The 72,089-nt window shown below is 31.5% G+C and overlaps 1 protein-coding gene and 2 long non-coding RNA genes across 3 annotated transcripts; 2 read left to right on the top strand and 1 right to left on the bottom strand.

Annotated features, from left to right (window-relative positions):
- The first annotated feature begins 23,327 nt into the window (after positions 1 to 23,327).
- On the top strand, positions 23,328 to 27,763 carry LOC128203010 (uncharacterized). Its single transcript, XM_052904250.1, has 2 exons — positions 23,328 to 26,693; positions 27,208 to 27,763. The coding sequence occupies exon 1, from the start codon at positions 23,419 to 23,421 to the stop codon at positions 26,689 to 26,691; it is 3,273 nt and encodes a 1,090-aa protein (XP_052760210.1). The 5' UTR covers positions 23,328 to 23,418; the 3' UTR covers positions 26,692 to 26,693; positions 27,208 to 27,763.
- Positions 27,764 to 45,241: 17,478 nt separating this feature from the next.
- Positions 45,242 to 57,633, bottom strand: LOC128203017 (uncharacterized). The gene is made up of 3 exons (XR_008255838.1): positions 57,477 to 57,633; positions 49,354 to 49,503; positions 45,242 to 49,117 (listed from the first exon to the last, which is right to left on the bottom strand). It is a non-coding gene; the product is annotated as an uncharacterized LOC128203017 (long non-coding RNA).
- Positions 49,500 to 57,469, top strand: LOC128203018 (uncharacterized). The gene is made up of 3 exons (XR_008255839.1): positions 49,500 to 50,117; positions 52,295 to 52,426; positions 52,792 to 57,469. It is a non-coding gene; the product is annotated as an uncharacterized LOC128203018 (long non-coding RNA).
- Positions 57,634 to 72,089: the final 14,456 nt, after the last annotated feature.

Here is a 72,089-nt window from a genome sequence, read left to right as displayed (position 1 = left end):
AAACAGGACTTTAACAAATTTTAATTAAAAGGAATTACACAAGTTTAAATGACAATAATAAGCGTTTTAAAGTAATAAAAATAAATAATGATAATTAAAAATAATAATAAAAATTAATCAATGTTTGACTACCTTGAAGATTTAATCAAATGTCACACTACCTTGAAGATTAGCAAAAAAAATACAATACACTATTCTAAATCGACAATTATGAATTAAGGCACAGGTAAATGGTATATTCACATACAATTCATCAAAGCATGACAGACATACATCACAATGAAAAGGATTAAAAAGTATCGATGCAAGTGGTCCTTTCACTGATATACACTGGTCACCAATAAAAGCGACACCCTTAGTACAAAAGCTTATTGAGGTCGTCTTCCGTACTAACACGGTGTACTAAACTGCTACCTGGCATTTTAATTAAGATTGTCCCATCGTGCGTCCAAGTACTGAATATACGTTTGGATTTGACTTGTTGCCTAGCCAGGAAAAGAAGTCGCGAGCGCTCCCTCGTTAAATCTTCGTTGACGAAAATGTTCTTGTAGCCCTTGTCCTTGCAAAAGCACGAGATTTGTAGAAGCGTTCTCGTGCTCTGTATGTGGCAAACTTGACCATAATATCGCGCGGACTCTTGTTCTGTTTGACTGTGCGGTGTGATCGGTCGATGCCACATGTATCCATTGAGACACCAAGTTAAGCACACAAGGTGAAAACATATTCGTCAGTGTCCTCTTTGTTAGACTCGGAAGTGGTGTTTCCTACCAATATTTATGCGAAAAGCTACAGAAACAAGCTAAGTAGCAAAACGTTTAAACATAAACACGGTTTAATGGCACTGGGTAATCGCCAAAGACATAGAACATAAAATCACAAACAAGAAACATGGAAGAAACAGCACAAAATCCACAAGCAGCACAGTGCATACATACTATATATAAAAAACTAAGTATGTTTATCAAGGATTGTTAGGTACCGCCTTGGAACGGTTAGTAAAATGTGAAAATTTACTGGGGGTTTAAACAAGTTTAAGTGCACAAAGTTCCAACAATCCAAAATAAAGATAAAACGCAAGAGGTAAATCTTATCAAAGTATGCATTAACTCGAGAAATACTTAACAATAAAACAAATAATAATAAACTTATAGGTAAAACCCAAGTACTTCTATGATTAGAGTATGATTGGTTAACTTCAGTGACCCCAGATCTGCGGAGGATGTTGCGTCTCGAGTACTGCTGAGCAGCATCTGCTTGATTTTCAAGTAGTTGAACCCTTTGGCGTAATTTGTTGGTTTTCATTTTCGAAAGATTTGATCTTCTCGCCAAATTTGGATGCAACTGCCATCAGCAAGACTAGATGCGAGCTGTTTTAATTGATCATCTGAGAGCACAGGGTTTGCTGGAGGTTGGCTGCGCAAAAGTGAAGCTAAGGATTCGATATTGTTATCTGACAACTGAACTCAGCACGCTGTCGTCCCAACCAACGGAAACATCACTACCAAGTCTGTTTCTTTTTAGATCAGCAATGTTGTTCTGGAGAAGACACATGTCGTTTGGTTGGTTTGGTTAACTGGCGTGTCAATTGGTCTCAATTGTATCGATATTATTTTCTGACATTATGATTGAGTCGGGTAACCATTTTCCAATAGTATATATTTGAAAACAACTGGTGTGGATTTTTCAGAGATAATTAGTTTATATTAAACTAATTTGTAACATTTTCGAAAGTTCACAAATTGCGAAAATTCAGTCTAAATATACATACAAAATTCCGCCCATACGACCTTGAGTACCTAGCACATCGCAGATAAATTCTCGAATTAACTGCGAGCAATATTCAAACAGCCTAAACCGCCATGACACCGGAAGTAGATGTAGTGCTTTCAATCTGTCTCATATAAAAGAGTGGTCAACTGCTGTCGAATGCTTTTTGAAAGTGGGCAAAAAAGACCAGGCATATTATTTTCTTCAAAATATTGCAATACCTCAATATGAGACGAACAGTTTTTTTCTATGAATACGCCTTGAATAAAACCTGTTATTTGGAATCAATCATTTTAGGTGAACCTCTTTTTATTCTACTTGTTATTGCCTTCGTGCCTATTTTATAGTCAGTATTCAATAAGCTGATCGGTCTAAAATTACAAACGTTTTATAAATCTTTATCACGTTTTGGAATTGGAGGGATTATACATTGCTTTTGAAGTGTTGTTAAATGACCTTTTATAAAGAATAAAAATTGAAAGAGTCAATTAAAATAATCTGAAAATCATTCAAAATATCTTATAGAATTATGCATTGAGACTATCCGAACCTTGGCTTTTATTATTTGTTCTGTCCTTTAAAGCATTTCCGCATTCATACATTGTAATTTAACCTTCACAAGAGTTGCGGTTACTTATAATAAACACCATTAAGGAATAAGGCTCTAATGTTCTTATAATAAAAATGCGTTCTTTCTGACAAGTTTTTGGATAAAATTTAAGTTCTCATTTTAACAATTTCATAGTTTACCATCATTTTCCGAAAGTTTTTTCTCTAAGTTTGAGAGGTATTCTTGTATTTATGTTCATTATTTTCAAGGTGTATTGCCTTTTCTTTATAATATTTCTGCGAATCCATCTAGTTCTTTCTTTTTTTATCATTTTTGTGTAATGCTATTTATTTTGTCAGGTTTGCTTTTGTTTACTTGTGATTCAATATATAAAGCGATAATGCTTTATATTTTTTTACTTTAGTTTGAATATTGATCTCTTATGTGATGCATATTTTATTGTGTAATTTCTGATTAAACCTTTTTTTATTTCCCATAGTGTATTTTGATTGGCTTTCATATTGAAGCTTATCGTTTTGCGGAAGCATTCTTTTACGCTAGTTTGAAATTCTAGATCTAACACAATAGTGTTATACAAGTTAAAGATCCTTTGGCCTTTTTCAGTTATTTAAATTGTCTATAATAATATAATAACGGGGTGGTTCGTTTAAAAACCTGTTTTTGTATATGTTGTCACATATATAGGAGTAATTAAGTCGACAGTCTTTATGAGGTGTACTATTCGAGTGTCATGTGTATTGCATTTTAGAGTGATGCATTAAACGCCATATGCCGTCTAATTCGCAAGAATATAATATATTTGTTTAAGTCTTTCTACATTTCTTGTGCGCATCAATTTACTGCCATGTTTTTATCTAATGCACAGTCTGGAGCATTGTTAAAATCACCACCAATAATAAAGGTTTAATCATCATGTTCTATAAGAACGTTTTTGTAAGGTTTTAAAGTGTGTAGGTTCGTCATTTTAAGGCCCATATTATTTAAGTTTGATGATTGAATTTTATGATGAAAGCTGTGATTTTACTTTCTATAATTTGAGTATATGTGTGTATTTTTATATCAGCCATTGGATTTATAAGAATTGAAACTCCATTACTGTTTGTACTATTTCCACTGAAAACAAGGGATACAATAAATAGTTTTAAGCAGTGTACTTCTTGCAACAATATGAAATCATACTTATTACTAATAGTCTCTTCGAGTACTTGTTTCCGTTTGTCTATGTTACCTAAACCTCGAACATTAAATGATAGTATCTGTGTTTCCATTTTACAAACTTATAGAGATGTCTGAAACCTACAATCCATTCTAGTCATAACAAGGAAATTGTTAAGATGTATAAAACAAAAGTAAATGACATTTGTTTAAATGTTTGTAGTGGCAAAATCATTAGCTCGATAGTAATATTCATTTGTCATTTTGTGCTTATACATATATTATGGGTTTTTTGGCAGTATGATGTATGTGTCAAAACATTCATTAATGATCATAGTTTTTTTTGTCATACTTTTGACATTAGTAATGACATACATGCTTACAAACATGTATATCTTTGGCCGTAACAATCTCATAAGGAAGTAGAAATATTTTTATTAAACAAAACTAAAAAAATTGTTTACTATTGGTAAATAAACCATCAATTTTCACTTTTTCACTTAACTATCAAATTGTTTTAATTGTTTGCATTCATATGCAGATTCGTAGGCAAAGGTTTATCACATATGATTTGTATATCTTTCACTATGTTGATATCAAATCAAAACCTCCTCCAATATATCACAAGTAACGCATACATATTAAAATTAACGGACAGTTTTTAATTTTTTTTTTTTTTTTTTAAGTCGTTTATACATTTATTTATAGTATGGATTTATTTCTGTTTTTTTAATTATTGGAGAAAAATGGACGGAAACGCCAAAAAATCAAGGAAGATGATATAAACAAAGCTAATACTCGATATTTTTTATGAGAAAGTATTTTGCCATTTATTATTAATCACTGCAATTCAGTTTTCTCTATTCAGTCTAAGAGTGGATGGAATTTTGTATCATTTATTTTGTATTTTGAACCATCAGTGTAGAATCTCAACAAGGTTATTTATCGCAATATGTTTTTCGTGACTGTCTAAATCGAGGCTGTTATCTGATAGTGTTCATGTTGCATCAATGTAGCAGTTTATAAGAATTGACATAGTTCAGTCCATAATGGTGTACTTTCGGGAACTCCTTTCTATTTTGATTAAAATGAGTTTGGCGCTGACTCTGTGCCAGTAAACGGAGTTTAAGATTTAATTTTCGGCTAATGTGCTTGTTTCTGTAGTTTTTCATATAAATATTGGAGTCATTGTTTTTTTTTTTTTATAATTGTCTGTTATTAGATGTGACTAATTGTATGAGGTATACAGGAGTGCTGTATATTTGAAACAAATATTTGAACTAGTTATGTTGATTTACTTGATAGAATAATGTTATGATTTGAATAAGACAACGATAGCTACATATATTGTTGAAGAAAGAACTTGTATTGAGAATGTTGATAAATTTGTAAAGGTCAAAAATAATAAATAGACAAAACACTTTCTTTTCTTTATTTTACAAATGAAATAATGTCAAAAAAAATACATATTGTTCGAATCTTAGTTAATACCCTAAGCTAAGTTTGGATAAACAATTGGACTTCGCATGTGTGGAAACAGTATAGATTTTTTACGACAATATTTTTGAAGACTTTGAAGTATACAAAAGTGTACAATATTTTGAAAATATAATCAAGTTAAGTACACATTCATCAGTCGCAAACACTTTCTGCAAATGAATGAATTGAGCCAGAGCAACATATTTAATTAATCCAAAACCGTGATAACGATAAAGTAAATATGTTTCAACGCCAACCCTTCTGTAACTTCAAACTATATGGCGTACATTCAGTATCAAAGAAAGAGCTTGAATAACGTGAAGTTTGTTACTATAAGCAAATGTTTATACAATTTAAACCATTTGCTTCTGTCACCATGGTATTATTAATCATACCTTTGGAACATGTATATCACGATTAAAGCATAAAATTCATATGTTAGGGACAGCCCTGCACTGGGTCAACTGGTTGTAAAATTGTACCACAAATCAATCGACAGATGCCACAATGACCAATGTCTTCACTCTGACACCGTTGAAAAGTGAAGAGGACTTAGGCCAGTTACTGGAGTACTAGACCAGATGTTTATATAAATTTGTTAATAGCTGACAGTGGTAGAGATTCCTTTACCACAATTGTGAACTCTGTGTGAACTCTATAGGCAAGACAGGTCTATTTGTAATATTTTGTGTAGTAAAACATACGAGAGATGTTTTCCTAATACATACTTTTTATGATTATGTCGAAAGTTGTATGAGTTTAAACAGAAACGACACCTCTAGTTATTTCTAAACATGCCATGCTAATTATCTGTTGTATGATTTTTTAAGGACATGTTTTTTAGTGACAAATTCAATTTCAATTGTTGATCATGTTTGTACTTTCAACGATAATTTAGCTTCATCTAACATGATTTTCAAACAATTGTATTTCTCAAACTTAATTGCCGAATTAACAATAATTATATAGATATATTTGATATCAATTTGTTACAAACATTTAGTTACAGATTCTATAAAATGGTGTAATTATTTTTAAGTCTGAAAAATAATATTTATTCTTTATGCATGTTGGATTATCAATCATTAAATTTAATTAGACCAGAACTTTTGTCTTTGCTTGGGGTTAGAGGCCACAGTTTCGAGTACACTTCTTCGGGTTCATTCCCTCGTAGTGGCCAGAGAGTAGACGATCACGTTGTGGAATTCATTTATGGCAATCATTCTGACAGGTTACCAACCGTCATAGAATGTGAGGACATTACAAACAACATACATAAGATACCGACCCCTAAAAAACAGCTCACATTTCGCACCTGCAAGACATTACCTCCAGCATGACCGAGCTAGATGGTTAGGCTGATATATCTTTGTTGATAGGAAGTAATTTGTTGGAGGTACATCATGTTTTTGATGGAGCCTAGAAACCTAAATCCAAACTTAGAATATCGTCAATATATCTAAAAGTGTTATTGAATTTATCAACTAGGGTAAGATCTCCAGACTTAGATATTTTCAACATATATAACCTTTTATAGCAGTATAAAAATAGATCTGCAATTAAAGGGAAATAGTTAGCATCCATTGAAATGACTATTGTTTGGTTATATAAACATTTCCCGACTTTAAGAAAAGAAATATTCAGTACAAAAGTAAATACTTCAATGACTTCTGTGCATGTCCAATATATATTTATCTGGGAGATCATTGGTATTGCTTTTCATCATTTACTGCTATATAAGTAGTGTTCTCTCTAGCAAAAGTCTTTTCGATTAGAGGAGTCAATTTGTTTGTAACTAAATACTGTGGACAAGATGTATAAATCGTTGAAAAGTCATAAGTATTAAGCACTGAGACCTTATATCGTCTATTTCAAAATTGTTAACTACATCTAAAGAATAGTTGATTGATCAAAAGAGATTAATTCTGGAGTTCTCATTAACTTGCTTTTCGCATAAATATTGGCTTCTATATGTTTTCAAATGCATCTTGATCGCAGTTAAGAATGATGTAATTAACTATAAATCTTGATTTATACTGGGTTTTATGCATTTTAAGTTACCAGTGTATTGTTGGAATGTTTTTATGATCATCATTCAACGCAACTTGAAATTTAACATTAGAATCGATATGATTTTTAATAAAACTTTGTTCATCGATTTGGCTAGGAGCGTTAGCTTTAGAAGATTGTAACTCTTAAATGATAGCGTGTACATAATATAAACGTCAAACTATGATTACATCATAAGCTGCTTTGTTAGCTGGAACGGATACCAACTTTTTATGTAGGGATTTGATATCCACGATCAGCTTTGGAGTTATCGAAATAGATTTTAAGGGGAGGGCCAAATGATTATTGTTACAAAACTATATTTTCTTATCTTTTATGGACGATATTTGATTCATCAACGGCATTGAGGCATTAAATTCAACCTCTTCTCTTTTATAACAGTTTTTACAATATTTATTTAAAGCTTCTGTCAATTCTAATAGACATGTATGGAAATTAATTTTAGATGCTATTCGGTATTAAGGACATTTATTTAGCAGTTTTCTAAGGAGATTGTGTTTAATAAACTAAATATATCCTGTAGAAATATGCCCTACAGGGTCATAGTGGTACACTGAGTCGATACAATCACACGAGGAAAGTGTATTTGAAATGTCATCTTCTGCTACTTCTTTATTAGTTAGAATTTTCAAATAGGCTTTTTATATTTATAACATTCTTTATTTTTAAAGTATTGCGAAATACAATATTCTACATTTTTATTCCTGAATAAACCGTTTAAATTGAGGATGTATATACCTTTGTTGCTAAAAGAAAGTAATATAATTTTATTACACTGCTCCATATCATACAAAAAAGTTTTGAACTTTGAACTCCACTTTAAATGTTCGACGTTGTTTCCTTTTAATGTTTCTATTAATTATCTTAATTATCTTACCATGTGATCTTCTCTTACGCCTCCTTTCTTAAAATAATGAAAAACAGTTATATAAATACAGTTAATTTATACAGTGATAGTTTCAAAATATCAGATGGGGATTTTGCTGGACTATCATTCTTTTAGTTGTTTAAAACCCAATGTTGTAAAATTAGTGCATTGTAACCTTTAGAAGAGAATCTTGCAGTCGCCATTTTTTTGGCAATGAAATTAACTGTATTCCAATATTTTCGTCATAAGATGGTTTTATGGCCCACCACAGCGTATGTATTACATGTTTTATGTTCCAAGCTTTATTTTTACATATAATGGATAAGTAATATTGTTGAATAAAGTAATTTCTTGATGTAAGTTTTCGAGCTCGATATGTTCGTACCAAAATTTATAATGCATTCGCACATCTTCGTTTCTTACAAATAACTACATTAAGTCTTCGATTCCAAATGTTTATTTTACTTCTAATACATAATTAAAGCAAACATTATGTACTTTTCGAATATCAATGTTATTAATAAATAGTCATTGTGAGTTATAAATGGCATATTTCTGTCTTTGTATCATTTCGGTTTTTACCGTATCGTGGCTAAGCTATCTGCAATATAAAGAATGTACAGTAATGTTTCGTCGCCATCTATTGTCTGCTTTAATCGGGCAGAATATGATGTATGATCATTTTTTCTTAAAATAACCAAAATACTCAATTTGAACAACACCAATACGAACACATCAAACCATAATAATATTGGGCAAGATTGAATGTTTAGTTATAGTTACAAATTCATTTACAAAAACAAATGGGTTTATTTTAAACAAACGTCATTACTAATAAGAGAACTATTCATTACTATAGAATAGAAAATTCCCAAAATAGAAATGGAGGGAAACGCAATACTTATCAAGAGATAAAATGAGCGAAGCTTGTATTCAGTTTGGCTGGTATTAGAAAGTAAAGTGGTCATTTATTATGTATCACTGTAATATAGTTTTCTATATCACGTCTTACAGAACATGGAATTTGATATTTCTTCTATGCTTTGAATAAACGCTGTAGAATATCATCAATGTTAAAACAAAGTTAATAATCGCAATGTTGTTTTTTTCGTGACTGTCAATATAATAACATTCTGTTAGCAATCAATATTACCATTTTTAAGAATCGATTTCAACGGTTGAACTTTCAGGCAGTCTTAAAACAGATTTTACGTCTTTGTAACAAATTGCCTTTTTTAAAAAATGAAGCTTTTTTTGCAACACGAAATGCGAAAAAATCAAAAAAAGGTAAAACAAAAACATCACAATATTTTATTTTGATCGTATCTGGGTCAGAACGAAAATTTATTGCATCTGAAGTAAGTTTTTTCGGCAGGGAGTGCGTTAAACCACAAGACTTTATAACAACCTAACACGAAAATTCTTGAAACTTATCACAATTATTGTAGAAAATCAAAGAAAAGGGGTTTATGTTCGTGCTTTGGTCAGTAATGAAAATTAGCACGTATAAATTAAGATAATTAGTATTCATGTTATGTAACAACTCAAGAGCCAATTACAAGTATCTTTATCGAAGCGACAAAACTGGGTAAACATATTATTAAAAGGTATCCAAGCACAACATTCTGAAGGGTTACTCGTATACAGTAGGTGTATTTTAACACACAGGGCGTCTTTGGGCGCTTCGTTCTTCTTGTTCTTCTTGGTCCGATTCTAGATACAATCGCCTTAACGACACGAACAAAGTCCAAGAACATTGTTATCAGGTTAAAATTCCACACTACCTACCAACCGGGAGGACCGAGAATTACACGAGAACAAAATGGCGGAAAGTAAAGTTAAGAACGATGCGTGCATGATTTACAGCGAACAACTCTACTACCGGTTCCCGGTATTAGGGCGTTTTACGCAAGTTACACGTTCCGAATCGACTCGATTCTATCCTGGAAACAAGCGCCCAAAGACGCCCACATAGTGTGTAACCTGACATCATTCAAAACAAGGGGCCAATATCGTTGTTGTTTTCCTTCTTTTTGCGTCTATATCAAGACCTATAGTTGACTCGTGTATAATAACATAATTCATCGTTGGCACAAAAACTTTATTTTATAAAGAAAGAACGGAGGTCTTAAGTGTTACTCGAACATTGTGGAACGCAATTACAAATATGTCGAGTTAAGTTAATTAGTGATATATAATACGCAATACAAACATCAACAAAGGCATTTTTGCAGAACGTTAACTTTTGAAAGGTTTTCAACAAAACATGAAAATATGAACACATGATTCTAGGGAGAACTTTTTAAACAGCGGATACATATTGAAATCTGTCGCCATAACAGTTTTCGTATGTATGTCGAAACCAAAAGTCAGCATTTGTTTAATAAGTTTATAACATGCGATACACAACAGCAAGTTTTTTGTTGCAGCAACTAACAATGTAAAAACATTAACAAACAAATAAAAAATTGTCATAAGAATCGACTTGATGACTATAAAGTATAAAAGTAACACTTCATAAACGTTGATATAAACTAAGTATTTAACAACCAGTTAAATTCTTTTTCTTTAAATGAATTAATTGAGGCAGGGCTCATAAAATATACTTGATTACAACGATGAGCAGTATATGTTCAAGTAACAATTAATAATCTGGTTTCTTCTGTTCTGTTTCAATAATGGTAATAATTATTTAATATCCTTAATCGTTAACCCTTTGGTAATCTTACACTACATGGCGTACACTCAAAATTTATGGAAGGGTTTAACTACTTGGAATTTGTGACCGTAGTCATATGATTATAAAATATGATGTCTGTTTTTCACCATCTGTATCTAAAACTAACAGTTTTTGCAATATATTACGAGTGAATCATATATGTTTCAATAAACGGACCATTTTTTGTTTGTTTTTATATTTCATAAATTTTTGTAAAGATATATTGATACTGACTTTGGCTGGTAAAATCACTCAACTGAAACATTATATTATAATATACAATATGTGATAAATCATATATCTATCTTTTTATCAATGACATGTTATTCGAAGGATACAGTAAGGTCTCAAATCACAATTATGCTTACATTTACTCCTTTAGTTCACACACACACACACACACACACACACACACACACACACACACACACACACACACACACACACACACACACATATTTCATGTGTTTTCAATATAATTACATACTACTGAACAGTAGCAATAATTATCCTGGGTGCCTCGACCAGGGTGTAGAGAAAGTTGAAATAGACTTTAGAATGGGTAAGATTCCTTGAAAATGACGTCATTGCTGTCAATTTTTTCTCAATGTTTACACGCGGTTTATTTTGATTGTAAATATGTGCAAATGAAACAAAATATGTTTAAATCGAGGGTATATTTATACATAGTAAGGGCAAGACCTGCAAGCAATTGTTGGTCTCGACCCCGTGTCGTACTTGTGTAAGACTTTGGAATAATATGCACACAATAACAAGGTAAATATTGTTCTCAAAATGCAGCTTGTTGTCACTGGTTTTGTTTCATGGTTCCGTGGAAAAGTTTCACACATAAATAAGGTCACAAATAAGAAATGGACTTTTTCTTACCTCTAAATTCATGACTATCATGGATATCGATTGATATACAATTGTTTTCTATTTAGGCAGAGTCCATGTGTCTGTAAAATCGTCGAAAGTAGTTGGGAATCGAGCTTTTAGTTATGTCTGGTCAGCCATCTTTGTTTTGGATAAGTCAGTAAACCATACTCCCAGAGGTCGGTTAAATTTTGTCCAAAAGTTAGCCGAATCACGCGCTGGTTAGGATAACTTAATTTTTATACAATCGGTTTTCGGATAAGTTGACCAAACCAGAGAGATAACCAAAAGATAACCGCTGGTTAGGACTTATCCACGTTTATACAATTGGCTGCAGGTGTTTAATGAAACGTGTAACTCCATCTTCCTTTTTGTCTGTATTAAATATAAAGTATTCTATCTCATCCGAGTCTTTATCTGTTTTAACACCTATCAAATGTTCATCATTGTCCGCCGCGTTATTTATTTTTAATAAATTACCTAAGTGCCTTACACATTCTTCGGTCGATATGTTGGTATGGTTGTTTCGACATTTTGTTAAACCATCAAAGTCGATAACTTAACATTATTATAATATATTATAGTATGAAATATCTAACAATACATATCCATAAGGAAATTGATATTTTACAGCCTTATGTGAGGATACTGCGTGAACGCTTGTGTATTAAATGAATTGGGAAGACATACTATGTTAACTATCAAATTGTTATTCGAAAGTGTTGAGTATGTGAGTAAAATCACAAAACTCAATAAAAAATAATTAGTTGACTTTACATTTTGAAACAACAATAAGGGTCGAAAGTTATCCGAGGTCAAAACATCACAAAGACGTCAAAAAAAGTCACAATATTGCAAATATTTCGAACCAAAGTTAAAACCCAAAGTTAACATTGGTTGGGAAATCATAACTTGAAAAAATATTGGTGTCAGAACAAAAGTGGCTTTTATTTTAGCAATGAAAAAGGTTAAATCAATCACCAGCAGCATAAATATGTAAATAGGACAATTTTAAAGACATTGAAGTATGAAGTCGAACCAATTTTTAAAGGTATAATCAACTTTGAAAACTTTTCAACCAGTCTTACACATCTTCTTTAAATGGATTAGTTGATCACGAGCAACTGTTCTAACTCATTCAACACATACATGATGATCAGAAATTAAATACAGTTCACCCGTCAATAGCATGAAACTTTATAGTGTACATTCAAAAACAAAGAAATAGATCTTGCGAAGTACTCTTGATAACGATCAATTAAATATTATTCATCAGTGACCCATCTGTAACATAAAATTATAGAGAGTTCATTCAATAACAAAGAAAGAGATCTTGCAAGGTACTCTTGATAACGACCTATGAAATATGTTTCATCGGTGACCCTTCTGGAACATAAAACTAAGTGTACATTAAATATCAAAGAAAGAGCTTGAAATTCGTGAAATTTGGTTCTGTAAGGAAGTGTTTAATCAATATAAGATTTGGCGTTTTCAACAATGTTTATATCAGGATCAATGGTCTTGGAATGTGTATGAAGATTAAAAATTAAGCTTTATAAGTGAGAGTTTGTTCAGGTTTTCAGTATTCAAATATTTGTAAAACGATGCATTTACGACACTAATAATGACACATCAAATCATAATGGTACTTGGCCAGATGATGTTTTAGTATTTGATACAAATACATTTTCACAAATCAAGGGTCAATTTCAAAGAAACGATATAAATTATGGGATGATAAGTCAACAATATACAGATAGAGAGTAGAAATCAGGGCAAACGCAATAGTTTTCGGGATATATAATGAACGGAGCTTGAAGATGGTTGGGCAGATGTGGTCAAGTTTGAAAACGATATAATAGTGGTCATTTATTATGTATAAATGCAATGTAGTCATAAGGTCATACAGTTAATAACATTTGGTTCTGTTGTACAGTACTTTGAACCAAAGGTGTAGAATGTCATCAACACAACAAAAGAGTAACTTATCGCAATGTGTTTTCATGACTGTCTGTTTCGAAGATGATAGTTATGTTCCGTTTGCTTGAATATAACCATTTGTAGGAATGGATTTAGTTCATATTATAATGGGTGTACTTTCTGGCTTTACCGAAAAAAGCTATTTGTTTTAATATATGACAAAAGGCGCATAAACGCTGAAACATGAGTTAGTAATTTACTTGTTCCTACTCCTTCGAATAATATGAGTTCGAGCATTCTAATTGTAATAATTGTGTGTTGTGGTTGTGTCTTATACATGAGGAGTGATGTTTATTTGGAACAAACATAGTTATATTTTTGTCCTTCTTTGATTGCTATAAATATTTAAATAAAGCTGTAATAGCTGTAGAGCCAAGTAGGTCATTCAATCTTTTAAACCAGACCTCAATTATGCGTATTTATTTGAAGTTAAAACATATCACAAACTCAGTTTTTTCGTGTCTTGGTCAATATTTATATGACAAAACTACAGAAACAAGTCGAGTAGTCGTCAATATTTATATGACAAAACTACAGAAACAAGTCCAGTAGTCGAAAGTTTAAACCTAAACCCCGTTTAATGGCACAGGATCAACGCCAATGACAAAGAACGCAATACCAAACAATTACAAACCAGAATGATGAACAACAACACAAAACTCCACAAAATCAAAATGACATATATAATATTTAACACTAGGAGTGTTTCTCAAGGGTTGTTAGGTACCTCCAGTACGGTGAGTAAAATGTAAATTTACTGGGGGTTTAAACTAATTTGTGTGCACAACCTCACTCTTATCCCAATAATCTCGAATAAAGTAAAAGGGTGAAGGGTAAATCTCATGAAAGTATGTTAGGGAACTATGATAAAAGCTTTCAAAGATATAATGCAGTTATTGTTTGAAACCATAAAAATCCAACACAGTCTGCCTTAGCAAATTAAAGGTTTTAAACTGTGTGATCATAAAGTTTCATAATGAAAATAATGAATATACTAACTCTGGCAATAATCAAAGAAAGCATTATAAGAAATTAAAATACAATATATATTTGCTATTAAAATCAAATGATATTTCTAAGTAAATTTAGAAAAAAGTGACGTTATAGTCCTACTTTGAAACTTTTCGAGTGAACCAAACGATTGAAAAAAAAAGTTTTAAATTGAAACAAATCTGCAATTGTTTAATCAAATGAATGAACGCTTAGTTATGTAAGGATGCGACATTCATCTATATATTATTATAAAGAATTCATCCTTGAAAACCAGAAGGCAAGTACTTTTCAAAGTAGTGCCATTATATCAACGGCTTCGGTAAGATCGCAACAATTCATTGAGTGTATCTGCCCAAACAGCTGCTGGAGACATTTTTATTTTACCAATTGTTTAAAAACATCATCATAGAATCGCGATGAGCAATTCTCTTAACAATCACTATTGTACTTATATATAATAAGAATGGCCATTAAAAGATTTTGAGACATTTTTTTTGTTATTAATGATATCTGAAACCCTGTTTAAGATGGTTTTCCGTCATAAGTTTACTGCGAGAGCTGATATTTTTGTGCGTTTTTTTGTTAACATAATGTTTTTTGTAGAAACCCTTTTCGATAAGCCATACACTACCATTGAGATTTTGTTTAGGAAATTTGAGGATTTTCTTTTTTTCTTCACATATGATCATTTTTTTATTTATTCAATTATGTATTTTGCTCACATTTCAGGGATGATCCAGATGATCGAAAATCAGCCTGAGTAGTTCCCATATGTAAAAGGAATGACAAAGCGTATGTAGGTTACTACCGCCCGGTTTCTATTCTAAGTATTGAATCAAAGATTTATAAAAGGCTTGTTTATGACCAAGTGAAACATGAAACATACTTCAAGGTAAACAATAAATTGTATAAATTTCAGTCAGTGTTAAGAAGTGGCTTTTCAACAGAAACATTTAAAGTGACACTCTTATTCAAAATTATTTAATACACGTGTATAACAAACATAAATTTTGAGTGATAAACCTTTAATAAATTATTTAATTATGCAATTATTGAAAATACTAATTACTGATAACAAGATTGTAACCGTGTAGCTGAATAGCTGAAATGCATAAAAAATATATAATTGGTGAATACTAAAATATTTATTGTGATCTATTTTAGTGTCATAAGGTAGAAATACCGTGTTTTCTGCACATTTATTTCAAATAAAACTCGTTATCCTTCATAAGAACCATCGTTTTCGACATATATCTATCCGTTAGGTATATTAAAACAATCGTTTCAATTGTGGTCAATCTTATTTGGGAGTAATAGTACATCTACAACATATTCCTAAAAGATGGAGATGGACAAAGGTCACGAAGTAGGTATGATTCTTTATTACCTTCAAAAGACTTTCGACACAATGGACCACTCGATCCTTCTTATGAAGCGTCGAACAGCAGGACTTGTTGATGACATTTAGGATGGTTTTAATCTTATCTTTCAGAAAAAAAGCAACTAGTTGATGTCTCTAGTATACAGTCTGCTACTGCTCCTACTACATGTGGAGTTCCTCAGGGCTCCAAACTAGGCCCACTTTTATTTTTGATTTATGTTAACGATATATCAGCCGTGGTTTACAAGGTCTTTTTATGTGCTGATAATTCTGGCATAATTATTTCAGGTAAATGTAAGTTTTCTGTGGCCATATCCCTGTAAGATGACCTGCATCTTGTCGGTTAGTTTATAATAAGTTGTCACTTCATTTAGGTATAACTGAGTTAGTTTTATTTAGGTCTAAACATTAAAAAAGGTTAAACTCAACATTTGATAGTACATGGAATGATACCACTATTGAACAAGTTTGTGCTGTTTAATATATTGGCGCAAAATTGATCAGACCCTATTTATTTTAATTTAAGGCTCATTCCATATTAAACAAGCTAATGCTAAGTTAAAATATATTTATATCGGAGGAAAGGTTACCTTACAAAACACACCAAGAAACTCCTTGTCATGGTCTTAATTCTGTTTAATTTTGATTATGTCTGTTCTATTTGGTGTCATGGTCTGATCAATTTACTTAAAGCCAGGCTTTAAACCCAACATAAAATAATGAGGTCTGTCTTGGATCTTGATGCAAGGTCGCACATTGGCCCCGAACACTTTAACTCACTGAACTAGTTACCTGTCGACAAATTGGCATAGTACCGGACTACATAGGAGACAATCTCCCAAGACACTGTACATTCACATAGGACAAAATTAAGTCAGAAAGGGGTTTTTGCTATTCCAAAAGTTAAAGTCCTTCTACTTTTCTGATATTTCCCTATTTTGATTTAATTCTTCTTTTTCTTCTTCTACTTCTTCTTCTTCAAAGGGGATGATGCTGATACTGATGCTAATGCTGATGATGAAAAAGAAGCTAACGTTGCAACATGGACTGTTACTAGAGCTACTGTTTTATAGTGAAATATTAATAGTATAATGAGGCAAATATTGCACATCGATAGCATGACAGATGCGTGAAATCGTAAACAACCGACTCGTTTAGGCATTTATACCGTAATATACTGCATCATAAGGAGTTTCCTGTCCATTGTATAAAATGAACGATAACTTTCTTCGCTGATTATGATCTTAAAAGCCTAGTTCACTTAAGCATCAGACCGCCTAATTAATGACAATATTCGTCCATATAATGGAATTAAAACAAAGTCCTGAGTTATGTTATTTGTGTATATATATGTTTGGTACAACTGACAACTGGCAATTTGTGACAATAATTATTGATATACATTCCTTACCTTCGTATGGTATGTAAATTATGCAGTTATTCGCAAAAAAAGCTCGTCAAACACCCTTGAGGTTTCATATAACTATATCCTAAACGCAAATCAGGACGCAATTAATCCTACACAACCTTACTACTTAACGTGTCATTCTATTCACAAGAGATTACTATTTTGTTCGTTTAATGATTAAATTTGAGAACTTATGTCGATGCAGCCAATAAAATCACGACTTGCTTAATCATTTTTTACTTTTTTTTCTATTTTTAGCACAAGGTGACATGAAAGCCATGGTTCTTATTCGTCATCTACATAAACGTGCATAGAATTTATTCAAACGTCACATTGCGTAAAATACTCTTATTTCAAGCAAAAGTGAATAACAATGATCACCGTATACTCGTACATAGAATATAAACATAACTTTATGCATCCGTTTAGAATAGCTGCACACTTTTTGGTAATAGAAAAACCTCGTTGACAAGAGTAAAATAAGTAAAATAAGTGCAAAAAGCTAGCATTGATGAGCATCCTCGGCTTTACGTTACGGTTTCCAAAAACAATAGCGATGAGGGCTCACCGATCCGAAACGCCGCAAATAAATCCCCTACAAGGTTATTACACAGGGACATCCACGTTTGAAATCAAGAAGAGCTTATCCTTTTGAATACCTGAAAACATAAATTGATAGAAATGGGACTAATCTTCATACACGTATTCGGTATGACAATGTGTTTTCGTTGTTTCTGTACGCTTTAATTCTTCTATCAGGTCGGTTATCAGAAATGAACTCTGACCGTGCATTTAGTAGCGTTCGGATGAATAACAATGTTATGTCAACATAAACACGATACTTATTCAACCGTTAGGTGAACAGAATGGTTCAATACAGTCACTATTCGCAACCATAGATTAATAATTATGAGCTTATATAACAAAGCACAGTGTTTGCATTGTTTTTCGAACAATCACACAAATAATTGTACATTTCTCGATGGGTTTTTTTCTAGTTCGATATGTTTTTTGTAATGCTGTGTTATCAGATTAAGTGATATAATATTTCCTAAATTTAACCTATCATAAATGTGTTCATTTGTGTTGCTCTTTCGTCTTAAGGTACAAATTGTGTGACTTTTATATATTTTAAGGATATATTTCCATATTTACGCGCTTCAATAAAGACCTTTGTAACCGAATTGTAGTATATACATACTACGTATGCCAAATATCTTAGAAAAACACATGTTTACGTTTGGTTTTGACCAAAATCCCGACAATAAAACCGATTTTTTATTAACATTTTGTAATTGTTTTCCATTTTTTTCGTACCGGTATAACGACCAATGTTATGTTGTTGTTTTTACGCACTATGTGAGGCGAATCGACATTCTACACATGTGCTTAATGTTCATATTGATGTGGATACAATAAATATAACATGCTATTTCATAATTTGTCACATTATGACTTTCTACGCGATGTATCATGAACTTAATTGTTTTGGTCGAGTTTCTGGTCAACCGCTTATTAATGTCCAACAACGTAATAGATATGTGTTAATGTTAAATATTGACCGAATATTGACCGAAACTATTAAATGTAGTGGTTTTGTTCGGTTTTAAATGAATTATTCGACTTTAAAATTGCAACAATGAAGAACTATTACTATATAACAAGATTTTAAAAATAAAAAGGTAGGAAAAATGTGGACATCGATCCTTGATTGTTCTTCACACATAATTTTAAGGTAACTCAATATTATTCACGTACATGCTTTTGACTAGTATTCTTTATTCATTCTTTAAAAATAATATTAGCATTATTGTTGGATTGTTTATTACTTTGGTGATATCGTGTTGGATAGTTTTATAAAACTTTTGTGTTCTTCATTACTTATTTCATTGAATGTGTTATCATTGTATAAGTTAATTCATTTTATACATCTGATTAACAAGCACCTATTCAAAGTCACGGACATCCGGATTTATCAATTTGCTTGTTTAATATGTTCTTTTTTATGTTAAGGTCAAAACAAAGCTCTTTTAGTTATATACAATTGTTCCAGAATTTATTTAGTTATCACAAAATATATTTGTTTTATAAATTGCATGATATAGTGTAGCATCCGGTATCGGGGTGCACAACAAATATTTAAAATATTGACGTAGCTTTTGCCTCAACAGATTTGGAAATAGTTGCTAAGTATTCTCATTATTTTAAGCATTTCTTAAGACCGACTAGCCTTCAGCTAGATCAGATACCACAATCAACCTCTGTGCTATGCGAATATCACAATAATACTTATAATCAATATCAAATGTTGAACTTTGTCAATCATTTATTTTCTATTTAAAATATTTTTTCAGAGGAATTAGACAACGAATGCCATTGAAACTTATTATTAAAAATGATCGAACTCATTTTTTAGATGTATGGATTAATTTAATTGTGTTTTATAAATTTGATATTTTACAATACCAAATTGACGATTACATGATCGATAATTAAATCACTATAATTCTATTTTGAAACTGACAAAATTGTTATATGAAAATTAACCAATTACGGAATCATATTTAAGGCATTTCTGCAACACATTTCTTTGCCAATACACAATAAAACATTACAATTACAATGCTTTGTTAAAACGTCAAGTAAAACCCTTTATTAGAGAAATGAAACACGAACAGAAAAATACCACAGTGAAATAGTAAAGAAAAGTTGTGTGACGTTTTACGATGAAAAAGAATTGTTTTATTACTCCAAATATAAAAAAGCATTTAAAATAACAAGCTGCGCGAGATTTGTTATAAAATATGTGTTATTTTTTGAGAGGCTGTTTTGCATGTCGTACACACTTCAAAGCTGATCTTTTTCATCAATCACAGTGAAATTTCTTAATATCAATAATAAAATCTAAAGGTAACATGATACAATTTAGAAATAAATATCGAAATAATGATTTCAGGTTGTTATTAGATTGTAACCCTAATTATCTAATATAGAGAATACTTAGCAGAATGTTGTTTGTTGTTACTTTTTACTTTTCTAACGCTTTATTTCGAGTGTTTATGTTTGACATGTGTTTGATTTTATATGTGACCGACATTGTTGCCTTTAAATGGAATGTTTAAATTGAATAAATGCGTTTATTTTTTAAAATCTAATATAAAAAGAGGACCTTTTTATTATAGTAGAAGGGAGGTGATACGAAGTTAGAATTTAAGACATATACTTAATTAATACAATTTATACCAAAACTTGAAATGATTTAAATTCAATTCAAGTTACAGTCAAACTGCGGTCGTTCGAGAACTGGCGGTCACTCGGTCCCGAACATTTTTCTTTCTTTTTTATATAAAGTATACTGACGCTGCATCGAACCTAAATAGGTCGAGGAGTCGAGCCGGTCCCAAATACACAAATCATGCACAAAACCTTATGGCTCCCTCGAGGTCATAATTTCACACTTTATCCCGAATGCGTGTTCCAAAATAAACAAACAATTGCTAGGTGTTTTCGCAAGGTGTAGAAATTGCAATGACAATTAAAAGAAGATTCGATAAGGTAAGAAAAACCGTGTATCACTGTTTACGCATGACCGATGAGAGTTGATAATGAAATTTGAGAAGATAATTATGAGTTTGGACAGTTATGACTGATGCCATAAAATGAAGTGTCATATTTGAATATTGGCTTGTTTCGAAAATGTGTTTTTTGTACAAGTAAACATAACTCTTATTCATTTATAATTGTATTTTTTTCTTTTTCATTTCGTATACCACAGCCTTTGAACATATGAGAGATTTATACAACGCAATACATAATCGGTGTTGTAGTGAAATCCATTATATTTGCTTTATTTATAAATGCCAGTCTTGACATTAAATTTAATTTATATGAATTGGGAAAATGTTTGTATTTGCTCCATTTATATATGCCAGTCTTATCACGTTACACGTTCCTTGTTAGGACACGGATCAACATCAATGTGTTATTTTAATAATATGTCATTATTGATTTACCATTAACTTTTTGTATGTTCATGTTTAATAAAATAGGTTTTTCTTGTTAATCTTGCAGTTGTATCTTCCCGCCAACGGTTACGGATTGTAATACAATTCCGGTACGTCTTAAATGACGTAAACCAACACTAACATCTGGGTAAACCAAGCGTAACAGATATATCCAATTGAATTAGGAAGGTTTTTTTTAAATGAAATGGAAATACCGCTAAATTAATTGAAGAGCTTTCTAATATAGTTAATTTTGAGGTATCTTTAATTGAATTGGAGATATCTTTTATCAATTGATGCTATCATTAATTCGATAGGAGCTGTCTGTAATTGAATTAAAGACGTCTACAGGTATTTTAAAAGCTCTTCAATAACTTGTGTTTATGTAGGATTGGCGCACATTCAATATACATGGTTACTTTACTCAACTAAAGCTAGGCGTTCAAGAAAACCAAGATGTTTTGATAATAGGATACGCTGCTTAGCAACGTTTTTCAAGGGGAAATCTGTGAATTGTATTGAGCTTACCGGTTATCCTATGTCCGAGTCTGTAGCAAGATTTCTCTTTCTAATCCATGGCCGATTGAAAAGGCATAGTCATCTCACATTCAGTTATAATTCTTACGTGGAGAAGGATCTTTATAAGTTCCATCTCAAAGAAAATCACAGATAATGAGCAAAATTGGTATCCGCGATATACAACAGTTGTTTCACTTACACGGCAAAAGAAAAAAAAAATATCCAATTATGAGGCATTAAAATAATCTTGTAATCTATACCTCCCATTCGGAAAACCTCGGCAATTATCCATCAGAAACAACCTGGGATGTATATGGACGGCTTACAATGTAAGAAATATTTACATTTAACTACGCTGCAAGTAGATCACGTAGTAATTTGAATTTAGCATATACACTTAATGACTTTACTCTATGGAAGCTTAATTATTAATGCAAACGTTGAAATATGCAAAACGTATGCAAAACTTCACTGACAATTAATTCAATCTTAGTTATCTAAAATAACAGTTAAAACATTACAATAAATCAATATTATTATTAAAAAGTTACGAACTACTACTACTGATGTACCGGCATACATCCGAGTTTGTTTTCGATGGAAAATGACCGATAAGTTCCAAATGAATACCTCCAACTAACCAGTACTATTCTATTTTCTTTTAGATAATGCGTCAAGAAGTTTGTAATTTTAGGACCCCTTCTTAGTTTCTATTCATATGACCAGTATTGAATGACGGAAGTCTTACATGAGAAAGCCTTAACAGATTCATGCAAAAACTCGACAGGACTTCAGATTTTTCAAATTCTAATGATTTTCATTTAGATGTTCATCAATGGTAATGAGTTTGACATTTACTTAAAACAATACGATGAATACCAATACATTATCAAATATAAATATCTAAATATAATAAATATCATCTCCTTGTAAGAGGAAGGCTGTAAATCTCTTAAAGGGACTGTACACCAGATTGGCACCATTTTTTTATTTTCTGTAACGAATCTCCGGTCAGTTATTTAATAGAATGTTTTACCCTTTGATATCAAAATTGTAAAAAAAACATACCAACATTAAAAAAATCGAGTCGGAGATCGGGTTCGACCGGTGTCGCCAAAATTGCAGTTCAGTGCTGTATCCACTGTGCTATGAAGGCTTACTCTAAACACTTGGAATATTTAAGGTATATACCTAACATGGTCATATCACGTGATAACATCGACTAGCCAATTACGCATAAAGAATGAATTCTACAAGGTAGAAATACCTAGAAATATTTTTAATGGAAAAATACTGCGAAAAATAAATTAATTGTAATTTCATGTATATCAGTTAGTAAGTTCCAATGTATTGTACACATCGATACCAAGTTTATGTCAGTTTTCGAAAATTTTCTTTTTTTTTCGCTGTTTTATCATACGGAGTACAGACCCTTTAAAACAGGTAACAGGTAAAATATGTGTTATATCTTTAACGCTTCAAATTATCTTAATAAGTTGAATTGTGTCTTTTGTACCTTGCAGTGTATGAATGTCACCCAAGTAATTCAATACTTTTGCAATTTAATACTACAACGGATACGATTCGCGTTTAAAATGTGCATTATGGAATAGCCTCACTGTGTTTTAATGGAGCGATTTAAAATGTCGTTGATTCACACATCAAAGAAAATCATTGCCGTCGGCTTGCTCTTGACCAGTTTAACATTTGTGATAATGTTTGAATACATTGACCGGGTTCATGTAATACGTTTACACGTATATATGCCGCCTAGCCGACCATTTCGACCCGCCGACAACATTTTGGCAGTCATAAGAACCTTAACAGTAACACCGGAACACCTAAGGACCATATCATCAAATCCGGACCTGATCGACAAAATCAACGCATCATCAGGTGTCCATTATCCAGTGACTTTTAAAAGACCCTATCTGATTGAAAATCCAGAATTATGTTCATCTGTGCCTGATTTGACTGTGTTAATCATTGTTCATACCGCTCCAAACCATTTTGAATTAAGAAATGCAATGAGAAGAACTTGGGCTAATGATACGCATTATGAATCTCTAGGAAAGGTAAGAAAATTGTTCCTTCTTGGTACAGTCAATAACCAAACGCTTCAGACAGAATTGGAAAAGGAATTTAAACAAAACCAAGACCTCTTACAAGGAGATTTCGTCGGTGCTGACAGTAATCTTACACATAAAGGTGTTATGGGGTACCTTTGGGTTTCTGAGCGGTGCCAGAATGCTAAATTCATCCTGAAAGTTGACGATGATATCGTTGTTGATATGTACAGACTATTTACTAAAGTTATACCAAACTTTAAAAACAAAACAAAACAAATCCTTTGCAGTTATATAACACCAGGAACTATGCTTATTACTCGGGAAAAGAAAAACAAGTGGTATGTAAATGAAAACCATTTTCAAGGACAACAATTTTATCCTGAATATTGCAGCGGATTACTGGTCCTCTTTACTAATGACGTCATACCAGCAATATTTAAATCTGCATCGGTGTCGCCATTTTTCTGGGTGGATGACGTAAATTTGTACGGCTTTGTGTCAAACCATCTTCTAAGAAATAATATCAACGGCTTAGAGGAAAAGGACCACCTGCTGGACGGACAGAAGGCCTTAAAGTGTTATAGAAACGAAACAATGAATCGGCAGCATAAATGTAATTATCTTGTTACCGGGTCCCGAAAAATACAAGTTTTAGTAGACATATGGTCGAAAATGACTAAACAGTACGAAAATGAAAAAGTAGAAAAAATTGAAGAAGCCGTGACATCAACAATTACTTCCAAAACGATGATTCGGCCAGCGGGAGACTTGGCAGCCATAGGGACTTTTACAGTAGACACTGAAGACCTAAGGGCCATATCACCAAATCCGGACCTAATCGCCAAAATCAACGCCTCATCGGATGTCAAATATCCAGTGACATTTAAAGGATCATATCTGATTGAGAATCCAGAATTATGTTCATCTGTGCCTAATTTGGCTGTGTTAATCATTGTTCATACCGCTCCAAACAATTTTGAATTAAGAAATGCAATGAGAAGAACTTGGGCTAATGATACGCATTATGAATCTCTAGGAAAAGTTAGAAAATTGTTCCTTCTTGGTACAGTCAATAACCAAACGGTTCAGACAGAGTTGAAAAAGGAATTTAACGAACACAAAGACCTCTTACAAGGAGATTTTGTCGATGCTTACAGGAATCTTACCCATAAAGGTGTGATGGGGTACCGTTGGGTTTCCGAGCGGTGCCGGAACCCTAAATTCATCCTTAAAGTTGACGATGATATCGTTGTTAATATGTACAGATTATTTACTAAAGTTATACCAAAAATTAGAAACAAAACAAAACAAATTCTCTGCCATTATATACTTCCAGGAACAATGCGTATTTTACGGGAAAAGAAGAGCAAGTGGTATGTAAATGAAAACCATTTTAAGGGACAGAAATTTTATCCTGAATATTGCAGCGGGTTTCTGGTCCTCTTCTCTAATGACGCCATACCGGCAATGTTCAAAGCCGCATCGGTAACACCATTTTTCTGGGTAGATGACGTGTATCTGTACGGCCTTGTTCCAAGCCATGTACCAGGTATTACATACACTAGTTTAGAACAAGAGGCCCACGTGCTAAACGGCGATAAAGCCTTAAAGTGTTATAGAAACGAAACAATGAATCGCCTGCACAAATGTAATTATCTAGTAACTGGTTCCCGAACAATGCAAGTTTCAGTGGATATATGGTCGGAAATGACTAAACAGTACGAAAAGGTAAAAGAAAATGAAAAAGCTGTGAGTTCGACAATCAATCATGAAACGATAATTCGCCCAGCCGACAAACTTTTGGCAGTCAAAGGGAACCGTACAGTAGCCCCCGAAGACCTGACAGCTATATCACCAAATCCGGACCTGATCGCCAAAATCAACGCCTCATCGGATGTCCAATATCCAGTGACTTTTAAAGGATTTTATCTGATTGAAAATCCAGAATTATGTTCATCTGTGCCTGATTTGACCGTCTTAATCATTGTTCATACCGCTCCAATCCATTTTGAAAGGCGCAATGTAATGAGAAAAACTTGGACTAATGATACGCATTATAAATCCTTAGGAAATGTAAGAACATTGTTCCTTCTCGGTACCGTAAATGACAAAACGGTTCAGACAGAATTGGAAAACGAATTCAAAAAACACCAAGACATCTTACAAGGAGATTTCGTCGATGCTTTCAAGAATCTTACACATAAAGGTGTGATGGGGTACCGTTGGGTTTCCGAGTGGTGCCGGAACGCTAAATACATCCTGAAAGTTGACGATAATATCGTTGTTCATATGTTCAGATTATTTACTAAAGTTATTCCAAAATATACAAACAAAACGAAACAAATCCTATGCAATCATATTTTACCAGGAACTATGCTCATCATTCGGGAAAAGAAAAGCCAGTGGTATGTAAATGAAAACCATTTTAAGGGACAGAAATTTTATCCTGAATATTGCAGCGGGTTTCTGGTCCTCTTTTCTAATGACGTTATTCCAGCAATATTCAAAGCCGCATCGGTGACGCCCTTTTTCTGGGTGGATAACGTGTATTTGTACGGCCTTGCGCCAAGCCATGTACCAGGAATCACATACAATGGTTTAGATAAAAAAGACCACATGCTTGACGGCGACAAGGCCCTGAAGTGCTATAGAAACAAAACATTGAATAACCAGCATAATTGTAATTTTCTTGTTACTGGTTCCCAAACAGTACAAGTGTCAGTCGAAATATGGTCGGAAATGACTAAACAGTACAAACAAGAGAAAGTAGAACATTTTGAAGTAGATTTGCCTTCGACAATCAAATACAAAACGACGAAGGATTCTGAATGACGGTTCGTACTTGTGTTATGTGGAATGTTTACTCTTGAGTCTCTAATTCAGTGACGTTTTGGTCCCTTGCATTGTGTCTCTAAACAGGGCTTATATTTGAATTTTTGACTTCTTGGCTTGTCCTTTTAGTTTTCATTGCATCGTAACGTAAGTCATGAACACATTCAGAACATAACTCTTTGATATGATTTCGTTGGATAACCGTTTTATACCATGATGTAAAATGAAAAAGGTGTTAAAATGTTCGTATGTTTTAGATATTAGGAGATTAAGACTGGTGAAACTATTTTTATGAGAGCACCCAATGCTTTACTTTAATGAAAGATGCATACTTACCCAATTTGAAGGAAAAAAATAAAATAAAATATAAATAAACATGCATGCAGCCTAATGTAATTGCTCGATTTGTCGGTTGCTTTTACTTTTGTACAAAAACTTAAAATCTCAAAACTGTAGTAACACACACCTTTTTTTACAATTATTTTATATATTCATCTGAGATATTTGTATTTTCAGAATTGTTCCATACTTATCTCGGACTGTTTTTTGAACCCAGTTACTGAAGGGATGGACTTTTGTTTCAAAGGGAAATAATTTTCTAAGAAGGGAATATCAAATTTAAAGAATTTTTTCGCAACCCTTACAGTGCAAACATACCATTTTTGAATAAACATGAGTTAACATAACCTTGCTAACTTAAAATATTTAGCGTCTTTTTTAAAAGACTAGCATTCACTTATCGATCATTTTAGGTAGAGAAAATATGAATAAGTGTCCATCAATTTAATATCATATTTGACATTAATTGAGCATGCTGAATATATATACCCATCTGTTTCATATGTCAGTGTTTTTTTCCTAAATTAATTTGGTTAAAGCTCTGTATAATTATGTAGACACTTTTTGTTTTAACCTTTCTAATTCAATATTAACTGTATTGTTTGTCTGGCTGTGGTAATGGTATTCAAGATAGCTTACATAACACCGATTAACACATTTTTGATATGCATAAATATAAACTTTTTATCTTTCATTTATATACTGAGGCCCTACAATAAATCTAACAATATAGCACATGGCGTTATGTTACCTTTTTGGGGGAGAAAACATTTCTGTATTGAAAAAGTCTGGAGTCAGAAATTACCAAATAGCAATTAACCCCAAAACAGTTATTTACTTAACGAATTTAAATCATTCGGACACTAGTCATCCCGCTGGTTTACCACAGCCTTGTATCTGTTTAACAGTACTATTTTTTTCATTAGTTACGATATATGCATACTATTAAAAACACATTTGTAGATTAAAATAACCGATTAGTTGTATGCAGTTTTGATTTTGCTAACTTGTCTTAACTTAGTTGTATTTATTGGGTTGTTTAGGAAGTTGCCCCCTCTTTCCATTGGTTTATCTTCTTTTTGGGTTTTGAGTCCCCTTTGGCCTCATTTGGTTTGCCTTGGTTTAAAGTTGTTGAGGATAAGTCATAAAGTCGCTCAGGTCTTGAAGGTGGCTAATGGGGGGAGTGTTGTGGTGACATCAACGTGACCCTTGAAAGTAGAGCGCTGATTGGTTGATGGCGAACCCTTGGCTGGATACCCGGAGGACCCGTAGATCCAGGTATCAGACCAGTTCCAGTACGTAGCTTTAACTTACTAGATTCCAGTCAACATGGACGGTGAGATTTTGGTCACATACCATTGTATTACGCTCATTGAACTGCTTGCTATTCATAACCTCATATGTACATTATTTTTATTAGTGCTATCAAAATATATAGGTCTACATAAAGCATTTATCACAAAGTTTTAAAAAGCTATGTTGTACATGTGATAAATTATTGCCTAATGTTAAACAAGCCGTTTTGCTTTCATGGAACACTTTCGCTGTAGTGTTAAGGTAGTGTTCAGTAACTTAAAGGTGACATATTCATGCTGGTTTAAGCTGCTCAATATACTTCAATATCAGCTCCTTACCTGAACTTAAATAAGAAAAATAACCATATATCAGTTCTGTTTACCAATTTAAGCCAGTGTTTTCCAGTGGAAAAGCTGGCTGTTTATCGGTACGCATCATATGTATAGTTTATATTTATCGTCCATAAAACTAGTATAATTATATTTACTTACAATATACGAAGGTCATTCAATAAATATGTAGACCTACAAAGTTATTTAGTCTTTAACAATGTATGAACATTTTTGGTTATTAAATTCATCAACACATTCTTTTGAAGAGACCTACATTGACATTTGGTATTTCGATGAGTGTTTAACAATAAATGAGTAATCGACTCTGATGACGTCGGAATGAGTACGGCAAAGCAATCTTTTACCATGTTCATAAAATAGTAATTTCTGTAAAGTTTCTGTTAAGTAGTGCTAAAAATACATGTAGGTGCAGAAATACTAGTTAATATTATTTAAATATTGCAATTTGAATATTTTTGCAAATGGCATGCACTTTGACATCAACAATGCGAACAAATCTCAATTGCAACATACAAAACATAAAGTTACCAGTTTATCCCAGCGTGCTGTGCTTCATATACAAACATGCTTTTCTAACGAGAGGAACTGCAATGGTTTTGTTTCTAAAGCGACTAGACTTCAGATGATACAATTAGAAGAAAAAAGTATATGTATACATCTAAAATATAAATCCGTTTAAGATTCTTTTGATATTTTTCCTGAGAATAAAATGCATATGAACGCAGATGAAAACTTCTACAAACTATAAAAACAAGCAATATCCGAACAAACTTTTCAAGTTGTAGCAGTATTTACATATGTACAAATTTCTATTTCAAGCGGGGTTCCTTTATTATAGATATAAAAATGATAATCAATGATTTTGAAATGCAAATACAATAATAAGCATGATCAAATTAAAAAAGGAATGGAATTTCTTAACAAAAGAATGTTTTTTTCTCAGCTTATTTAAGGGTTGTATTTTCACATTTGGGAGATGGGGTCGGGCCCTTCATTAAGTCATTATTTTTTCTAAAAGGCGAATTATACAAGTTGACAGGGATATCAACACAAAAATGACATTGAAAGCAAATTCATGTAATCAAATTATTTTAAAACAAATTAAATATATTGAAATGCCAATAATAAATGAATAAAATTGTTCTTTTCAATTGACTTGCAGTTGCAATTAGATAAAGCGTGACATTTTGACTACATCTCTAACTTGCATATGGTGCAAATTAAATTGCCCTTCTTAAATTTGACTTAGAAATTCTGGTTAAGATTTTGCATGTAATCTAATTTTACAGTGATCCAGGCATGTTTCACCAAAGCTTGCCAAAGGCTGTTCCAGTAAATGACATAAGAGTGGACTTAGAGTCACTTAGGGGGTGTTACCTTTAAACTGCTACCTAATTTAAAATTTAATTGCTGTTGTTATGGAGTTATATTATGTACACATATATCTTGAAGACATTGAAGTATACACTCTCATCGTTTTTAAGTTATAATCTACTTTAGAAACACATCAATCAATCAAACATATTATTATGTAAATAGATACATTGAGCGCGAGTAACTGTTTTCTAACTAATCCAAAACACTCTTGATAACGATAAAGTTCATATGTTAACCACCAACCCTTCTATTACTTGAAACTGTATGGACTCTTCTGTAACTTGAAACTATATGGCATATATGAAATATCAAAGTGAGAGCTTGAATAACGTGAAAATTGATACTTTTAGCAAAAATTTATACAATATGATCTGTTTGCTTCTCTCACTAATCTGATATATATTAAAACACTTTTGGCACATGTATGACGATTAAAGCATGAACCTTATTAGTTAGAGTCTGGTTCTCATTATTCAAATATGTGTAAAATATGTGCTATATTGGTATTCAATTTAAATAACACTAATATTTACACATCAAGCCATAACGGCACTTGACGATGACATTTTAAGTATATGATACAAATACATTTACATAACCCAGGGATTTATTTTGAATAAAATTATATTAATTATTGTATGATAATTCAATACTTTACAAAATGACAATAAAGATAAGGTAAATATAACACCGAAGATAAGGTAATCTTGACAATAAAGATATTGTAAGTATTTCATGTTTTTTTTAATGTATGGTCTAATGTCATTACTGAAAAGGAAAGAATTACTTCAAAAGAAACAAAGATCTGCAGCAGAAAAATAAATAATTTGGTAAAAATATAACATTTAATTTAAACAAGGCGCTAGTCTTGACATATAGGAAAAGTTAGCGTCTTATCGTCTTAACAGTTTAATCGATCAAAATGTGAAAATTGAATTTTATCAATTGACATTCCTCAATAAGTGAGTCAAAATAAACTTATTGCTAAAATCAAGGTGACCTTTGTATTTAATAAAAGATTTGATTATCATTTGATTGATTTAAACAAAAAACACACATAATTTATAAGGGATAATGAAATATACATGAATTCCTAAATTTTGAGGCAATTACTGGGGACGAACAGCAAGAGCGTTACATAAATATTTTGATAATAAATAATGAGAGTATAGTGCATCAAAGAGAAAAAAGTGTGTATTTACAAAAAATAACAGATTGATGGAAAAGTCTGCGTATGCTTTTTGTGGATAACATAAACTAAGTTGGATTAGAATGAATGAGAAAGGCGATCAGAACGGTAATAATAAAGAATTTAAATAGCCACTCATTTGGCGATGTTGCCATTTCTTCCACAAAAGGGAAACACACTCCCAGGTTCATGTCATGTCACCCAATTATAAATCATTTTGTGGTAAAACAATTAATATAAATGAATACTAAGTCAGAAAAATCTTTTAGACAAATATTTGCAAAGCATTTAATTGCTAAACCTGTAACTTGTGCAATATATGAGGTTTAGTGTAAAAACCTCGAGTGTGTAGTTACGCAAACTTAAGTCTAAAGCTTACATTCTTGTCATGTAGGAATTATTGCAAATAAGATTTATACTCTTTCACGATTGTAGTTAAGCGCTCAACAATTGCGAAGATCTCATACTAAAACAATTCAAATATACTTGTACAGTGTTTTGTATAGATTTATTGATACTTTATTTAATAAAAAGGTAACAACAAAATATTGCAAACATATTTAAATGAAAATGTCAAAATGCATATCTCATAAGGACATTTAGTCACATATTGTTCAGATATTTAAAGCGATAGAAATATAATACACATTGTCATAATGCAATTTTTGAAACCATTGTTGACTTTTTCTCAACGTTCGATGCAGCGAAGTTCGATTTTGATCGTAAAATTTTGTTTGTTACAACAGTTCCATTTTAATATGACCAACAATACATAGCTTATAAAGGATAGTGCTGCCTGCTTAGGAAATAAGTGGATGCCTAGTTATTTAATGATAGCTATCGTTTATTGTAGAGATATCAAGGCATTGTCTGTTGTTTGTTTCCATGGAGAAACTGGAATTCAACTAATATGGAAGTCAATGGTTGTCAAAGAAGTAATTGCTTGCTGTGGATACAATTTGTCATTAAAGAGATGTAAAAAGTACAGGTATGACTCAAACTTTATCAAATGCCTTTAAAAATATGCATTTATTTTACTTAGAACAGTTTCGCGGTCAGAATTGACGAAAACATCTCCATTCTGTAAGAAACTGTTCTATATGACATTTTTTTACAGAATGGTTTATTTTGCGTTTCCACAATTTACAGATACTTCATACTTTTATACACAAAAAAGTTGTGATTTTTTGTCACTTGAAGAAAAAGAGCTAACTACTTTAAGAAATAAAATTTATTGCAAAGCTGTCCTACTTGAAAATTTCAAAATAACCTCCATACGTCAATAAGGGTTTTGAACAGATTAAACGTCTATGATATATGTGACTTTAAACTCAAACTATTTTTCAAAATGGAATATTTATATAAAAACACTCCAGAAACAAGGTCAGAAGCCGAAAGTTTAAAAATAAAACTAGAAAACTGAAGTAAATAGTTGAAATGAAAGATCACATAAATTTAGCAAGATTTGTAGGGAAAACATATATATCTTAATAAACATTTTTCCTAAGTCGACTGAACAAATAAATATGAAATAATTACTTTCTTAAACCTTCAAAAACCAACTCTGCACTTTATACTGTTCTATTTAAGTTTTCAGGTGACAAGTATTTTGTCCATAATCCACTCCTTCTGGCTACCATGATATTGCACATTGCATGACTATTCCAAATACTAACCGTTTGTATCTTCAAAATCTTATGTTAATTATCAATAATTCTGAGCAGTTTTCTTTCATCTTGGTCTGCCAAACAGGTATCTTATGTTTTCTCCTTGATTCCATGACATAACGCCTTCAACTGTTTTCATCAGAAGTTATTGTATGAGTATTGCGATTGTATGTTTTCTGAATCAAAAAAACATTTCTTTCGAATTTGTCATGTTGACAATGATTGCGTAGCTTATCCATTCTGAGGGCTCAGTTTTACAAACACTGATTCTGTTTATTTCCATACTATACAGACAGTCTTGAATAACTTATCTTAGTTTTACTGGAACGTTTTACATAACATCAATGCGGGTCATTTTTCCCGGGCAGACACCAAATGCCCTCAAAACGTCCTTTTTTGTGATGTCACTGTTTTTTTTTGTTTATTGATCACTTTTTACACCAGTCAGTCCGATGTTAATACATGTAATTGTGTCAAGAATTGTAGATATTTCAGATTGATCAGTTGAATTATTTTAGTGAGTTTGTGATCTGTTGTTGGTGTTCATTTTTGTTTTGGCCCTTGCCTTGTGTCAATAATCAGGGTGTATATTTAAAAGTACGACTACTGCAGGAATTTATGATTCTGGTAAGCTTATCAATGTTATTGTCCGTCTCCGTTTATGAGCCGCACATGGATTTTTTCCATGTTCTTGACTTTTTTTGTTGTTATTATGGAATATAATTGATGCTTATAAAAGACGCATACGTTTTTGTCAAGACAAAACATAACAAGTGTGTAAAACGTGATTTGGCAAACAAAATATGTATACCCAAAACTATCGATGGAAAACAACAAAGTTCTTTTTAGCAGTGCGAACATTTTCTGAAAACCATAAAATATTTTTTTCTAAATCTATGTTTATCGTTTTTACACCAATACGAACATTTAGCCAATGCAAATGAAATAAATTAGGCCCTTATACTCAGTAAAACAATACAACCTGATAGAAACACAACAATAATCTATATTGAAGTACTTACAAATGTGAAAACAATTACAAAACTGTTGAGAAAATGAGGTTTGTATTCGAGTTTTTCGTCAAGCCAAACGCTTAAATGTGTTTCAAAAGATAATTGTAATGCGCAGTATGTTATTCCTTACAATTGAATAAAAAGTTTTATTAAAGCGCGTAAAATATGAAATATATCCCTTATTATATGTTTATATACACAAAATAGCATATTAAATGAACAGTAAGGTAAATTTGTTAATCCAAATAATTCGATGACCAAAAAATTCAGACATTTTCGCTGTACGAGAAAAGTCACAAATATTTTTGTTTTCGTTATTTTAGTGTCTTAGTCAAAACCTTCACAATTAACACGTGTGCAGGTGAGGTTTTTTTGGCAATCACCGTGAGTACAACAACAAAAGATGACTGTCAAACAACAGAGGTATGTTTTGCATCTCCAAAAAAGTTTAACACACTTGATTAATTTTATTTGTTATGTATCGATTCAAACACAAAATATTGGAATTGAAATCAACAAATTACCACTAGTTAAAAAAATTAGAACAGAAAATGCAGCTTGTAAAAACACACAAATCTAAAAACAAAAAAGCGAACCGTTCTGTTCCAACTCATACAAAATCCGCTTTAAAGTGATCAAAATAAAACTAGTTCACCGTCAACCCTTCTGTAACTTGAAACTATATGACATATTTTTAATACAAAAAAAAGTGCCTAAATTACGAAAATTTGATACTGTATACATATGTTAAAACAATAAAAAGTTTGTTTTCCTTACTATTTATATTTAATGAAATTCTTTAGAAATGTGCTGCAAGAGTAAAGTATATATACTACTAGTAAATGAATGTGTTTCATTTGTTTTCATTGTTCGAATATTTGTTTATAGATAGATTGGTTTTGAAGACACCAATACTAACATATCTAACCTAATGGTTTTTGACAATAATGCGTTATGAGCTATTGTCGCTTATTTATAAACAAAACCAAGGATATGTTTTTAATTATTGCTATAAATAATTGGAAAACAAAAATTATGACAATTATAAAGTAAAATGGACAAAAGTGCAAAAGTTAGGTAAGTTTGATTTGGAAAAGAGGTTCAAGTTTGATAGAAGTAGCAAAAACGCCAGAACATCTGTATGTATTGAAATTGATATTTTTCCAACCACTCTGTATCTGATATCTTATGAACTTTTTTTGTTTTATTGAGATGCAACTATAGACTGAGCTGATATATTTTGACGACATTTGGCATTTGGCATTTGCATTCTCTGTTGGTTTTGGTTAAAATGAAAGTCCTGTTTGTTTACTTATATTGACTGAAATGTTTTAAAGCCATGCGAAGGTCAGGACTAAATATTAAAACGTGTGTAACCAGTTGTTTTGTCATAAATAGTTTGTAAACCGACACACACGCCTACTAAACGCAAACTCCAAGGTGTTCATATTATCGGTGTTGCAAATAAAATGAGCTGGCAATACTTCTATGGTGCAGCTCCGGCTTTTGTTTTTTGCACACACGTGAGTATATCTTATAATTTTATTTATCTTGTTCTTTTTTATCTGGACATAATTCGAAATTCGGATAATATTTTTCCTTGTATGATCATTTTTATTTTAGATTTGCTACGATTTCGTTTCAATATTGTCCGAACTGTGGTGCATTTAAACACGTGTATAATTTGATACCTGTTTGCATTTTAAATACACTTCGGTGCATAAAAACGGCGTAAAACATTCTGAGACAAGGACATAAGCACTTTTATTTATAGTTCTTACGCCAGAACATATACAATCTTAAGGAAAATATGCAAGTATAAAAAGTGATGGTGCTGTAACTTTGGCAAAAGTGCTGTGAATATGTGATGGCGCTATCGAGTATGATTTGCGCTAAGGGCCCTTTAAAATCCCGAAATACCATAGTTCGTTTTGGTGACTTTGTGTCTGAAAGAAAAGGTATTTTATAGTAAAAGATACCGACATGCAGACGTCTGTTTTCAGAATTTTATTCACGTTACTTAAGGTATTTGAATAGCCTAATGTTTTCGCAACAAAAGCAAACCTTAATAACGATGTATGTAAAAGAGTAAAAATGCTTTTTGTATTCATAAAAAGGCAACGAATCATAAACTGTTAGTGCAAATCCTAGTTCAAGTTAGAGCTTGAAATGATGATGCTAAACTTGATTCGATTGTTATCGTACCTTCCGTTTACTGTTAAAAACTGTGTGATCATAGAGTTTCATAATAAAAAGCAACATTGAATTAAAACTGGGAACAAATAAAGAAAACATTATTAAAAATAAAAGCGACATGTATTAGCGAATATTTCCTTCCAAATTATTTGAAAAAGTAAAAAAATTGAAGAAAATTAAGTCACATGCCAAACACTCCGAGTCAGCCAAAAAAGGTTTTAAAGATCTTCATAAAATCAAAGGACTGAAAGCTTGGTTATGTAAGGATGCTATATTCAACCTTATATTTTGTTTCAGAAATTCATCTTTAAAATCTAGAAGGCAAGTACTCTTCAAAATATTGCCTCTATATCCACGGTTTAGATAAAATCTAACTAATTCATTGAGCCTATCTGCCCAACTACCTGCTATGTATCTACACATACATGTTGTGTAGAAACACGATGACAGATCAATTAACGTATCTATAGTAGCACATAGAAACGTGAAAATAATATCAACAGCCGAAATATAATTCGAAGTTGGGTATTTTTTCATGTTAACAATATTAGTATGACTATTTATAAGATAGTTCATGATTTATAATAAGGTAAATTATAAAAAAAAAATTAATTTGATTCAAATGGACACATATCTTTTTCTTACGTTACCCTTCCTCATTGTCATTGTTCTTATATCATTTGTCGTATATGGTTTGTTACAGTTTAACTTGTTCCCCTCTTTTTTCAAGACAGTACAAGGCCAATCTTATCATTAACTAGTTTCAACATGTATTGTAAATCTTATCCTTTCTGTAATTGCACTACACATACTAGTTGAACGGAAAGTTAGAAAGTAGGACGATTTACGATTTGAACATAGTGAAAATATGTCAGAGATATCATCGATTTGAATTTGCCAACGATAAGCAGTATAACGGTTCATTTGTGTTTACATTGTATGATCTATTTGAATGTGTACAATGCAGTTTTGTTAAAAGTAACAATATTAAGAATGGTAATTTTTATTTAACTTGTTTATAACATTATGGCTTTACTCATGTCGCACTTTTCTATGCTAGATTATGGTAAGAGCCAAATTTCCTCTAAAGGTGTCTTTAATCAGCATGTTCGATGAGTGTTTGAGTAATTTTAGTCTCTGGCATCATACAATGATGACATTATTTTAAGGCGTTTGCCGTGAAAATATGTTTCGCCTTAGTTACCCTCATGAAAGACTGAACAACATCTAAGAATGATAACTCTTTCCTTGAAGCAGACTGATCTATAATTTTTATTTCATTTCGTGTTGTCCAAACAGAAGCACAATTTTGGTGATTTTTATTAAAATAAATTGTTATTCTTTTTTCATCTTTGAATTTAAAACTGAATCACAATTGAATATTTCAATGCTTAGCATTAACCCTACGCTTTGTCTTGGAGAAGAAATGCGTCGTAGATTTCACCATCATTTGATCAATAAGAATTGTATAAGTAGTATCATTTTGAAGTCAGACGATATCTCCTTTCTTTTATAGAAGTTGGATATTGCTTGACGGTTGGCGGTGTGTATATATTCAACATGCTGCTTATGGGAAAGAACAAACAACGATGCCAAAAACAAATGTCGGAAAATAAACAAAACGCACTGTGACGTTTGAATAATATCTATGCACGTTTATGTCGATGACGAATAGGAACCATGGCTTTCATGTCATTTTGAGCTGGTAATAGAAGAAAAGTAAAGCATAAATAAATCAAATCGTGATTTTATTGGATGCAGCGACAATAGTTCTTAGATTAAATCATTTAACAAACAAAATAGTACTCTCTTTTGAATGGGATAACACGTTTAGTATTAAGTTTGTTTATGTCTAACTGCGTCCGGTTTTGCGTTTAGGATCGAGGTAAATGAAAGCTGATGTCATTCGGTGAAAATATAATTATTGTGCAAGGAAATTCTCTAAAATGTTAATATCTTACTCTTCTAGCTAATTGTAGGAGATATGCCGTCAACCGCTTCCGCTTAATTATCCTTGCCTTTGTGTTGTACAAATTATACCTTTAATAGTTCAGCGTTTTCCATGTTTAAAACAAATTCTCAATTGATATGCATAGTAAGTATTCAACCTCTTGTTCTTAACGAAGTATATAAAGAAATATCTAAAAATATATACGTTAGATTTTTTTAATCTAAATGTGAAATTAAAAGATAACGTTTAAGATGTCGGTAAATTAAAAAAAAATAACAAAAGCAGTCATTTACGGTTTATTTGTTCAAAAATATCATGAATCAATTGAAAAACGGAAGCACATTGAAATAGTTATAAATCATTTTTCGGATGCACACATCACATTTAAACAGATGACGTTTGACTCATTTAATTGTTATGATAATTTTTTTTTTCTTTATTCCAAAATCACTCTCCGCAATGTGACACATCCTGTCTATTTGTTCCGTTGTTTATACATGTGTTATTTGGTCATTAGGCACAAAACTTTTGACAGTTGGTATGTAGTAAATTCCATAGCACGTAGTAGTCTATTTAAACTATAAATGTTGTTCGTACACAGAGTTCTGTTATCCACAGCACACCTAGAATACCTTTTGTATGTTAAATTATGTTAAGAGCCATCATCTGTTTCTTTTACAATATCTGTATTCATCATTGTTATCTTTTCAATGGTGTCTGAATTTTTTTCATTTTCTGTCATCCTCAACAGGAATGACAATTATCATACTGTGTTTACTGAAATGATATCGTTCACACTAGTTTCACCGATGCAAGGGTGATGCATGGAATGAACTGCGACTAAGTGAACAACAACCAAATCTGATAAGTGTTTACTTCATGTGTCCAATAAAGACACAGGTTACGTTGGTTCAAGTTTTCATTGAAATTATTTAGAACTTCATTGCGAAGATTTGTTTTGTTTGGCGGTTTCCTACTGTTTTTCATATGATGTATATTTGTCATGGCGGTCCGCTGTTTGTAAATATACACCATGTTGTTCTCAAGAGAGAATTTGACAAAAATTAACAGTCATAGGAAATATGACTGTTAACCGTCTGACGTCATGGACAATTGTCCGTGTTCTATTATAAAGATAAGTAATAGGAACCATGGCTTTTACGTCACTCTGCGCTGAAAGTATACATACAACAATCGTGATAGTATTGGTTATACAACCGTCCTTAGCGGTAGCCTTTAGTTATTAAAATGCTACTTTCCTATGAGCTGGGCTGCAAGTAAGTATGTGTATGTTTAATTGATGTGTCATTAGTTTGCAACCAAATATTGCGAACAATATGATAAAAGCGTTTTGTGCGTTTAGGATTCGAGTAAAATGAAGAGAAAATGGCATTTGACGACCAATGCTTTTAATGCATCAGTAATCTAATCATATTGTATGATATTCTGCCTCCAAGATGAATGACGCAACGTCATTGAAGCATTTTATAAGTTACGGGGCAAGAAATGAGCATGCTTTGGGAGCAGAAAACTATATTTTGATTCGGAGTCTCTCTAACCCAATATATTTCCTTTGCCTCGTATATCCAATATCGGGGCACCAACTAAATCCGTAAATTATAAATACATACCTACGGGGCGGAGATGCGTTTACCCAACAATATTTCTATATAGTATCAGTTATCGGTTTTTTAAGACACATGTATTGTACAAAAATGATACAACCGAACATTTTGTTTTGAAATCCAATTTATAGTCGACTATTAATATTGTGTGTATACATATTTGAGGTTTGATTCTAAAGTGTTTTAAAGCTTTATTTTCAATATGGATTTTTTGTTCTTTAAAACTTACGGTAATATGTGATCGATATTGTTGTCTTTAGTTCACATATCGGGACACAAATCGTACTTTTAGCAATTGTTCTGTGTTATGCTTTAGTCAAACTTGAAGTGTTATAATTCAGCAAAACAAACTAAATAAACAATCATAATATAATGCAATATACAAATATCCTAGTTGTAACATAATAATGGACTAAACAAAAGTTTTATTTGTCAGTGTTGCGAGCAATCAAATAACCATGTTGGTCAATTAAAATCATTGTCATTATGGACTGAAAGATTTTATGACCAAAATGTTTGTGGCTTGTAATCCACACAGATTGGCGATACTAAAATTATTCTTGATAAAAACAGTTACCGGATTTCACAAGGTTGCAAGTGTTAGAAATCTGAATATGTTCTCCCGTTCTAAGTGTTGTACAAGCTATACCTTTATTTAGGTCAGCCTATGTCCCAGGTTCGAAACCAATTTTATAGTAAAGTACTTTGTAAGCAACCAACACAATTTTCGTGAAAAACTTGTAACATTTGTCAATCCAATCAATTATGAAATATTAATGATTATATACAATGAAATATGATCGAGAAACTTATATGGTAGACATCTAAATCTATTTTTCACCCCTAAGGTTTTTTGGAGAATATTTGTTATGATCTGTGTAAATGAATAATTTTCTTCATAAATATTTCGGAACATCATTTTGAACAAGTTGTGTAAAGAGTGAACAAAGGCCGTCATTTTGCAAACTATACCCTGCCAAATAACGTTATTCAAAGAATGATACGGACAAACATTTAAACAGTTATGAACTGTAACTGTCTATTTAAAAGAAACCCATCACATATTCACATTGAAATAAGTGCTTTTTGTCCGTAGTTTTTCATATAGATATCCTATTACACACATGTATTGTGTTGTTTTTCATTTATTCGAAATCACTCTCCTCAACTTGTGGTAGTTCATTTCCATCGTTTGCGCATTTTATAATCATGTGTCTTGGTCGTTTAGGCACATAACTTATGAAATTTGGTTGGTTTGTTAATTTTATTTCACATCGCTTTCAACTTTAATTATAAAAATGTTTTCAGCTAAAACATGTTCTGTATTCCGCCACATACATATACCACCTTTGTATGATATATTATGGTATGAGTCATCCACTTTCCTTGCACAATGTCTTAATTCAGCATTGACTCATCTTCGGAGAGCGTCTGAGTTGTTTCCCTTTTTCTGGCTTCCCAAACAGGAAGACAAATATTATACTGTCTTTTCTTAAACTACATGGTTCGCACATCGGTGGATTTGTTTAAGACTTCAATTCGGAGAACAGGCGTGTTTTGTTTTATTTGAAAAAGGTTTTGCAGGTTTGTATTGCAAGTGAATATATATACTTCGACATTCTGTAAAAATTTACGCTATGTCTGATAGGCGAAATGCTTCATAGACATTTAGTAGTATTTACCTGTTTGTCGATTCCTACTTTCTTTCATGTGGATATTTCATGATGGTTGGGTATTGGTGCATATACACCATAAAACTATAGGTATAATTGATGTGTTTTGAGAATGCAACCAATGGTGTCGAACAACTTGATAAAAAACCTTTTGTCCGTTTAGGATCCAAGTTAAATGAAACATGCAGGATACATGACGAGCTAAGTCTTTGGTGAATTTATTATAAAAAAAAATAATTATATTTAAATTTAGCATTAAACCCTCTAAAATAGAAATGCATAGCACGTCACATATAAATTATAGGGTTTGATGCTGAATTCAAGTATCCCAAAACAAATATGTTTCTTAAATTTATGGTGACGCATATATGAAATATTTGAATTTAATTATTGTGTATAGTTCATATATTTGGATTATTCAGTTTAGATTTCTATTTAAATATAGCAGAAATATCATGCTTCTTTATATAAAGAAATTTATATATGAGCATTAGCTTTTTAAAAGAATATATTATGATTTCTACCATCGTCAATTAAGCTTATTATTCATTTTGTTCTGTGATTTTTGTTATAGTTTTGCATTTCTTTTTATATTCATCTGACACTTGGGTTTACTTCAGTAGACGGCGGTTGGCAATTTTTCGATCCATAACGTTTTGATATTGTTTGAATAAACTCCAACGCGGCTTCCGTTGCAGTGCCAATACGTTTAAAATGAACGTAAACAACTGAATATGGTCTTTTATTTTTTTCTTATTTGTACGAGTTAATTGAATCATCGTTGATATACTCAAAACTAGTATCTCTGACAAATATTGTCTATGCTTAAATGGCGTATCGTTTTTTATTCCGACTTATTGTTTATCTGGTATTTGAATTGCAAAAACAGAAATAATTAATATTAACAATATAAAAGGACAAAAAGCAAAAAAAAAAAATTATTGCCCAAAACAATGGAACTAGTTAAACTTTAGCACGTCTTTGTTTGCCGTCCTTCAAAAGGTCGATCAACATTGTTTACATTGTCAGTGTTTGTACTACTATTTAATTATATGTTTCATCATTCAAATATTTAAAGCCGAAGCAAGTTATAATATATGTAAATCGAATACGTGTTTTTTTTTTGAAAAAGTATTTCCAATTATAAAATACTTTGAATAACGATAATCCTTTATCATAAAAACACATGCATTGCAGGAAAAGTATCTTGAACAAATCTGAATCACTATTATTGTTCCGAATTGACGTATTGCTAGCTTTATTTGTTGATCTTATTCGGCAATTGTATTATATAAACTAGCATTTGTTTTCTTGTGTTCGTTTATAGTTCATTGAATGTGTAATACTAGTGAATCATACTTGACAAGTGAATTCTTATATGGTATTAAACAATTGTTTTTATTTGTTGTAATACTCGACTGAATTAGCATGAACTCTGTTAGCTGACATTCACAAATTAATTATTGTCCAACTATATTAATCAAAGTTTCAATCAAAGTATTATTGGCAATCAACATAATTTACCTTTGGCCATTTACAAAACAAGCATTTTATGGCAAAGATAAACACATATGTACATATAATAAAATATGTTAAATGAATATAATACTAAATTATGATAATGATACTGTAAACTGTGGAAGTTACAAGTGTAAAGTATATATTATGTGCTACTATGCTTAGTAAATTAGTCTATACGTACTGTATTTTAAAACACTGTATAAAACTTAACATGTTCAAAAACCGACACAATCAAATATCTGAGATCATAAAAAAGAAATCAGTGATCGATTAAGATTTTCCCAACACTCGAGAATCACTTACAAGATAAGCGGAATCTGATATAACGTAAATTTACATAGTATATGCATTTTATACAATAAACTATTATGTCAGTATCTGGTGTGACCTACCAAAATTCTTTAATGAACATCATGCAGTAACATGGCTTAAAATGACATTATTGCAGAGCTCACGTTGAGTAAGAAAGTGCCACTCATTATTTTAAAAAGTATTGCTTTAGCCCACAAAGATTGTACTAAAATGGGCTCATGCAAATACAAGTTTTAAGCTTAACATTTCATTTGATCAATTCAATTCAATTTAATTCAATTCAATTTCAATTCAATTTTGGTCTAATGTAATTAAGAATTTTATAATTGGTGGAACGACCTCAATACGTCGTGTAACAAGTGCACAAAATATCTCAGTTGTTAAGTTAAAATCATCTAAAACATTAATATAATGAACACTTAATACATTTGTCAATGCCATTCCAAATATTGTAACTTATAATAAGGGGTTCTGAGAAATAAACTTACCGGTATATCGTGATGCGGATGTCACAAATCAAGAATTAATCGGCACCTTGACAAGTAACAACAGCTTATATTTATAAAGTGTATGTGAAATCTATAAGCATTTAGACACGTAAAAAAAATCAAAATGCAACTACACAAAGAACGTTTTCTGTTTCTGAATTATTTCGATAACGTCAATATTTGTCCTGAACCTTTCTTGATAACAAACAAAGCCTTGACTTTACAAACTGTGAATTAGACCTGAGAAGACTATACTATTGTGCAGCTTGAATGATCAAGTGTTATAATTGTAGTTACAAATGTGTATACTTACTTCTTGTCGGATTCTACATGTTAGTTTAAACATATTTTATTCATCAACGTATACACACATGTTATAAAGACAAAGAGAAAACACATGTACAATCTAGAAAAAGATTAGAACGAAAGATAAATATATCTTAAAAAGTTCTTCTCCAAACTTTAGCAGAAGTACATATTTAATGACGGACATTTGTACATCTTACAATGTAGATGACACAATGATATTGATATTGTTGGATTAGATCAGATGGTATTGTTTAATGTGATTTGGCTTCATTTCCTTTTATTAAATATTTAAAGATTTTTTACCTACGATGTACTCAGACAAGATAGTAGTTAGGAGTTAAACATTTTGTGTGATTACATGATCCTACATGTTGAATTTCATCATTATATCTTTAACTGACTGGTTCATTCAACGTCTAATGGAACTGCTTGAAGTGTTTAGGAAAAATTAAAGTGTGCTGAAATTGCTTACCTCTTAATCCATTCCAGAGTTCTAGCATTGCATTTATATTCGCACGCTACCGAATTTCAATGCTATTTACTTGTTTATTTTTTCTGAAATTCAAGGTAGAACAAACATTGACACAAGAAGAACAATAAGGCCATTGATTTCTATGAATTAAACACTAACCTGTTCTTACGGAGGACTAATGGTATACTACATGAAAGGGAAAGTAACTGATAATTATGTTCTCTACATATGATAATGCAATTTTTTTTCTTTATCTTAGTGAAAGTTTTTTGTGTTAAAACGTATTAGAAAAAAACAACAAGTAGCGAATCTTTCTTCGGGATTGGTATGGATTACGAATAACCACATCTGGAGATTAATGTGATTTGCCTTACAATAATTGGAAGAGAAGAAATTTAAAAATGACCGACCTAAATTTCAACAGGAAATATATGAGATTACCCCATATAAGTACAGTAAGTACCTTATGTATGATTTTCATAACAATTAATTTTTAATGAAATATGATAGAGATATTGTAAATTTCCTTTTAACAGACACTGACTGTCTTTGTTATATGATACAAACAAACGTACATGGTGAATATGAGGATTTGTTGAAATATAAAGACATTTTAAATAACAGATATTACCCAATCATATCAAAAACCACTCGCATCATAAAAAAAACTGATTTGGGGTAACGAAGGATGAGGCAACCGGTATTCCTATAACTGAATATGCTGGACATCAGGTAATAGATGGTATGACAAAGGTATCAAACACCACTATCATTAATCAGCTTCTGCACAGACGGTCACGACTTTTTGATAAGTAACCTTTTTATTGTTTTGATGACATTTTACACCGTTGGTTAAAAGAACAGAAAAACAATACCAAATTGTATCATATGGATGACCTTATGAAGATAACTTTATTGCAGTAAAAAATAATAAATAATCACTATACTTTCTAAGCAAACTTGATCGTGCTTGCGCAAACAACTATTGCGTTTCTCTCCGTTTCTACTCTTTATTTGAATAGTATTAAATTATCAATCAATTATTAATATCATATATTTAAAGAATTTATTTATGTAAATGTATTTGTATCATAAACTAAAATGTTATGGTCAAGTACCGTTATGGTTTGATGTGTCACTATCAGTGTTATTTAAATTAAATACCAATATATCATTTTACTCATATTTGAATAATGAGAACTAGGGTCTAACTAATAAGGTTCATGCTTTAATCGTCATACATGTGACAAACGTGTTTTATTGATATAAGCATAGTGAGAGAAGCAAACAGATCATTCTGTATAATTTTTTGATAGAAGTATCATTTTTCACGTTATTCAAGCTTTTACTTTGATAGTGCATATATGCCATATAGTTTCAAGTTACAGATAGGTCACCGATGATACATAGTTTATTTATTGTTATGAAGAGTACTTGACAAGATGACATTCTTCTTTATTAAATGTTAACCATACAAATTCCATTTATAGAAGAGTTGGCCGTAAACAAATGAACTTTATCGTTATCAAGAGTGTTTCGTATTAGTTAGTAAACAGTTACTCGAGCTCAATTAATCTATTTACATAATTATGTGTTCGATTGATTGACGAGTTTTTAGAGTAGATTATTACCTAACTTGAAAATGATCAGAGTTTATACTCCAATGTCTTCAAAACATAATATAGCTCCTTAAAAACAGCAATATATATGTGACTCTTGCATGAAATGGTGTTGTTACAAGAAAATAATCTTAACATAAAGGAAATGTTTGGGTTTTTTCAATAAAATTTTATTTAACAGTTATTTACCTGCTGTTTTTCTTTTTGGGAAAGATTGTTTATTGCATAAATTTATTTTATACTTAGGCCAAATAAATACCTTTATTTCCGGTTATATGGCGAAAAATAATAAGGTCGGTCGGTCGGATTTATTTTCATTTTCGATTTCAAATTGCAGGATCATGCATTATTCTGCTGCATCGTATTAACTATGTTATATGTAAGCGTTTCAAAATTTACAAAAAATCAGTAAAACAGGATTGTTTAATGTCTGAAATCATTTTTTTTCCTTTGACTACCGTGTTACATCGCCTATTTTGCCCATGGAATCTGGTGTTTTTGTATAGATTCGTTTATAAGACTTGGTCGATTTTTAAAGCAAGTCCAGCGCTTCACTTACTCCAAAACTGTGATAATGTTCAAGCAAAACAGTCAATTATCAACCTATTTTGTTAATTTGCTTGAAGAAAATCGCCGATTTTCTTCTTAACTGTGAGCGAGGTTTATAATCGAACAAGGTAACGCGGTTATGGATTTATTTTACGTATCTTATTTTCGTACAATCAAAGGTTCATTCATATTAATAGTGAATTCAAACATTTCCGTCATGACTTGAAAGGTCTCGGTTATTGATTATTATTCTTTTTCGATCGAATGGCATTTTCTAACCAGTCTAGACGAACTCTTGGAAGTAAAATGGGATAAAACAGTATCCGACTGACCGATTTAAATACAAACCATTTCCGCGCGCCTTTCATCTAATCACCACTCGTGCTCAGGCGTCACAAATTGTACTGTTTGATCTACAGCCGACTCATTCCAAAACATGTGTTAATAAGTTAACTTTTGCAGTTGTTTGTTTGAATTTCAGTTGATGGGACTTTAATTAGGCGAAATAAATAGAACTTGATAATTGCGGATAAATTATGGTAACGATTAATGAAATGTGTATTGAAACCTGGCAGTTAGCCTGCATGATACACGCAAAGCCTAATCGTTAGAAAGAAGTTAGTGTATTTCGGACATGGATAAATAACACCGCGAACAATATCCAAAAATTTCAAGGTAACGGCAGCAAAATGTGTCTTCTGTGATAAATAACGCGTCTGGACCGATAACAAGCGTTTGCCTATTATAAGATATCGGACAGGGTGAAATGTTCGCCGACATCCGCTTAAAAGTGCAATGCTGTTGAGAAAAGATCTTAAGCATATATGCCCGAAAAATGCGGACATTCCACAGACTCCGCCATTTTGTTTTGCTGTTGACAAATCGTCTCTGTCATACATATTAGGAATGAAAGTTTATTCTCCGATCGCATAGGATCCATCCAGAGAAACAACGAACATAACGACGATATATATAGTTTTGAAATTTTAACCTTTATGCTTAAAAAAATAGGGTCGGCGAGGAAAAAAATAAGGTCGGTCGGGTTTTCGGAAACACAGGGTTTTTTTTTGGCCTTAAGTAATGGGCAGTATCAAAAAAAGGCCTGCCATAAGTCCATTTGATTGTTTCTAAACAAGGCTGACAAAGGTATCAGGCAAAGTTTAAACATGTGCAAGTTGTATGCAAACGGACATATCACTTAAGCATCATTTAAAACAGCTTTTGCGCAGAAAAGAAAATATTCACAATAACATGAATATACATAAAAGACAGGATTTCTGGCATAAAAATCGAAATAAGGATGATCAGTTAATGACATTTTAGCAATCAAGGACAGTTCAAATTCGTATTTGGAAAACAAGTCATATACAATAATATACATAAACTTGACATGGTCATTATGTTTTAATATCATTTTACTTTAACATTTTAAAAATGATTAGAGATCCTTGATAGTTTATGCAGTAGTTGTGTTCATCGAGTGAACCCGACCTGTCACAAAGCCTGTGCTTTGTCCATTTGGATCAGGGAAAGTTTCCCGGATTCTCCATACACCACATGAGGGAATTCACCAGCCCCAAAATAACCATGCGTCAACAATATAAATTATCTGTGAGTCTGATGGTGGTTGGATCATCGCAGGTCCTCCCCTTCAGTAAACACGAGGATATCTCGCCTCATCAAACGGGTTAGGGCTAGAACCCCCTTGTTCAAAACAAGGAGGTCAAAGTCCTTTAAGAGGAAAGGTATATCATAAGCCACTGGCATTAATCGAAGATACTTAGGCTAAGATTTTAAATAAGAAATATTCAGGGATGAGCTAATTTATATCATTCTTACTTCAGTACAAATTTTCAAGCAAGTACTCAGCAATACTCAGTGCTCACCTTAACAATAGTATCGGTATTTTTAATTACTTGGTTTAGAGACAAACTGTGCCAGCATTTAAAATATCTTACAACTGTTTAATACAAGAAAACTGCCCATATTTCATATCGTCCAACAATTCAATTTGTTCTATCTGTGTGTGACTACATGCATGTTAAGATATTTAAAGCCTTATGATGATACTCAGAATGCTGTTCTTTGAAACTTCACAAGACTACGTTAGCAGTAATCAGTAGAAAATGAGTTATCAGGTATCCATTTCTCAGTAAAAATCTCAAGAACTGACCAGCAGTATTAAATAATGTACAATTATTTTCTAATGACACATGACATTTAATAAAATTGTTTATCTATAACTACTTTACTTAACGTTTAGTTACATTAGTGTCTTTCTCTTTGTGTTGGCATGTCCCGGCAGTTGCCGCACACATACCAGCGTGGAGTTTAATCCTTTTCTCGGTCTCGTGGGCACCATCTCCAGGTTGATTGCCCGGGGCTGCTAAAACAAGCAGCACACGCACTGGCTCCGTTTCGATTGCCCTCGTAATTGCTGCCTGAAGTTGCGGCTTTGTCAGTTTGCTCACTTGTTTCTAAAGATAATTTAACAATATAACACGTACTAAATTGCAAATAAAATAAGCGACTGGCTGACTTGCATTATTGCTTAGCTTATAAACAATTATTTCAAAATAATGCTACCACGGTCATATTTCGATCGCAAATTCGGACCTATATTGTAAAGAACCCTTAACACAAAACAAAGTCATTTTTGTTGAAAGAAGCAAAAAGATTATGAATTATAACTATTCAAGTACAAATAGCATACTGTCACCCATTCTTTCTGTTTCGCTAGAACTTTTTAACTGTCCTCTCCGATCGCTGGTTTTTTGGACCGGCGAGTACCAGTTGCTGGGTTTCTTTCTTTTGTAGGCAGCTCTTCCGGAACTTCTCTCTTTGTAACGCCTAGCAACAGTACCTGATTATATCCATGAATATTAAATACTTACTTTTGATATAATAATGGATAAATAATAAAGGGGACCATAATGAGTAATAGTATGAAAAATCTGATCTTGTTTCAGCAGTTTGATTTCACATCATGTATAGTGACATTGAAGGGGCAAAATCCTAATTGTGACATATTTACATCAGATTTAAATCATCAAAAACACTATTGATAACAATAAATTAAGTATGTTTCACCACAAACCATTCTGTTATATATGGCGCATATTCATCACCAAAAGAGGTATTCCTAAGTACTAATGTTAACGATCATTTATTACGATGCATAGGTGACGGAAGCTATGTGGCATAAATTCAATATCAAAGAAAGAGCTTGAATTACGTGCAATTTGATACTTTAAGCAAATATTAGTACAATATGATATTTTTGTTTCTCTTACTATGTTCATAATAGTAAAAATGCTTTTGGAACATGTACATGGCGATTAAAGCATACATTGCATATGTCAGAGGCTGTTTAGGTTCTCATTATTCATTTTTGTTGTAAAATGACGTGTCGGTATTAACTTTGAATAACACTGATACGAACACATCAAACAATTGCGGTACTTGACCAGATGGAAAGTAAGAAATTACTACAAATACATTTACAAAAAGCAAGGATTTATTTTAAATAAATGTCATTATTTAAATTGGATATAATTCGATACTATGGAAAAGAAAGTAGAAATGGAGGGACAACTAATAGTTCTCGAGAGATAAAATAAACGATGGTTATAGTCGTATGGGCAGGTACTGATAAGTGAGATTATAAATAAGTATAATGGTTATGTGTAATTTATTAGTGCAATATAGTTTACTTAATAAGTAGCAATAACAGCATGACCTTGTATTTTATGCTTTCATACTGCACAATGTTAATACAATCCCTTACTCCAATGGATATAACTCCCGCAAACATTTATACTAACTGCTGAAAACGGTACCAAAATAATCATTTCATTCTGCGAGTCAATATAAAATGGGCCTAGTTTAACAAGCATTTTTATTTTAATTTACCGTTTCCTGACGGTCTTGGGACATTTTGACTGATATTTTATACTTCCGTTTTCGGCTATTTTGTGAACCGTTTTGATTGTCAATGACTTTACAAGCATACATTGACGTCTCCTGCATCGGTGGGAATAACTTTTATGAACTATTATGTAGTGTTTCGGTTTTTTTTTTTTTTTAAACTAAATCTCGGGATCAAACATGTTGATTTACATGTCCAAATCGAAAGAAAACACCAATGCATCATCGATATTCAATCATTTTATCTACAAAGTAAAAGCATCCAATTGATTCAGTAATCTATCGCATTTTCCCGCAACGGCTATTTATAAACTCATCGTTTCTGAGAGTGGCCAAAAGTAAGAACAATTTTATGACTCATAAGGCATGCAAACTTACAAGCCGAGAGCATCCGAATTAAACCAAGGAAGTAATTCTTGTTTACTTAAAATGCCAACCTCTGTAAATAGTAAATTATTTTGAGTAAAGATTGAGGTAGGTTTATGCATATCATTGTTTTATTAAGTTTAGATAGCTTTTTCTTACGTGTTGTCAATTCTTGTGCATGCAATTTGGTCTAATGTTTTATAACTCAGGTAGATTAGTCAATTGCAATTGTTTATATTTTCAAATTGGATATTGTGATTGGTTTTAAAGAAATCAACAGACCAGGTTCTTTATCTATCTGGTCACTTTCAGTTTTAAAACAAGTTTCTGCTTCAATTTCAAAAAATTATAAGGCATATTATGATGAAAAGTGAACAATTTTATCATATTACAATTTTAGTACAACAATCAGGTGACTGCGCAAATGTTTTTAATGCTAGACAGGATGTGTGCTTGAATGCTTAAATACTAATTAATGACTAAATGGAAATTTGACAGTTATTTTTATGTGTTCCATTCTATAACATAGATAAAAACCTTTTAAGTTATAGTTAATTTGTTCAGCTCCATGCCTCCTCCAATGATCCCAATGCCAGGACTTGTGCTTGAACTGCTCAAAAATAAACTAATGACTTTATGGAGATTTATTCATTTTTATTTTTGATTAAAGCCATTCCAAATAACTAATTTCTGTCAATGGTATTGCCCGACAAATCCATTTTTATTAATTTCAAAGAGCTCGACAACCAAAACTCTATTAAACAAATTACAACGCCAAGTTTCCATTAAGTGTTTTATTGGTTTTATCAATTAAGTGGGTTAATTAAATAATTCAGGCTGCCTTATATATAGCATTTCACATTTAAATTTAAGAAAGTAAGCATTTTTTTTTAATCTTCGAAACAGTTAATTGGATGCCTTCCAATTGTAATTGGATATAATTCAAAATTGATCACTAAGTAACTAATACTTTGATAATGATGGGACAAATTCAAATCTCAACACATCAATGATTTAACATATTACTTTCAGGAAACATGTTTATGTTCAGTATACTTTCATTCTACAATCACTCTCTGTAAATATTATTCAACTTTTCAAACATCATTACTCTTTTCAAATTGATTGGAATTCCTGTTATGATATCAGTTCAATTGCTGTCATTTCTTTTCAACTCTGCTGTCATTTTTTTTTCAACTCAATGTTGTGTTTGAAATGATTTGAAACTTCATATTTTATTGGCTGTTGTAACTTTTTCAACAAAATCTTGTGAGTATATATTTTAACAATTCATGCATGGTGAGTTTTGTTATTTATCGGTATTTTTCCCTTCTTTTTATTTGATATTTTCTTCCTTTCAGTGAGATGTAAAGCCATATCATACATTCATGTCATTCAAATTCAGCCACTCAGAGAGATGGAAAGGATTGCAAAGCTGAGTTTTACTTTCAGTTTTACTCTCACCTGACTGATGCAGATACAGTAACCTACTTGTATGTTCAAATTGTATATTTTTTGTTCGATCAAAAATATAATATGGTCCTTTATGAGGAATTAGTTTGAAAGAAAAGATAAATGATAAATATCATAAAAGTAATTTGCTATACAAAAAGTGGACAAAAATGTTAAACAGAATGAAGTTTTGAATTAGAAAATCCCTACTTATCTCTGTATGTATGTCAACTGTATTATGATCATATGTGATAACATGATGTATTCCCTTTATTAATTGTGTTAAAACCTTTTTACACTGTATGTTTACATTTGTATATGTATGTTGCCATATGCACTGAATTCATGTATTTCCTTTTGTATACATGTGTATTGAAATCTAAACATTCCTTTGTTATATCTTTAGGTTCATGAAAAAAAGGCCCAAAAATTCCAACATGGAGCCTTACTAAATCAACTTGGTGTAGTTTGACAATTAAAATTCTTCAGAATTCGACGGTTGTACCATGCAGCAGTCATACTATGAAGTGTCTCACAGATTTTTTTCTAATTTCTGCAATATTGAGGTACAGTTTAGCGTAAAGAAGATTAATCTTCTGACAGTTAGAAGTAACTGTTCTTTTAAATTAACATTAACCGTTCCTGCATTTTTGAGTGATTATAGAGTGAATATGTTTCCATATTAAATGTTGTCTTTTATGTGTAAAATTTCACATGCTATAAATGATTACAAATACATGAACGCACATTTTGTTTCTTAATATATGCACGTTTTGATTCCAATAATTAAACACTCAAGTGTATTAAATTTGGTTTGAAACAGAAATGTCGTCCTGTTGTTTGTTTCTAAACAATCAGTAGTATGTATTCGTGTTGATAGTTACCATGTCAATTCAGAAAATGAGTCAATTTTTAAACAGTTACCATGGTAGCCAGAGTCTAGTGTTCTAGGGAAACTGTCAATGTTGTCTTAAATTTATTTACCCTTAAAATTTGTTGACAATGTCATTCTTATATTTTATTGTTAAGAATTGCTTAGTGGTGATAAGTTCACGTTTTTAACAATTGTCAGGAAATCCAAGATAAACTTACAGAATTTTCCTGTTTAACATAAAATGATGTTTCTTAGCATTTTTTTTTATTTTTATTAAATGGTTACCATAGCAACTATTTTTTTGTTTGCCTTCCTATTTATAATACTATTCATTGTGAAAATGCAAATGTTCATCAGTGAATGTAAGAAAATAAATGTTCTGTAACTTTTACTTTATTGTTAGCTCATGCTTCAAAATATGCGGCATTTTTAAAATTTCCTAAAAATAAAGAAAAAAATTATCGTGAAATATTCTGCTTAAAACATTATTTTAACTCTGATTTTTAGAAATTTGTATTAAATAAAGAAAATAGTTTGTTTACATTTCTCATTTCATTTAAATTCAGAGGTTGTGAATTTGACCTATTTGGCAGAATTTTTTTTATAAAAATATAAAATTAAAAGAGCCATAATTCTGTCAATTCTGATAATAATAATAAATTCTGATGGATTTTTAAAAGATATGCATATTTGAGTTTGTAATGACCAAACCTTTAAAATGGTATATCACTTGACTATACCACATGAAATTATTTATTTACGTTGTTATTGCTATCAATAGTTTATATAGTGAATAACATTTGATATTGTTTTCCTGTACGTTGAATTTACGATGAATAATGTATTTAATGCAACAACCAGGTTAATTATCGCAATGAGTTATTTGTGACTGTCTATATGTGCATTAATATTACCATTTTTAAGAATCTATTAAATCAATTACGTAATAGTTGAACTTTCGGACAGCCTTAAAACAAATGCCCATTTGTAACAATAATACTTTAATAAAGTCCTATAGACTTTCGAACGTCAGTTTATATACATATTTCCTTTTCCATATCATTTGATTTACATCGGTTTGTAGTCACTGTAAGGGTTTTCAGAGAAACTTGCAACAAATTACGCTTCAACCAAAACAAAATGATGAAAATAATAACTAAATTGCAATGCGGAAAACGTGAAAAAAAACACACAAATATATAATAATGTTAGAAAAAATCTATGTCTTTTATTTTATCGTATTTGGTCAGTACACAAATTGAACATACGTGTAGTTAGTTATTTGAGAAGACAGAGAGTAAAACCACACAGTTTGATAAAACCTAACACATTTCTGTGTTTCAGAGCGAAACAGTTTGTAAATAGTCCAAACAATTGCACAGTAATGATAGAACATGGGTTAAATTTCGTGTCTTGGTCAAACATAAAAAATAGCACATGCTTGATCAGATAACTAGCATACAGAGTATGTAACAACTTAAGATTCAATTATAGATACCTTTATCGAAACGTCGTAAATGTGAATACATATCACAAAACAAAAGACTATTAATAAATACGTGTATAGTAAGTTCTATTTGACAGACATAGTTTGTAACATCAAATCATTCGATGACAAATGGCCAATGTCGTTTTGTTTTCGCAATGCTTGTGGCTAAGGCAAGACCTATAGTTGACTCGTGTGTAATAAATTAATTTATCGTGTACAAAACAAACTCATATAATGGAAGAACGAAGGTTTTAATTGTATCTCGAACATTGTGAAACACAGCCACAAACTAACCGAGTTAAGATGATAAGTCGTATATAATATGCAAAAGAAAGCCTTTTTTTCAGAACCTAAACATTTGCGAAAGGTTTCAACAAAAAAAGGAAATATCAACACATAATTCGAGGAAAAAAAGCTATTTGTAAACATAAAAAGCATATCAAAATCTGTTACTTACACTTTTTTCGTATTTATTTCAAAACCAAAAGTCATCATGTTAAAATTTTTATTGGGCAGGTATAACTTGCAATACGACAACATTCAGTGAAAAAAACAATAGTTTTATTGCAGCAAATAACAACACAATAACAAACAGAATAGAAGTGACAAAATAATCGAATATAGGACTTTATAGTATAAAGAGCAACGCCTTAATCACGTTAAATAAGTATTCAACGACCAGTTACATTAATCTTCTGTAAATTTATGAATTGAGCCTGGACTCATTTAAAGCACGCTTGTTAACAACGACGAACTGTATATGCTAAAATGAACAACAAGTTTTCTGATCTGTTCTGCTGTGTTCTTTTCTGATAAAGATATTTTAAATAGCATACATAAGCAGAAATTGCATGTAATAAAATACGTTTAAGCAAAACTCTCTAGTACAGTCTTTTTTTCCTACCTTTTCGAAGTATATTAATGCTTCTTTAATTAATTTATTTTTTGGTTTAAGCATTGCCTTTTGTTTGTCTTGTCATTTTACATCTTCTTTTATCTGTTTCTCTATCAATATAAAACTCTCTCATTTTTATGTATGGCAACCACTCCCACTTCTTAAATAACATTACATGATAACACCATATTTTTTACATTTAGTGTGTATATGATTTACTGTGTTGTGTAATGCGGAATATTTAATAATAATAAAAAGGTATATAAAATAGTTTTCATCGTTGACCTTTCTGTTACCTTTAACTATATGGCATCCATTTAATATCAATGGAAGAGCTTAAACACATGAAATTTTACAAGGTAGGCAAATGATTGTAAACTATGATGTTTGTTTGTTAATAATATAGGTCTTAATTGCATTTTAGCAAAACATTTTGTAAAGAGTTCAAGAGTGTAGGTTCGTACTTACTAGGCCCATACTATTTAAGAATGGTGATTTAATTCAGAGTCGAAAGCTGTGTTTTCTCTTTCTAAAAATTAAGTATAAGTGTGTATGTCTATATTAGCTTTTGTATTTGTAACAATTGAAACTCCATTACTATGTGTAGTATTTCCACTGAAAAAAAACAGGTTATAATAGAAAGGTTTGAACGATGTATTTCTTATAACAATATGATATCATACTTATTACTAAAAGTCCATTTGAGTATTTGATTTGTTTCTGTTTGTCTATGTTACCTTAACCTGGAACATAAATGATACATGTATTTGTGTTTCCATTTTACAAACTTATAAAGATGTCTGAATCCTACGACAGTTTCTAGTCATAACAGAAAAGGGTAAACATGTATGAAACAAAAGCGAATGACATTTGCAAAAATGTGTGTAGTGGCAAACAAGTTAGATCGATAGTTGTGTTCATTTTTTAAATTGTGTTATACATATATGATGTTTTTGGAAGTATGATGTATGTGTAATAACATTCATTATTGAACATAGTATTATGTCATAATTTTGACAATGGTAATAAAATACAAGCTTACACACATTTATATTTTGTCCGTAACAATGCAATAGGGAAGTAGTAATATTTATATTCAACAAAACGAAAATTGTTGTTAACTATTGGGGAAAAAACATTTTCACTTTTCAATTAATTATCAAATTGTTTAAATTGTTTACATTCATATACAAATTCATAGGCAAATGTTTATAACGTTTGATTTATATTTCTCTTTCTTTGATAACAAATTAAAAGCTCCTGCAATTTATTACGAATAGCGCATATACATCACAAGCAACGGACATTCTTTGATTAATTTAATAAATTGAATATTGTGTGTTTTTTACAGATATTGATAAGGCAAGTTGACATACCATGGTCAAACTGAAAAACCATCATCAAAGTTAATGAATAAACAACATAAGAAAATGGTATAGTTAGAAATGCGTTTCATCTATTTAAATGAAACATGATTAGGATATGTGACTAGGTCTAGGTAAAGTCCGGTCGTGAATAATTATTGATTTAATTTATTCGGAAAAACTCTAACAAATACATAGTTGAAAGCTATGAAGTCTCAATTATTACATAAATAATGTCACAAAATTGCATATTGATCGAATTTTAACTTTGGATAAACAGTTTGATTTTGCAGGTATAGCTTGACAATCCAGAACAATCGGTTACAAAATAAAAAGGTGATATGATTGCAGCAATGTAAAAATGAAAGCAATCCAAAACTGTATAATGTTTTCGCGAAAATATTTTTGAAGACTTTGAAGTGTACAAGATTGTACAATATTTAAAAATATAATCAATTTAAGTACTCACTCATCAGTCGCAGACATTTTATGCAAATGAATGAAGCCCGAGCAACCGATGTAATTCATCCAAAACATCCGTGATAACGATAAATTAAGCATTTTTCAACGACAACCTTTCTTTAACTTGAAACTATATGGCGTTCAGTCAGTATCAAAGAAAGGGCTTGAATAACGTGGAATTTGATACCTTCAGCAAATGTTTACCCAATTTAACTTTGCTTCTGTCATCATGTTTGTATGAATCAAAATACCTTTGGAACATGTATATGACGATTAAAGCATAAAATTCATACGTAAGGGGCTTTTTATGTGCTATTTTTTTTAAATGTTTGTAAATTAATGAATTGGTATAAGTACAGCAGATTTGATAGTAAATCTGACACCATATCGGTATGTATCTGTAAACACAGACTTCTATACATCAAAAGAAAGGCTTAGTCTGTAGTTTATAAAGATGCATGTTGTAGTTGTGAATACCGTGCTACAACATTGCTTTTCAAGATGATGTCTAACACGGCCGCTAATATTTATGCGAAGCTTTAACTATTGCCTACATATTCATAATGACTATAAAATGCAATTAATACAGTCAGAACAACATAATAAGATGCATTTATGCATACAATTACGCTAATTGCATGAGTGCTCAAGTTCTGAATATGACCAGACTATCAAGGGAGTAGGACTATATACAGGGCTTATTTACAGCAAAATTTTCGAGTGGCAAATTTAACGATATCTGGCTGGACTACACTCTGGAAGCTACAGAAAATAGTTTTAAAGGACACAGGCGGAATCATTGGTCTAGAAGGTGCTTTGGCACATTGGTTTCTCTCAGCACCATTAGCATCCAGATACTAAACTATGTGCCGCAATTATTTCTGTCATCAAATTGAAAAGAATAGACCACATCATGCAGACACCAAGGCGAACTTATGCAAAAGACGATTGATTGGGATAAACCTCTCTCTGAAACCAAAACGACGCAATTGGAAAACATGAAAGTATCTACCGAGAGTTTACAGAACATAGAAATACCTTGGATGTACTTACCTGTTTCTCTGAGGAGAAAGGAGCTGCAACATGTTAACTCTAATGCTTCAGAAAAACTTATGCTGCAGCTGTCTACTTGTTAGCGATGTCAGATGGCGGTACATGGTCTCATTATTTTGTTCTTGGAAAACCCAAGGTTGCTCCAAAAGGTGGACATAACAATTCCCTGATTGAATAGATATTGATTGATAGAAACTGATACAAACTGAGTATTTATTCGTAAATCCTGTTCTTTTTACGTTTTGAACGTTTTTATAGCACTTTAAGTGCTAAAACTCTCTTGAATGGACAGTGCATTTCTTAAAAAATATATAAAGACAACTTCTGCAAAGTGTTTTTGTCGAAAAGTGATAAAACGAGTAAGTTAACTTTTTGACGTTTCAAAATTTCTGTTTCTTATTCGGAGGTCGGTACATGATTAAAGCACTTTAAGTACTAACACTCTCTTGAATAGACACTGCATTTTTTTATGAAGACCACTTCTGCATAGTTATTTGATCAAAAAATGTCTTTCTTAAAAAAAATGAAAATTCACCGTTTCTGTTCTTCATTCCTTATTCAACTTACTGTGCGGTTTAAGTACTTGAAACACTCTATCCCTTTAATTAAGTTAATGCATTTATTCAAATTGTTTAATAAGATCATTTTTTATATTTCGTCAAAAAACGAATAAATTAAGCACATTGAAATCGAGTTTTTTTCGTAAATTCTGTTACTTATTCGGATTTTGGAGCTTTTTCAAAGCACTTTAAGCACTAAATTTCTCTTGAATAGACAATGCATTTCTGTAAACTATTTATGTAGACCACTTCTGCATTGTTATTTGCAAAAAATGTATTACTTAAAACATTTTTATTCCTTATTCGAGTTTGAATAAGAAATAGGGAACAAGTTCTTTATTCGTTATTCGATTTTTTTTCGTGCATTATTTTTTTACAAAGCTGTTTAATTGTTATGAAAATACGAAACACATAACAAAGAAGTGATTTGATGCATATCTACAATTATTTATTTTGAATAAGGAATAAGAAACAAGTGAATAAGGTGTAAGGAACTAACTTATCGTCCATGTTTTGTTTGAGCAGTGGAGGAGTTGTCTTTATAAATTGAGAATTTCGGTGTCAAAGATGTTATTTTCAAGAAGTTTCTTTCTGAAAAAAGTTGTCAGCGGTTGTTCATTTTTTTACAACCGCCCCCACCCCCCCCCCCCCCCCACTTGCCACTTGGGAGGCGTCTGGGAATTGATGATAATGATTATCAGGACTATTTTAAATGCCATGTTGTTATGTGTTTCTGCTTAAAGCTGGTGACTTGTTATCTTGAAAGATAAAGACGTTCATAGAAACAATTGGCCTCTTTGTGTTGTTTTGAGGGTGTTTCCAAGTAGTGCTCACAAGGTAAAAAAGGTAGAAGTTAAGACTTTCAAAGAAGGCAGGTGTCAGACATATCTACGCCCTATTTCTGACTTTATTAAGCTGGTTTAAGAGTAATGAGTATACTGTGGCAACCCTTTAATATATTTCTTTGAAAGAATCATGACATTTACACCTGTTTTAATATGAGACTGTATTGTGGAAATATTGATAAAAGACCATTTGAACTCACGGACAGGCGAAAGATCAGATAGTTTATCGAACGTGAATGACTATGAACGGTTTATACCTACAATAGAGTGTAATGACTGTGACGATATTTTCCCAATAAGACATTCAGTCGATAAAAATGTAAATACATCGGGTATTAAATTATTGGACTTATGTTTATCTAGCAACATGACAATAGTTAACGGTAGATTAGGCGATGATGCGCAAGTTGGCAATTATACATATATATCCAATAACGGAAATAGTGTTATTGACTATGCAATTGTGTCTCGGGATTTATTTCCCTTAGTTAAGAATTTTACAGTTCATGATTTATACAGGTTTACGCCTCATGTCCCTATTTCATGTATATTATCAATTAATAAGCCAAACGATATAAATACAAATGATCATATAAACTATGTTAAATTCGAATGGAGTCCAGAAAATTTTAATTCATGTAGGGCTAATATTTCTTTTTGTTGTAACGAGTTCCATAATATTGTTGATCGTCTGATAAGTGGTGACACTGACATTGATAATAGTGTAGATACATTTTCCACTTTGTTATATAATAAGGCATTTGTTTCATGTGGTAAGAGAATAAATACTGGAGTTAAAAATAATAATAGGAAATTTAGGAATGCCTGGTTTAATGGTGATTGTGAGACAGCACGGCGGGAGTTTCGAATTGCAAATAAGTTGTATAGGAAATATAATACTGATGAATATCGTAGATTGTTGTGTACAAGACGTAATGTATATCGTGGTGTTACACGTAAGGCTAAACGACAGTTTTATTTACAACAAAAGAGTGATTTGCATAATATGTCTAGAACTCAACCACAGAAATTCTGGAAAAAAATACAGAAAATACGCAATAATAAGCCAAAAGATAATAGCATCAGTAAAGATGATTTTTTGAATCATTTTAAAAATCTTTTTGATGGTGATGTTTTTACTAATGAGGATGTTGATAATTCTGATGATGATGATATTGTTAATGTTGATCAGTTAGATACAGACTTTACTATAGAAGAAGTCACTAAAGCCATTAGTTCATTAAAACGAGGTAAAAGTGGTGGTGTTGATGATTTAACACCCGAAATGTTTATCGATTGTAAAGATTTATTTGCACCTGTTTTATGTAAATTGTTTAATTATATGTACAATAATTGTATTTACCCACAAAGTTGGACTAGAGGTATCATAGTCCCGGTTCCTAAAAAGGGAAACCTCAATGATGTAAATAACTATAGAGGTATTACCTTAACAAGTATATTCTCTAAAATATTTTCTATATTGTTAGATAATAGACTACGCCTGTGGGCTGATAACGACATTATACTAAATGTTAACCAATTTGGCTTTAGAGGCAAACGTAGTACTGTTGATTGTATTTATGTGTTGTCATCTATTATTAATAAGGTTATTAATACTGATAAAAGAAAATTATACTGTGCCTTTATAGACTTTCGTAGAGCGTTCGATGTTGTGTATAGAAATGGTATATGGTACAAATTGTTACAATATGGTGCATCAACCAAACTTGTATCGATGCTCAAAAAAATATATGAATCAGTGAAATCATGTGTACGTGTTAGATCACAATATAGTGACTATTTTGATAGCAATATTGGTGTTAAGCAAGGTGAGCCTCTTTCACCGTTGTTATTTCTGTTTTTTATAAATGATATGGAAGATAGTTTAAGTCGAGATTGTATTGATACAGTCACTATTGACGAAACTCGTATATTTATGCTGTTATTTGCAGACGATACTGTCTTATTTTCATATACTGAGCAAGGTTTGCAGTTCTTACTGAATAAATTACATGTATATTGTAATACATTGGGTATAACTGTTAACATAGATAAAAGCTTTGTAATGGTATGTCAAAAAGGAAACAGAACTGAGAATGTTAATTTGATGTATGACGGGCATAAACTTGATGTTGTTAAAAAATTCACATACTTAGGTGTTGCAATATCGCAAAATGGTACATATTTGCAATCACAAAAACAGTTGTCAGAACAAGCACTGCGTGCTTTGTATTCTTTAAATCGATTGTTTGATGTTATATCTTTAGATATACGTGATAAATTAAAGTTATTTGATGCTATGATAAGCCCCATACTGAATTATGATTGTGAAGTATGGGGTTTCCATAGAGCTCAGGATATCGAGAGAGTTCAACTAAAATTCTTGAAACAAATTCTAAGTGTTAGACAGCAGACTTGTAATGCTGCAGTATATGGTGAATTGGCAAGATTCCCATTATCATTGTTTAGAAAAATTAGAATAATTAGATTTTGGTATAAAATAAAACGTTATCCTGGGTCTCTTTTATATAAAGTTTATAGTATGAAAAATAACAATGGTATGTATATAAATACATGGACACTAAAAGTGAAGGAACTGATCGATGAGCTAGGATTTACTTTTATGTTTGATTGTGAAAATGTTACACGACTGCAATTAGAGGCTGTTGTAAGACGGTTGTATGATAATTATTTGCAACAATGGTATACGAGTGTTAGAAACTCAGATAAATTACAATCTTATGTTGGTTTTAAACACGATTTTGTAATTGAAAAATACTTGTCTTGTATAAATAATAACGAATTACGGATGTGTTTAACTAGATTTAGATGTTCAGCACACTGTCTTAATATTGAAGAAGGGAGATATAGGAATATTAATCGTGAAGATAGAAAATGTGTACATTGCAATATGAATGTTGTTGAATGAGTATCATTTTCTTTTGATATGCCCAAAGTATAGAGACCTTCGTGTCAAATATTTACCAAGATATTATTGCCAATGGCCAAATATGACCAAATTTAATACTTTGTTAAGTACTGACAATGTTAAGCTGTTAAATAACATAGCAACATATATATCGTTTGCTACAGATAGAAGAAATGCTTAATTGTATAAATTCTATTATACCATGATATTATAAAACATACTTTTCTCTTTTGATGTTATACTGATATCATTAAATGCCATCTTGTATATATGTTTTTGGCAATGTTCAATTTGAATAATGCTAATAAAATTTTGACTTGACTTGACTTGGTGATATTATTACAAACATGACATATGACTAATTTAATTTCTTACAAAAAAGTACACTTGCAAGTTTGCCAACGGACAAGACATTAAGCATCATACATGTTAACTGATCTCAATAAAATGCCGGACACGGATACTAAGTGTTCCTGTATCTATGTATATAATATTGTTTAACATGATTTATGAATTATTTTTCTAAACACTTTGTTTGAAATAACTAAGAAAATAATAATTCAGGTGAAAATATTCATCTGCAGTCAATTGTATAAAAGTGGATAAGTCCTAACCAGCGGATATCTTTTGGTTATCTCCCTGGTTTGGTCAAGTTATCCGAAAACCGATTGAATAAAAACTAAGTTATCCTAACCAGCGCGTGATTCGGCTTTTGGACAAAATTTAACCGACCTCTATGAGTATGGTTAACTGACTTATCCAAAACAAAGATGGCAGACCAGACATAAAACAAGCTCGATTCCCAACTTATTGCGACGATTTCACAGACACATGGACTCTGCCTAAATAGAAAACAAATGGTATAGCATCGATATCCATGATAGTCATGAATGTAGAGGTAAAAAAAATCAATTTCTTATTTGTGACCCAATTTATGCATGAAACTTATCCACGGAACCTTGAAACAAAAACAGTGACAACAAGCTACATTTTGAGAACGATATTTACCTTGTTCTTGTGAGCATATTATTCCATAATCTTACACAAGTCACGATTCTGGGTCGAGACCAACAATTGCTTTCAGGTCTCGACCTTACTGTGTATAGATATACCTTCGCTTTAAACATATTTTGTTACATTTGCACATATTTACAATCAAAATAAACCGCGTGTAAACATTGAGAAAAATTGACTGCAATGACGTCATTTTCAAGGAATCTTACCCAATCTAAAGTCTATTTCTACAGCTTTCTCTTAATACACCCTGGTGGATACTTGCTACTATTCAGTAGTATGTAATTATATTATTGAAAAGACATAAAGTGTGTGTGTGTGTGTGTGCGTGTGCGTGTGTGTGTGTGTGTGTGTGTGTGTGTGTGCGTGTGTGCGTGCGTGCGTGCGTGCGTGTGTGATATAAATGAGTAAATGTAAGCATACTTGTGATTTGAGACCTTACTGTATCCTTCAAATAACATGTCATTTATAAAAAGATACATTATTTATCTCATATTATATATATATATATATATAATAAATTTATGTTTCAGTTGAGTGGTTTTACTAGCCAAAGTCGGAAGAACCAGTGTTGATTAGTTCTACACATGTCTGCTAGAGCAGGGAATGGAACCAACACCAGATCTAATACATCAAGAGCAGTGAGGATATAGATAGCATTATCAGGTTAGTTTGTTAACAAAACTATATTGTGAAATTGAAAACATATTTCAAAACATATAGCAGTATACTCAGTACAGTTATTTGAATAAAAGAAAAAAATATATATATAATAATTGGCTTCTTCATAATTCAACCTTCATTAATGACAATGAACATAAATATCATTCACAAAAGTGAGAGCAATACTTTATAGGGATTAATAAGAATGTATACCCTACCACATGTTATGGGTAGGATGTTGAATATCTGTTTGTCTGTCTGTCTGACCGCCTGATGTCAAATTGTCGTGAATACTCCACTTAAGGGAAATGGGAATATTTTAATGGAGTTTTACAGGAACATTCAAATGTAAAGCATGATTTTTTATACTTCTGCTTTATTGCTTATTAAATAGTTTAAAATTGAACATTGGAGTTCTATAGAGACCAAATTGCATTCTGTTGCATTAAAATCATGTGTTAACATTCAAGTTTTTGTCACTTTTAATATATAGGTTAGTTTTCGTGGTGTTTTACAGGGGCGTTCCATTCATTGGCAATAATATCATTCATCTACCTTTTAAATGTGTTCAAATGCCTAAACGCAAATACATGATTGTTATGATTTAAAATATTAATTTTACTATTCTTCAGATTGTAGCCACTGGATGACCAAGTTCATCTGACAGACTCCTGTTTTAGGAAACACCATAAAGTGGAACGTTAACTTGGAAAGTTAATGAGATGAATAGGAAACGTTTCAAATTGCTGCTCCCAACGGGCTTTATTGTCAGTGTCCTATCTTGTATTGACAGGGTTAAATAATAAATGTTTATTGTTAATTATTATATTTTTCATCAGATTTGTTTTCTTAGATCTTTTTCTTGCAATTCAAATTATCATACAAATGGGTAGTACCAACTGTGTAATATAAAAGAAATAATAAATACCACTTGTCATGTTGAAACAATGTTTAGTTTGATTAATGTTTTTAATTGGAATGTACCAAAAGAGTCATTTTATATTTTAATTTCACTATTAATAGTTTTCTTTGTAAACTATTCATTTGACAGTCAATGGCTGGATTGGAATATAAACAATAGCATTTGATAAAAAATGGTTTGAATAAAGAACATTTTGTATAAAGATCAATGGTTGGTTTAAAACAAAATCTTATTTAACAAATATGATAAAATAAATACATGATTGCCAGAGTGTGGTGTTGTTGATTTGTTGTTATTTAAATAGATTTGCATGTCTCTTCAACACCAACATTAAAGATTTGATTAATCTTAAATACATGTGTATGTTGTTAAACACTGACTTTGAATTTATTGACATAGTTTTATAAAAATAAAGACTAGAAATTATATTCCCTGTCTCATGATTTTGTGGTCCTAGATAGTGGAAATGGAATTACGTGATGGTTTATCTAAGGCCATATAGAGAATAAGTTAAGTATAATATAATATTATGCTGAGAGGGTTAATTTGTAAACTAATAATTTCTCTGTATTGGTACTGATACCACAAGTCACCTATAATATAACTGAGTTTAAATTTGAATAATAATACCCATATACTATTACAGTCAAAGCTATTTTGAATAACATGTAAAACTAAACGTTTTAATGCCAACATATAAAAAACATGATAATTGTATTAAATTAGTATCAAAAGGAATGACCCCATACAACACTCATTTGATTTTTTCAAGGACAAAGTGACAGACTTGAATGGACGAAGCCATTGCATTTTAATGAAAGTGATACTTTTTATTTCGGGTTAGCAAATACAATTTATTGGCAGCTGGTATTCACTTAAAACTTGTATATTGAAGAAGATTATATGATTAATGTTTGCATGCTCATGCATTTTTAGTTGATGCAATATCAACCGTATTGTGCAAAGTAAAAGTTCAACACCCCTGTTTCCGGAATGAGCTAATCCCTTGAGATGTTGCATGTGTAATATTTATCAAACTATTTTGACAGTTTTTCATGTATTTTATTGAATATTTACCATTTGAATATGCTGGGCAAATTTAATAAAGTGTGTCATTAAATCCGCCGATGCACAGAATTCTATAAAGGGGAAATATGCACTTGAAACAGGTAAGTGCGATTTTATTAAAATGGTACTACTGTACCATGATATATTAGATTTTCATTTGTCATTTTCATTTTCAAAAGTACACCATAAGCCCTGTATATTGGTGTATATTAATAATAATAATAGGTACATGTTTACGCTACTGTGGTGTTAAACGCGGTAAAGGATTTGATCGGTATTTTTTTTCATTAAAATTCAACGACCTTTTCTTAATGTCGTGGTGTATGCCGAAAAAGTCAACGATGTTAACAGAAAAAAGGCAGTAAACACGCATTGACCGGAACCATGTGTATTAGTGCATTGTGGGTAGTTTTGGTCAGGTTAAAGTTGTCCAAGTTGGTTTACTTAGCCGCCGCAATTTCTGCCTTTATACAAACGGATAAACGGTTTGGATAAAATGGCCAACTTGGTTAAAGTTAACCGCTGGACATCTTTAACCAGCGGTTAATTCTAACCAACTTTTATACAATTGACTGCAGAAAAAGAAAGAATAGTGAGATCTTTGATGAATATACAGATTCCTGCTTATGTACATTGTAAAAACAAACAAAATTCTTTAATAAAACAGGACCTAGGTGTCTCATTATATAACAGTCAACCATATAAATGACATATAAAATAGTGTAAAGCATAGAAGTTTCATGAAGTTGAACATTATTTTTCAATGGAAGCTATCGCTATCTCATGTAAAAACAAATACCACACTCACACTGCTTGGACGCAGGACAAGATGATTTTCCATCCGAGATGAAGTCATTCAAAATATGCAATTACACGGGAAACAGGTCATAATTGATTTGTCCATAAAAAAAACTACATGCTGTGATCTATCATCCAAGTGAAAACTAAATCCCCCAAACAGAGAATAACGAGTAGCGCAACCAAACTTTACTATTGCATGTATCGAATAATGTCAGCCAACAGTACAAACACTGCAGAGTAAGATATTTTAAATTTGCGTTGTTTATTTGTAGAATTGTGTGCACAAACAATAATATTTGACTGATAAAAAGTCAAATAGTCCAGAATAGCCCAGCACCACACAATTGTAACTGTTTTTTTTTTGGTAATAATATTGTGCATTAAAAATATGTCACATAACCAAATATATTCAGTAAATTTTGTATCTATGCATTTCCACCAAACATAGAAACGAGTACTTTTTCATAGAAACTTGTAAGTTAATGTTTTATCTATTAAAAGTTGTTCATCTGTTTATGATAGAATGTTTAATTACCACCTTATCTGTTCATGAATTATCGGTTTTGAAACATTGTAATTTTCTTTAAGATGTTATTTCTTCATTTGTTTTGTTAGTTCATGATTTTAGTGCTGAGCTGAAATACTGTCCATCCGTGGTCAGATATATCTCCAAATCATTCTTGCCTGAAATGAGAATGTTAAGATACTAATTTTACATATATAAGACCTATATCCATGTAAGGACATGAATGACAACACGGACCGTGACTTGAAAGTCATACAAGAGCAAGTTTTAAAACCTACATCAGTTTTCATTGGAAGCATACAATGTTTATTCAATTTGTCAAAGTGCAAATAAACATGTATTATGTTACATTGGTTGCTAATTTTAATTCAGGTTGTTTGATGCATCTAAGAATCATGTGAATGTTGACAACTTCATTCACACATCATGTCTAGACATACATGTTTTTCTTTATCAATATACAAAACAATTATTAGGTAGACACTAATATTTCCAACATTATACATTTGAAGATTTATGCAGACTGCCATTTTATTACTGATTCAGATATTACAATACCACTTTTTGAAGTCTATATGTATACAAATGATTCAAATAATCAACATATAATTATACTTGTTCAGACTCCATCCCTGTCAAATCTGGTATCTGGGGCAGAGCAATGATTTTAAAGGGTGTGGTTTCTTCAGATTAGAAAACAAAAATAATGTATGTGTTATAATATGTTTTTACTTATCAAGTACTAGGTATTTAACAAGCATTAGGTAGACACATATATTTCTAACATTATATCTTTTAAAATTAAGACTGCTTTTTTGTTTCTGATTAAGGCTGACAATACCACTACAAGAAATCTATATTTAAACCATGATGCAAATATTCAGCTTAAAATCCCACCTGTTCCAACTCCATTTCCGTCGAATCTTGCCTTTGGGGCACAGCAATGACCTCAACGGGGTGACTTCTTCGGAGTAGAAAATATAAATAATATTGTTAAATAATTTAAAATGAATTGATAAACAGCAAGTCAAAAATACCTTTTTGATAAAGTAGGAATATGTACAGTGTACATATTGCGTTATTTTTTAATTAGCTTTTTATGTATTTATTTGGTTTGTGCGTCTGTTATCTGAATTCTTACCTTAAAACGTATTTCCATGTGCACTGGATAATTATGGGGCACCATTGCAGTATATATAATAGAATAATAAAACCAGTCCACATCTACGGAAACAACTCTGTTGAAAGCGTCCCCTTGATGCACGTGCATTAGTTCATACGCCAATCGACAAACCTGTTAAGCCTTGCATTTATGTATTATTTCTATAAAATAGATGCTTATGAATGTCACTTTATTCTGACTCAAGTTTCATCATTTGTTTAGAATTTGAGCACAAACGATATTCATAAAAAATGCAATTTGCTCAAACTTTCAGTACACAAGCAAAGGAACGAACGTATCAGCCTAAAGTTTCAAAACACATGAAGTATATGAAAACATTTTTTTTTTAGTTTAAATCATATGATTAAGCATTGTATTTTAAATCTGAAAGCAATTGTATTTGTCAATACTGCGTAGTACATACACAAGTCCATTCCTTATTGGCTAGAATTTCGGATAATATTTCGCTATACATAAGGATTTTCCGGCCATTAACTATGACGTACTGACTTAAATTTTAGACTTTTAGATTTTACACTTTTCATTTTTACATAAAGTGGGTTCGCCTTTAGTATAACATACTTTCACTGCACGGACAAGTTGATAAATTACAAGGTACAGTCAAAAAGTTCCCGGACTGGTTTTATATTGCACAATTTTGACGTCTGGCTATGCCTATACTTGCCACACATAAATCGTACCAGAAGCAATAGAAACACTCATGGATGTTGTTGTTTTAATCACCTTATACTTATTTGAATAGATATATAAAAAACTACAGAAACAAGTCCAGTAGTTGAAAGTTTAAACATATTCCCCGTTTAATGGCACAGGGCCAGTCCATATTATTTTTATATACCTTGTACTTACATTGGAACTCATGGTACACAAGAGATAGTCGCATCTTGACAACAAAACTGTGTCGCGAATAATTCCATCCAATGCCATTTTTGTTGACGTTCGTGTTTTGTCATCAAGGGAATGCAGTGTAATGGTTTTGTTGAACAGAAACACATACTCAGGGTATCTGTTAATAGGTACAGTTCCCATATAGGTTTTAAAACATAAGAGGTGATTAAAACACAATTGACAATGGATCAAAGACAATATTTACGAACTTTTGTTCGGCTTCATCGAGAACATCGATGCCGTCCGACGCCAAGTAAACCTTGCGCTCTACACGACCGTTAACTGCCTCGTATGCATTGTACCTAGTTATTGAAGTGAACATCTACATATCTGTATAACTGAATCTGTTAATTTGTGTAATACGTGTCAATCTATACATAATATATGGTAAGCAACACAAATATATCACTGTACCCGAAAAGTTGTTCTTTATGTTTGTCAATCTAAACAACGATAGGTAAACAGCTACATATATGTATCATAAACTATATTAAAAAACACGATCTATGTTGAAAAATATATTCAGGAAGCTTTAATGCAAGCTAATTATGATCGAATCTCAAAACATTAAGGCGAACTATGAGTTCTTGTCAATATAAAAATTAAATCTCAATTTGGTTCCGCATTTTCAATACAAATTTCAAATTATTTTATTGATTCATAACATACATACTTATCCAAACAGTGACCTTTAAAACATACTAACCAATCGGCCACATGGTTCATGCATTCATGCAATGCATGGATCTTGGCCTCAGTACCAATATTGTCAGTTCTTTTTACATGCACCCTTAACAGGTATTAAAGCAGTCACGATACGCTTTCTCAGGCATGAATACTAAAATAAACTACTGAAAAAAAATGTTGTATCAAAATAATCTTGTTTTATTAATTTAACAGTCGTAACACATTTTAGATTTAAATTTAATTGCAACATACAATTGGATGGATAAATTTGGTCTCAATTATTTCCTTGTGAGTTTTATTTTGGTTTTCCGGTTTCCCCCGGATAACTAGACCAGACAGTAAGATGGGCAAGTCTTGTATCCATTAGTTTCTTGTGAGTTTTCTCTGGGTACTCCGGTTTTCCCTAAAACACAAGACCATACTCTCCCGTAACTACAGCGCGCCAACGAGATAGGTTAATGACTTTCTTCTCAATCGTTTTGAAATAAATATTGTTGCTTTCAAGAAATTGGGTATATTCTATTCTCTGTTAAATGTGTTATGAAATATATATTCTGTAATTTTAAATTCAAATATACGCAAATTAAGCACTTGATATTCTTCCAGTATCCGACTATTGGGGATGAAAACGGCATTGTCTGCATTGCGTCCTGAACATTTCTCGAAAGTGTATCATTTCCTAGCATGTATTCTGCCATTACTCCTATCCACCAAGCGGAAGGTTGTTTGTTGAAGGAAATCAATTTGTTGGCCAAACGATTTGGAATTTCCATTGGATTAGGTATTCCATCACCATTTGCGCGTTTCGTCAGTTCTTGAAGTGAATCATACAATTCAATGTCATTCTCTACAAATTATAAATGAAATGAAAACCAATAGTTAATTTCGTGTTAAAATATATCATAAATTGGTTAACTCTTTCACTGGTACTATTAGTATAATTACTTTAAGATATATACAATTAACCAAATAGTATGGTTATGTTTTTATAAGAGAGTTGAAATACAAATCTTACAATAAACTCCAAACAAACGTATCGCTCTAAAATTAAAAAAAATGACTGATTACTATAAACTGTCACATTACTTTTCAGCATACTCTTAAGACAGTGTTCAATTTCAAACGAAACATCAAATACACTATTAAAACTTACCATTTCCAATGAACTTTGAATTTGAAATCGAACACGGCCACGCTTGCTTATGTTTTAAATTCGAATAACTTTCAAAATTCTTCGGAATAAATGTAGGGTTCTTTGCATCTATGACCAATGCTCTTTTCAAGAGAAGAGCAGCTACCAAACAAGTATGGGTCCTGTGTATAAAACTTCCGTAGCCTGTCCTTAACGCATGTTAACATTTCAATATTCTGGTTGAGTTACATTGGTGGGATTCCTAGAAGCAAAAAGAATGACGAAATACTCATGTTTGACATGTCATCGCATTTAATTTCATTTTCAATGTGGTTGGCTTGGATAAATT

Source organism: Mya arenaria, chromosome 9, assembly GCF_026914265.1.
Source record: "Mya arenaria isolate MELC-2E11 chromosome 9, ASM2691426v1".
NCBI lineage: Eukaryota > Metazoa > Mollusca > Bivalvia > Myida > Myidae > Mya > Mya arenaria.
Note: the sequence above shows the minus strand (reverse complement) of the source record. Positions and strands in the feature narration are given on the sequence as shown.

What these genes read in the sequence shown, in the direction of transcription:
- LOC128203010 (XM_052904250.1), top strand. Translation starts at nt 23,419, where the DNA reads ATGGAGCGATTTAAAATGTCGTTGATTCACACATCAAAGAAAATCATT.